This window comes from Crocodylus siamensis, chromosome 1, assembly GCF_052110815.1.
Source record: "Crocodylus siamensis isolate JL-2025a chromosome 1, ASM5211081v1, whole genome shotgun sequence".
In the NCBI taxonomy this organism is placed as follows: Eukaryota; Metazoa; Chordata; order Crocodylia; family Crocodylidae; genus Crocodylus; species Crocodylus siamensis.
Window position 1 is genome coordinate 67,863,299 of NC_143395.1, and position 72,089 is coordinate 67,935,387.

The following is a 72,089-nucleotide window of genomic DNA, read 5'->3' on the forward strand; positions in this document are numbered from 1 at the left end:
TTTTTGTCAAGCTCCCGCATTGCTTGTTTATTCGTTACCATTTTACAATAGTCACTTTTCCTGGTCAGACGAATAATAATATCCAATGGTCTTGCTAGCCTTAATGTAGGGTTCCTTTCTTAGAGCCACTCAGCAATCACACAAAAACCTTCTGGGACACAGTGGGTGCATATACATGTTCATTAAGGTGTTTTTCCTAATGGTCATTAAATTTAGTACCTCTAGTGCGAGGTACTAAACAAATGCATATTAGGCTGTCTTAATGTGCAGTAATGAATGTGCAGGTTTTTAAGTGAAGCTTAATGCACAGTCGCCTATTTTACTGTGCATTAGTATAATAGCATGGGTTTTTAGGTGATACTTTAATAAGCAGTAAAATAGGCTACTACACAATAAAGTACATGTGTAGACATGCCCAGTGCCTAAGATGTTCCCCTTAGGAAACACCTGACATTCTTCAGTGGGAGGAAAGGAAACTCTTTCCCTGCTGCCCCAATCTGCTGCCTGAAAAAGAAACAGTGATTTCATTTTCCCTTCTGAACTCAGTATTTTCCCTTCCCTAAAATCTATACAAAAGACAAACAGGGCCACCCTCCTGAAGCCCTAGTGGAGGCAGTCAGGTTGTCCTATTTGCTAGTTCATGCCCCAGAAAGGATGACTTAGGACCACCAGGTATTTGGTACTGTATCAATATTCTATCAGTTCTTTTTTAATTGCCTAATTAAAAAAGACACCCCAACATTAGCTGTTGATAGGAGGTATTATGTGTCTGAAGAACAGGTAATGGAGCCACTACCTGCAGTGCTAGTACAACATATCATTTACCAAGAAATTGTTGGAAGGTTTTCAAAGGCACTATTTGTTTGCACTCAGAGTGATAGCACTCTCATTGTGTGTCCTCTGAACTGGTCTAAAAGAGAAGTAAACTTGGAGTGGTGGGAGGAAGGAGGGTTATGTTTATCACACAGTCCTTCAGTCAAATGCAAGGTATTAAAATGTAGTAATATTTAAATCTGAAGTTGGGCTCATTTCTTTTTAAAGTATTTATGGCCTGATTCAGTACTCACTGAAGTCGGGAGTAATTTTCTGTTAATTTTAACTGGAGCAGGATTGGGTCTTTGTATTATACTGCTTGGTCTATAAGGTACATGTTGCAGAGCACTCAGGTACCCTGCACCTGAGAGCAGAAAACAGCTCGGGAGAGACCCCTAGTGGCAAGAAGAGGGAGGCCCAGCTGCCAGTTACCAGGGCAGCCAGACTAACAGGTGCTGGTTGCCAGGACAACCGCTGGGGAGCCAGCTGACAGGAAGGGGCAGGGCCTGGCCCATATAAGCCCAGGTGCGCAGCCAGGAGGGCAGGTCCCCTCTGGCGGCCAAGGGAGGAGGAGCTTGGCCAGTACAGACAGAGGGGAGAACCCTGACTGCATGAGCAGCCCCTGGTCACTTCTGGGGGTTGGAGTGTTTTCCCAGTACAGATTGAATGTTGTTTGGCTGGACGGTCTACTTTTTATGTTATAGCCCAGGGGCTTTGTGTTTTTGTGTTTGCTGTTTCAACCAGAGGACCGGGTGAGGCTATTAAGGGTTGGAGGAGGCCTAATAGAGGCTCCATGGTAGTGTGGGGACCTTGGCACCAGAAAGGGCACAGCATTTGGGGTGCACTGACCCCAGCCCCAGAGCAAGGGGGGCAATGAGAATCCCCAGAGCAAGGGGGGCAGTGAGGAGCCTGGAGAGAAGGCCACGAGGAGTGTGAAGCCCCAGAGCAAGGGGGGCAGTGTGAAGCCCCACAGCAAAGGGGGGCTGCAAGAAGCCCCAAGGAGGTAAAGGAGAGGGCCAAGTCACAGCAGGGCCCAGGTCAAAACCACGTCAGTACGATCTGTGTGGCTTGGGCTGCGGTGTAGGGGAGGAAAAGGAGCCGCAGATAGTGCCCCCTGGCACTAGGGCGCATAAAGTGGGCAGCCTCCCGCTAATTACATCAATCAATGAATCAATTAAGATCAAGGCATGGCAGGAGAGTAAGCAGGTGGTTGGCCCATAATAGGAGGGCGGAGTCACCAATAGAAAGGCTCCAGTAGCGATATTCCTGTCACAGTACATCTCTAGGCTGCCTTTGTTTTATCTCCTAGCAATGAATTACAGAACTAACCTGATCTGGGGAAAATCCCATTCACAGCTGGGTAATCATTAAGAGCAGTTACGAGTAATAAATCATTCTACAGTTTGGGGGAATGGAGAGAGAATACAGCAAATTCAGGGCTGCTTAATGCTCATTAACGAACAAGCCAACAAAATCAGGTCGGATTTCTGTGGTAGAAGTGTCTGTGCTAATCCCAGTGGGAGCAAGGCAGCCGTGGCTGGACCAAACCCAGAATGATTTCTAGATTTGTACCAGAACCAGACATAATTCAACAGGTTTGAATTACTTCATTCTGAACCTGGATTCAAAGCTAAACTTGAGGAGGTAAATGAAGCCAAATAAGGCTGATCAGGTAAAGCTGCTGATCTCTATGCAGTTGTAAAGAAAATAAGAATAAGAACAAGGCACATATGTGGATCTATATTAGGAAGCAAAATCTTACTTAAAATATTTTAATAGCACTCCACTTTCTTACTCTACTGAAGGCTTTTGTGGGGAAAAAAATAACAAAAAATTAAGCTATTTTTCTTGTTTTTGGTATCTACAATCCATAATATGTACTCTCTCTTTTTTACATTCTTCCAAGTGATTCCAGATGCATCTGATACAATAAGTGGCTGCTTACTTCATAGTTTGTCTATAAGGAGCAAATCGACCCTGTCTTCGGCCTGTCTTCAGACATACATGACTAAATACCTATCTCGGAAGAATTTTGTAATGTCCTAATGGAAACAGTGCTTTGTTCAAACCAAGTTTTGGTTTGCTTGAGATTTAGGTTAGATCTGAACTCTGAACCAAAACTTCTCTGGATTTGCCTGGTGCAGTCAAAAATTCCCTTTCACATAGAGAAGGGATAGAGCCTTAAACATGAGGTTTATAGTAGGGCTGTGTGAAGCTTTGGGTGCTGATTTGATTTGGAGGAGATTCAAAGATTCATAGGTACTGGGGTCAGAAGGGACCTCAGTAGGGCAGGAAAGAGCACTGGGGTCAGATGACCCCAGCTAGGTGCTTGCCTAGTCTCCTCTTGAAGACCCCCAAGGTAGGGGAGAGCATCACGTCCACTAGAAGCCCATTCCAGATTCTGGCAACCCTTACTGTGAAGAAGTTCTTCCTAATGTCCAACATAAATCTGCTCGCCATCAATAGTTATTCCAGGGGGGTGCCCTAGTAAATAGAGCATCTCCTATTCCCTGCTGCCCTCCCCTAATGAATTTATAGGCAGCCACAATATCACCTCTCAGCCTTCTCTTACGCAGGCTGAAGAGATCTAGGTCCCTCAGTCTCTCCTCATGAGGCCTTGCCTGCAGGCCTCTGACCATATGAGTGGCCCTCCTCTGAAACCTCTCAATATTCTCCGCATCCCTCTTGAAGTGCGGCACCCAAAACTGGATGCAGTACTCCAACTGCTGCCTGACCAGTGCTGCATAGAGGGGAAGTATCACCTTTCTGGACCTAGTCGTCATGCATCTGCTAATGCATGATAAAGTGCGGTTAGCCTTGTTGATCCCTTTGTCACACTGACGACTCATGTTCATCTTGGAGTCAACTATGGCTCCAAGATCCCTTTCTGCTCCTGTGCTCCTGAGAAGGTCATCCCACAGCCTGTAAGTGTGTTGGTGGTTCTCTTTACTCGTGTGCAGCACTTTGCACTTGTCTTTCATAGATTTCATAGACATTAGGGCTGGAAGGGACCTTGGAAGATCATCGAGGCCAGCCCCCTGCCCAAAGGGCAGGAAGTCAGCTGGGGTCATAGGATCCCAGCAAGATAAGCATCCAATTTGCTCTTGAAGGTGTTCAATGTAGGTGCTTGAACCACCTCCGATGGCAGACTGTTCCAGACCTTGGGGGCTTGGACAGTAAAGAAATTCTTCCTTATGTCCAGCCTGAAACGGTCTTGCAGGAGTTTATGGCTGTTCGACCTCGTCATCCCTTGGGGCGCTCTGGTGAACAAACGTTCCCCCAGATCCTGGTGGTCACCCCTGATAAACTTATAGGTGGCCATCAGATCACCCCTGAGCCTGCGCTTTTCCAGGCTAAAGAGCCCCATGGCTCTCAGCCTGTCATCGTAAGGTCTGTTTTCCTGACTTTTGATCATGTGCGTGGCTCTTCTCTGGACTCTCTCAAGCTTCTCCACATCCTTTTTGAATTGTGGAGCCCAAAACTGGACGCAGTACTCCAGCTGCGGCCTCACCAAGGCCGAGTATGAGGGGAGAATGACGTCCCGGGATTTGCTCGAGAAGCATCTATGGATGCAAGCCAGCATTTTGGTCGCTTTACTAGCTGCAGCATCACATTGCAGGCTCATGTTCATCTTGTGGTCAATGATGACCCCCAAGTCTCTTTCTTCCATAGTGCTAGCCAGCGTAGCACTGCCAGGCCTATAAGGATGCTGCAGGTTTATCTTCCCAAGATGGAGAACCTTGCATTTATTGGTGTTAAACACCATCAGGTTCTCATCCGCCCATTTGTTGAGCCTGTTCAGGTCAGCCTGGATCATCCGCCTTTCATCTGGTGTGGATGCTTTGCCCCAAAGTTTGGTGTCATCAGCGAACTTGGCCAGTCCACTCCTGACTCCAATGTCCACATCATTAATGAAGATGTTGAACAATATGGGTCCCAGGACAGAGCCTTGAGGGACCCCACTGGTCACAGGACACCGTGATGAGTGACTGCCTTCAATTACTACCCTCTGGGTCCGACCACGGAGCCAATTTCCCAGCCAGTGGATCGTGGTGGACCCAAGGCCACAATTGGCTGGTTTCACCAAGAGGTGATCATGGGATACCAGATCGAAGGCTTTTTTGAAGTCAAGATATATGACATCAATCTCATCTCCCTTGTCCAGGTGATAGGTCACCTGGTTGTAGAAGGAAATGAGATTGGTCAAGCAAGACCTACCCACAACAAACCCGTGCTGGCTATCCCTTAAGATGTTGGCCTCAGCCAGTCCATTAAGGATGGCTTCTTTAATAAACTTTTCTAAGATCTTCTCCAGGAAAGAAGTCTTTGTTGAACTGCATCCTATTTTGTTCTGCCTATTTTTCCAACCTATCCAGATCTGCCTGGATCTGTTCCCTACCCTCTGGTGTGTTAACTTTGCCCCATAATTTGGTATCATCTGTGAACTTGGACAGTGTGCTCTCTACTCCATCATTCAAGTCACCGATGAAGACACTGAATAGCACCAGTTCAAGGACCGAGCCTTGTGGGACTCCATTGCCCACATCTTTCCAGATCGATATTGACCCACACTCTCTGGGTGTGACCCCTAAGCCAATAGGCCACCCACCTGACCATGCAATCATCTACATTGTAACCTGTTAGTTTATTTACGAGAATGGAATGCGATAACATATCGAAGGCCTTCTTAAAATCTAGGTAGATGACATCTACCTTGACTCCTGCGTCTTAGCATTTTGTGACCTGGTCATGAAAAGAAACAAGGTTAGTCAGGCAGGATCTACCTTTCGTGATTTCCTTTCAGCATTATTTCCCCTGATGGGCTCCCACAAATGTGATCCTTAATGATTTTTTGCAGAGTTTTCCCAAGGATAGGGGTGAGACAAACTGGCCTATACTTTCCTGGTTCATCCCTCCTTCCCTTCTTGAATATAGGGACCACATTGGCCCTTTTCCAGTCCTCTGGGACCTGGCCAGAGCACCATGAGTGCTTGAACAGCTGTGCCAGTGACTCTGCTTGACCATCCTTCCTGGATCCCCATTTCGCCAATGCTCTTGAGCTTTAACGCCTCACTAACTAATCTCCTGAGCATATTGAAGTTAGCCTTTCTGAAGTCTAGCACTTCAAGCCTTGCTGGTTAGTTTACCCACCCTTTGCTGGGTAGTGAATTCAGTAAATCGATGGTCCCTATCCCCTAGGTTACCTTGCACCTGCAGATTCTCCACCAGGTCATTCCCTGGAGCTAACACAAAGTCCAGCAAGACATTTCCCCAAGTGGTACCGTACACCTCCTGGATTAGGTGGAGGTCCTATATGCAGGTCAAGAACTTATGTGAGCAGTTAGATTTGGCTGACTGCTCCTCCCAGCAGATGTCTGGGTAATTTAGGTCACCCATGACAACCATATTTCTTGACTGTATGGTCTCTGAGAGTTGTCGGGAGAATTCCAGGTCTAGCTCATCCTCCTGGTGTAGCAGTCTATAGTAGATCCCCACTACCAGATCCCTTTCCCCCCTGGCCCCCTTGTATCCTGACACACAGTACCTTGGTTTGGCCCTCCTCTGATCCCATCTTGATTATAGAGGATGTATATTGTTCCTGAACATACAGAGCAACACCCCTCCACTTTTTTCCACACTCCAGCCCATCTGTACAACCTGTAACCCTCAATGCCTACTGCCCAATCATGAGTAGGGTCCCACCAGGTTTCAGTTAGTTATAGTATCATAGTAGGTAGGGTCAGAAGGGACCTGAGCAGATCAACAAGTCCGACCCCCTGCCATGGGCAGGAAAGAATGTTAGGGTCAAATGACCCTGGCTAGGTGATTATCTAGCTTCCTTTTGAAGACACCCAGGGTAGGAGTGAGCACCACTTCCCTTGGAAGTTGGTTCCAGACCCTAGCCACCCTGACTGTGAAGTAGTGTTTCCTGATATCTAGCCTGAATCTATTCTCAGTCAACTTATGGCCACTATTCCACATTACTCCTGGTAGTGCTTGGGGGAACCGGGACTCCTCCATAGCCTGCTGATCCCCCTTGGCCAGCTTGTAGATGGCCACCAGATCCCCTCTCAGCCTTCTCTTGTGGAGGCTGAACAGGTTCAGGTCCGTAGCCTCCGCTCATAGGGCCTGCCTTGCTGCCCCTGATCATGCGAGTGGTCCTCCTCTGGACCCTCTCCATGTGGTCCACATCCCTCCTGAAGTGCGGTGCCCAGAACTGGATGCAGTATTCCAACTTCAGCCTGACCAATGTCACATAGAAGGGGAGGATCACCTCCTTGGACCTGCTCGTGATGCATCTGTGGATGGATGACAAGGTGTGGTTAGCCTTCCTGACCGTGTCCCCACATTAGTAGCCCAAGTTCATTTTGGAATCAGTAATGACACCAAGATCCTTTTCTGCCTCTCCTGTCCAACCAGGTCAAATTTATTGCTTGCAAGCAGGAGTGCAAGTTCCTCCTGCTTGTTCCCCATGCTCCTAGAATTAGTGTAGAGACATTTAAGCCCCCCCCCCATGGTTGCCCTTGTCCTGCTATCTATCCGGTCCCTTAGTGCTTACCTTAGTGCTTAGCTGGACTGATCCAGTGCATTGCTAGTGGCTCGCTGATTCTAGGTTCTCCTTATCCTCTAGTTCTCCATCCCCAGACGAACCCAGTTTAAAGCCCTTCGGAGGAGATCAGCCAACCTGTAAGAGAACAGGCTCCTACCTTTATAAGTGAGATGAAGACCATCTTGTCCCAGGATGCCTCTTTCATGGAATCATGGTTGTAGAAGCCAAAACCCACACGATGGCACCAACTCTGGAGCTGCAGGTTGACTTTCCTGATGCAGGCATCCTGGTGCTGATGGCAACCACCCACCAGAAGGATGGATGAAAAGACCACCTGTGCCCAACTTCCTATGCCTGGTCTCCAGAGCCCTGTAGTCACTTGTGACATGATCTGGACTACTACTGGCCGCATCATTTGTGGCCACATGGACGAGGACTATGGGATAGTAATCAGAGGGCCGAATGAGGTCAGGAATCCTTGCTGTGATGTCCCCAGTCTTGGCTTTGGGTAAGCAGCACACCTCTTGTGCCATGGGATCTGATCAACAGATTGGCTCCTCCGTGCCTCTCAGGAGGGAGTCGCCCACCACAATGACCTGGTGTTTCTTCCTCTGGCTGCTTGGGTCTGGCTCATCCTGCCTGGTGTTTGTTGCAGATGTATCTTCCCCTGTGGCTTCCTCTGCTGCATCATCCTCCAGTGCTGCCAGGGCTTCATATCTGTTCTCCAGTTGCATTGGGGAAGCAGTCACAGCCACACACTGTCTAGCTCTGGAGGTGACCATCTTCCACTCAGCTGTCCTGGGGTGAGGAACATATGCAGTACCAGAGCCAGATAGGGCATTGAATCAGAGATGTCTTCAAGTTCATCACTCAGCAGATGCAGCTGTGGGGACACAACAGGGATGGGTTACAGTGTCTCGCCGATAGCATATTGATGAAGAGAGATTATTACCACATGCTTGATACTACAAAGTGGTCTGTGGGCTGGGGTGGAGCATGCCATTTTGAAAAGACCTGTGCTGCTTCCTTGGCAAAAACAGGGCAGTTGACACCCCCCACATCCACAGGACCGCGGGTGTTTCCCACAGGGGTCCCACTGGAGGAGGAGGAGGTGCAGGGAGGCTCTAGAACACTGTACGCCACACAGAGTGTTCCAGACTAAGTGCTATTAAATGCTATTGCACCACTCCCAGAGGTGCAGAGTACCAGCTCCCCACAATACCAGAGCTGCAGCCCATAGGACCAGCAGCCAGTACGCCCAACACATGAGCCAGGTCCTATGCAAGGATGCTGTGCAGTCTGTCATGGTAAGGTTCACCCTAGCTCCACAGAACTATATGGGGACCGAGGCCCTGGGGGAAATGTGGAGACCCTGGAAGGGGAAGGGAGGAAAAAAGGGGCAGCAGGGGGAGCCAAAGCTTCCACAGGCCACCCTCTCTGGTCATAGCCATTATGGCAGAGAAGACTACAGAGGGGTTGTAGTCAGGGGATGTGAGAATGCTGGGGCATAGGGGGAGGGTAAATCATCCATTTTTCCCCACCCCTGCCCCCCTCTGCTGAATCCTGGAGCTCAGCTAAGGCACAAAGTCCTCCTCTCCACCCCACTTGGGTGCTTAAGAGAACATGTCCCATTCCATGGGGTCATAAGTCTGTGTAGTTGACATGTCATTGCCATTTCTCTTAGGGCCATGGTGCACTCCATGGAAACACACCATAGGAGATTGGAGCCTAAGCACAGATACCCCAAGCACTTGCACATAAAAACAGCTTCCCTTCCTTCCAAAGCACTCATGGAAAGGCATCATTAGCATTTATTGAGCTCAGCAAGCAAAGGGTAAACAGCAGTTTTGGCAGAGAGCACCCCCAGGTCAGGGACAGGAGAAACTACACATCTGTGTCTGACAACTGCAGTACAGTGCAGCAGAAAGAAGAAAAATTCCCCCTTGTCAAAACCTCCCCAGACCTCTCTCTCTCCCTCCCAGTCCTGGAAAGAGACACGTGATAGAAGGATTCCCATGTGGGAACCATTATCTCAGCCACTCAGCTCTTGCTGTCAGGGTGACACCTGGGTTCCACATGTGGACAGGCTAGCAAGTGGCCCAACAAAACTTTTCCCCCTCCCTTGTGATCCAATCCATGGGTGAAGTGCAATGGATGTTGCTGATTCCAATTCTTACAGCTAAGGTACTCACTGTATCAACCCCTCAGCTCAATCCCCAATCCCCAATCCCCTTCCTGAAAACATGGCTCTATTCTGGCCCTGTGTCTGCTCCTTCACCCCTCAACCCCAATTCCTGAAAGCTAACAATCTCTTCCTCTTGTCTGCAGTCTCCACATCTTGTCTGCAGGCTCCAGAATGGGCAGCCAAACAGCTGCAAAGTGCATGAAAGATGTGGATGTGAGGCTCCAGTGAAATAAAAAGACATTACAAACTCTGGCCATAGCCTTTGAGCTCAAGCCAGGTACCATGGACTCCTGGCACCAGGGGCTATGAAATTGGGATGAGGAACAAATCGGGATGTATACAGAGGAAATGGACAAACTGGGTGGTGCTTACATGGGGGCTGCTGAGTTGCATGACTGGGCAGATGGCCACTTGCAGTTTGGAGGAGACACCCTGCACCACAGCAGAGCTGAGAGAGTTGCAGTACCAGCATGAGTGATGCATGCCGCTGGAGGCTGGGGGGCATGGCGACCACCCATAGGCAGTGGCAATGGCAGGAGTGTGGCAAGCGGGGAGCTCCTGCAGGTGGTTGTGGTAGCGTTGGTGGCAGGGGGAGGTGGCGAGCACTGATCAGTGGTTGGCAATCATCCACAGACACTGCCAGCAGTGGCGGTGGTGGCTAGCGGCAATCAGCAACTGCCTGCAGACACTGCCGGCAGCATTGGCAGTGAAGAGGGTGCTAAGTGACATCTGCCTGCAGCCACTGCCAGCAGCGTTGGCAGCACTTCTTTCAGGGGGTGAACCACTAATCTCAAGGGGTGCATGTGCATCTGCATGCACCCCCTATGTGTCATCAGTGAGTACCAGGATAGTGAGTTAATGCACATGGTCCTGGAATTCTGGTGGTTGCCTCATATGCCATAGTCCCCCAAGCACTTCAAGGCCAGTCTCAAAAGATTGCAGGCAGAGGCTTAATGCAGAAGGAAGCATTCACACAGAGGCTTAATGCAGTGTAACTAATTCACTTTCAGTTCACATCTCTATCTAGACAAGGTTTTCATTCAGTTAATGGGAAATACATTATTATTCACAGTCTGTAAAAGGATAGAGAGAAACTAGACCCAGTGGAGTAGATTCACTGTCAGAACTGTTCATGATACCTGTAGGCTACAAATAGTTACTAATGAGTATTTACTTTGTTATTGTCATTGTTCCTGCTTCTGTGGTAGCAGAGACCTGGACTGGGATTAGGACAATATTGTTCTAAAAACAATACACATACATTAAAAACTCTGGTATGGGGGCTGATTGACAACAGGAAAGGAATGGGAGACAAGGATGGTTTAAAACCAATTTGTGGGTTTTAAATTATGACCCTGGTTCCCTGTACAAGTTAAAACAGCTTAACTCTTCTCTAAATTGCTCTAGCTATTAGGGGTCTCTGTGAGCTACTACACACAAGTATGGAATACTTAGGGAATGCCTCTATTTTCTTTTTCCTCCCTCACTGCAACCCCTAATGCCTTCCTTTTCAAGGAGTGCAGAAATGTGGATTGCTCTAGGACTGTTATTCTGGTTCTATATCAGCTGAAGAACTTACATTCATAGGAAAATAGTGCTGAAAGGGACTTCAGGAGGTCACCTAGTCTAACCCCCTGCTTAAGGCAGGATCATGATTGTCTAAACCTTCACAGCCAAAAATTTATGAAAGCTGTACTTTAAAACTTCCAGTGAGAGAGATTTTACAGCCTCTGTATACTCTGGTCCTGTGCTTAACGACATCCACTACAAAGGGTTATTCTTCATTTGCCATATGGTCCCTTTACATTGCTCGAGTAGCATAAAGGTCTTTATTATGTCACAAAACTGACTATAATCATTGACTGGACAAGTTTATAGCCTTAGGCCATGTACAGGTGTTACATTTCTATTGGGAGAAGATTGGTGATTCTCTTGGTAGAAATAAAGTGTATAAGTGTTCATTAATTTTTTTTCTGGAGGAAACATCCCCACTTCAGGAGAAAGTTCTTCCAGGCTGACACCTGGAAGATCTTCCTATGAGAGAGTTTCTCACACAAGAATGAATGCCTGTATGCTTATGTTTGACTCCTGTATGATTGGGAGTATTTAAACAAAAGGATTACAAAAAGTCCTTTTTCAAATACATAGGGAGTAAGAAGAAGAAACCGGGTAGTGTGGGGCCCCTACAGGATAGGCTTGGCAATCTGGTGATTGCAGCAAATGAAAAAGCTGACCTCTTTAATGAATTTTTTGCCTCCATATTTTTGAGCAGAGACCAAGACATTTCCTCCACTAGAATTGCGGATGGACCCAGGGGAGGAACTGCTATGCCTAGGGTCAGGGACAACCTAGTTAGGGAACTTTTGGAGGGGCTGGACACATTTAAATCAGTAGGTCCAGACGCTCTTCACCTGAGGGTGCTGAGGGAATTGGGGGGGTCATAGTGGTGCCCCGGCACAGCTGTACGAGCAGTTGTGGGGCACTGGCCAGGTACCAGATGATTGGAAAAGGGTCAATGCGGTTCCCATTTACAAAAAGGAGAGAAAGGAGGACCCCAGCAATTATAGGCCAGCCAGTCTGACCTCAGTCCTTGGGAAGACCTTTGAGAAAATTATCAAGGAGCATACTTGCAAGGGCCCAGCAGGGGAGGTAATGCTCAGGGGCAATCAACATGGATTCACTGATAGCAGGTCCTGCAGACTAACTTGGTTTCTTTTTATGAAAGTCCCTGGAGGAGGATGTCAGGGTGGATGTCGTCTTCCTGAACTTTAAGAAGGCCTTTGATACTGTTTCTCACCATAGCCTCTTAAAAAAATTAGGTGACTGCAGCATTGATGCCTACACAGTCAGATAGGTGGCAAACTGGCTAGATGGTTGCACCCAGAGAGTGGTGGATGGGTTGTTTCCAACCTGGAGGGATATGGGCAGTGGAGTCCCCCAGGGCTTGGTCCTGGGGCCTGTACTGTTCAAAATCTTTATCAGCAATCTGGATGTGGAATGCACACTGTCCAAATTTCCTGACAACCTCAATTTGTGAGGCAAGGTGGGCATGCTGGAAGGGAGGGACAGAATCCAGCTAGATCTAGACAGGTTACAGAGGTGGGCGGATGACAATAGGATGGAATTCAATGCAGACAAGTGCAAGGTACTGCATCTAGGGAGAAGGAACCAGCAATACACCTATAGGCTGGGAACCCTTCTTGTCAACATGGTGGCAGAAAGGGACCTTGGAGTCATTGCTGACTCCAGGATGAACATGAGCTGCCAATGCGAGGAAGCGGTCAGTAATGCTAACCGCACCTTGCCGTGCATCTACAGATGCATCACAAGCAGGTCCAGGGAGATGACCTCTCCCCTGTATGCAGCATTGGTCAGGCCACAGTTGGAGTACTGTGTCCAGTTCTGGGTGCTGCACTTCAAGAGGGATTTAGCAAGCATTGAGAGGGTCCAGAGGAGTGCCCTTTGACATGGTCAAGGGGCAGCAGGGCAGGCCTTAGAAGGAGAGGCTAAAGGGCCTGAACCTATTCAGCCTCCACAAGAGAAGGCTAAGAGGGGATCTGGTGGCCATTTACAAACTCACCGGGGGGACCAGTGAGAATTGGGAGAGGCTCTGTTCCCCCGGGCACCACCCGGGATTACTAGGAATAACGGCCACAAATTGTTAGAGAGAAGGCTCAGGTTGGACATCAGGAGAGATTACTTTACAGTTAGGGCTGCCAGGCTCTGGAATGGGCTCCTAAGGGAGGTGGTGCTCTCTCCTGCCTTGGGGTTCTGTGATATGACCACAGCACCCATTCCTGTCCAGGGCAGAGGGTCGGATCTGATGACCTGTTTAGGTCCCTTCAGACCCTAAGCACTATGAAACTGTTAAGGATGATGACGCCATCTGTCTCCATTAGAAGGAGCATTTCAAACTCCTCCTTAAGCTGGAGTCCACCATATCAGAGGACACCCTCCAAGCCATACCGCAACACCCTGTAGTGGATTCCCCTGGCAATCCACCAACCATCAGAGAGCTGAAGTGGGCCATCCAACAGATGAAAACCAACAAAGCTTATAGGCCAGATAGTATACCCACAGAAGTCTACCATGCTGGCAGCTCACATCATGACTTCACCAGCTTATCCTCTGCCTTTGGGATGAAGAGGACACCCCTGGGGACCTCAAGAACACAACCATCATGTCCATCTGCAAGAAGGGGGAGAGATCTGACTGTAGGAACTACAGGGAGATTTTCCTCCTGTCCACTGCAGGTAAGATCCTGGCCTGCATCCTCCTGAACTGCCTTTGTCCCGTTGCTGAGGAGATCCTTCCAGAAACCCAGTGCAGCTTCTGACCACACCAGGGCACTGTGGGCATGGTTTTCATTGCCAGGCAGATCCAAGAAAAATGTCAGGAGCAAAATCAAGAACTGTTCCTCACCTTCACTGACCTGACCAAGGCATTCAGTTCCTTAAATCATGAAGCCCTGTGGACCATCCTCCAATGCCTTGGCTGCCTGCTGAAGTTTGTCACCATGCTGAGTGACAAACTCCAGCTGAGGCATGGTGACAAACTTCTTGTATGATGATTTGACTACCACTGTTTGGAGTGGAAGATCTAAAACCAATGATTTCCACATCTGGACCGGGGTCAAACAAGGTTACATGATCGCCCCCACCGTGTTCACCATCTACATGACCATCATCATCCACCTCATCCAAGATGATCTACCATCCGGCCTCAGTATCCAGTATCGACTGGATGGGAAGCTTTTCAATCTCGGGTGCTTCCGGGCAAAACCGAAGCTCACCACCAATGACATCCATGACCTTCAATTTGTGGATGATTGCTTCATAATGGCTCCCTCTGCACAGGATTTGCAAGTGACCTTAGATCTTTTCAACACTTTGTACAAGAGACTTGGCTTGTCCTTGAATGTCGCAAAGACAACGGTTCTCCACATAACCCCACACCAGGCCAGCTGAACATCCCTTGCACTATCTACGTAGATGGGGAGGCTCTGGAGTATGTGGAGTACTTTCTGTATCTCAGCAGCCACCTCTCTCAATGGCTACCATTGATGAAGAAATCCAGCACCAGGGCAACTGTGCTAGGTCTGCCTGCTTCAAGCTATGACAATGTATCTTCAAAAATAGAAGCCTTCGGAAGTCAGCAAAAGTCCTGGCTTACATGGCTGTCATGCTGACCACCTTCCTCTACTGCAGTGAAACTTGGACCGTCTACTGATGCCACATTAAAACCCTTGACAGCTTTCACCAGCAGTGCTTGCATTGAATCCTGGGGATCAAATGGAAGGACTGCCAGACCAGTGCAAGCATCTTCCAGGAAGCTGCTGCGTCCATTAGCATTGAAGCCTTGCTTTTGAGAAATCAACTCTGCTGGATGGGCCACTGCGTCCAGATGTCCGAGAACTGCATCCCTTATCAGATTCTCTTTTCCCAGCTCTCCATTGGCCAATGCTAAAAGGGCAGCCAAAGGAAATGGTACAAAGGCACATTCAAGGTCACCTTCAAGCACGGAGGCATTAACACCAATGGCTGGGAGGAGCAAGCTGCTGACCGTTTGGTGTGGCACCACCTGGTCCACCAAGGCACACACCACTTTGAGGCCCAACGACTCGATACGGAAGCAGAACAGCAGTGGCTAAGGAAGAAGAAGGAGACCAACCCAGGGCTGTGAATCCCATTCCCCTGTGCAGCAACATGCCCCCATTACCAGAGAATGTGTGTATCCAGAATCAGGCTCCTCAGACACCTGAGGACCCATCAAGCCTGACAGACATCATCTTTGACTTTGAGGCACTGCTGATGACTTAGAGTATATTTGAATGTTTTGTATGATAAAAATAGATAACATTTCCAGCTATTCCTCAGTCGAATCATTACATGGTTTAGTTCTCAGGAATCTTTACAGAAGAAGATCCTCAAGGGGAGATTAAGAAGGCAAGAAATACAAGAAACAGAGACATAATAGAGCAACTGCTTGAGGCGATAGGGATTGGACAAGTCAGCAGAAAAATTACTGCACCAAAACTTCATTCAAAACCACCACATTTTAGTGATCTAGACAGCTTCTTAGTAAATTTTATTTTAGTAAATAAAGTATATTTTACATTTAGTAAAACAAAGTAAGTATCATATTTTAGTATATTTTATCAAAAAAAGAAAAAATACATAACCAAGTGCATATAATCAAAGGCTTCCCTAACTTGTAAAGAGGCAGCTTTATAGTATTTGGATTATACATCAGAGCACTGGATTAGTGCCTATATATTCATTTTTAAAATCTGGCAAAATAAGTAATAAATAATATTACTCCAGCAATCAACAGAAGAGCTTATTAAATCTCACTTTCAAAATTAGTTCAAAACTTCCTTGGCTATGAAACAGAGCTTTTAAATTATTCATGAAAGAATTAAGAACTATTTCCAGTTCTTCGCTTTAAAATAGAATCATCTAGAAGGGAGTAAGCTGAAATGTCTTCATGCTGAAAGAGCCCTTGTGGTGGGTAAATTAAAATCAAATTTCTAATGTGACATGCCAGCAAAAGCAGCTGGTGCTGAGGTTTATATCCCATTACATATGCCGGGACAAGTCACAGACACGTCTGACCACACCTGTATTAATTTCTGGATCTCTCATTGCCACTAAGAGAGTAATAAATTGCAGAGATTTCAGAGGGGAATAACAAAAATGATAAGCTGGATGGGAGGACAGATTTATGAAGACAGTTTAGGAGAGGTGCAACAAAGCTTCTGGGCACCTGGGGCAGCAGTACCCATGGGGGCAGCAGTGACTTCCAGCTGCTGTTGTGCCCCCAGTGTGATGGTACAACTGTGGCAGTAGCTGACTGCTTCCCCTTCCCCCTGCCCACACTGGCACCCAAGGCAGCTCCTAGTGATCTACTGTAGCTTAAATCAGTGGTGCTCAAACTTCTGGTCCCATGGCCTGGATGTGTGTCATGGGGCAATCCATGGGCCATACCTAGTATGGGTTTGGCACATAGGGTCAATTTGCAGGTGCAATCCGGCATGTCAGCTGACTCCAAGAGCCAGCTCCAGCATGGCCTGACCCCACATGCCAGCCTGGCTCTGTGAGCTGGATCTGTCTGTAGGGTGACTCCACCTGCTGGCACAATGTGGCTCACAGGGCTCCCCATGGATGTGGAAATTTGGCAGTGGGGCAATGGAGGCAGCATTAATTGCCATGCCTTCCAAGGCTACTTCCAGAGCTTCAGTTACACAGTCCCATGGGTCAGCTTTTGCTTGCGGGCTGGAGGTTGAGCTCCACTGGCTTAGATCTATTTTTAGCTTGAGTTGGTGCTAACTAACGAGATTTTGGTAGTAAATCAATATTGCGAAGCAAGTAGAGTGGCACCAAGAGGTTGCAGCTAGAAACAAGGGGCTGAAATTGAAAAGTTGGGAAACTTCCCAACAGTGAGAACTATGAATGTGTGAAATGATCTTCCAGAGAAAATGTTGGGAAAATTGTTTTGGACACATTTAAATCTAACTGGGACAATGAACAAATTAATGTCCTGTAGAGAGTTTCATTTGGTGGGGAAACAGGCGGGATAACCCTAAAAGGTCTTTTATACTTCCATCATGCTAGGAAAAGCAGCTGCTGTAGTTTGCCAGCTCCCTCGCAATGCAGTAGTAAAGTATCAGTCAGTATCCTGGGGAAACCAATTTAGACTCACACAGTTTTTGTACTTTGATAATATGGCATGAACTGTGAAAAGGTTGTGAAGAGGGCTGGTGTGAAAAGTGGTGCAGAGGTGTCTGCACAATACTGCTGATTTTATGAGCTCAAGGTGTGCTGGTCTGGTCTGTGTAATTTTGGCTGCCTGCCTCCCCCTCACATATGCGGTGTGGTGTGCTGATTCACAAGTGCTTCTCCTGCTTTCTCAGGAATGTTTCTGCTAAAGTATATTATACATTATAACTGTAATTAAACTCATTGTCTATTTTCACTTTAAAAATTTTTGTTTTCCAGGAACAGAGCAGTGTAGCCTGAACACAAGAAATTAAAAGAGAGGGAGAACAGGGCAAACTGAAGCATTAGCACAACCCATTTTTCAAGTCAGGCTTTTGCTGGTCTGTGAGTGGGCTTACTTCTGACCAAATGTTCTAAATCCAGTTCTTACACTTGCAAATCTTTTTTTTTTTTTTTGGAAGAAGGACAATATTAATATCCCCATATTGTATGTGCTCTACAGTAACCTTTTTAGCTCTGAAAACCCAGCAGGGGATGAAAGTCATATAGCTGGCCCCATAAAAAAAAACAGGAGTTGCTTGGCTATGTTGGCTTCCCTGCATACCCGCTGAGGTCCCCAACAGCACTCTGCTTCCATGCCTCAGACCAGCTCCAGTCTATTTTGGAGATACATGGCATTTCTCCCAGACCGAGGCCCACCCGCACAGAATGCCTCCCAAACCATGTAAACCTAGACTAGCTTCTATGGGTAGCAATAGTCTTTTGGATTCATGCAGTGTCTCCATGCTCTTTCCTACTGGTCTGAGAATAAACTCTCACTAGATAGCAGGCTCTTGGGGAGGGCAGGGGGTCTGCCTTTCCCCCCTCCCAAAAAGAGATACAATAATATTTGAAAAGCATGCACCCCGATCCTACTGGCCTGCACTGCTCTTTAAACTGGCGCTCAGTAAAATAATGATATTAGCTCTGCTCAAAGCCTTTCAAGAACTCTGACAGTCTAGCATCATTTCTAGTCTTGTTACCCAATTAACGTGTGGAATGAGAGAGTGGTTTATTCAGACAGGCAAGCCCATAGCGTACCAGAGCTAAGCTGACCTGGGCTGAAAATAGAATGCTTAAGCATTACTTGCAGGTTATTAAAGATTCTGCTTACTTTACAATGGTCTGTTAACAGCTCTAATGTCTTTAACATGTGCAGCCTATTGACTTTTAAGTAACATTTTATTGAAGTAACTGCCGTGGTTATTAGGCCATAAGATTTACGCTTCATTTTCAGTCCCAAATCTGGAAATCTAAAAAAAGGGGTAGGAGGGCTTCTGCTAAAAGGTGCAGGAGTTACCTTGTGAGATGGGTCACTTAACACCTGAGACACATTGTCTGCACGTGTACCATGAATTGTGCACAGCGAGTAAAGCAAATCATTTGCTAACAGAAAAGATACAAGTAGGTCTTTCCTCATTAGCGAAAATAAAATATTGCTGGGCTTTCTAAAAATAAAATAATATTTGCAGATATAAACTAAGGGAAAGCATTGTGAAACATTTCTTTGGCAATACAGCTTGCATTATCTAGCTGACATTTGCTTTGGTCCCTTGAAGAATGAATGTAAATACCAAACTTTCCTAACCCATTGAAACTTAGAGCAAATAGGGTTACAAATGTGATTTTGGAAGCTCCCATTAGTTTAATGTTTTAAAATGTTGCCTGCCATATAAATTTCATTTTAGTAATCATTTGGACTCTTAAAATAACTTGTAAAACAAAGAAGATTGATATTTTCCTATTCCAATGTTACTGGACACATTTAGAAAAAAATCTCTGCTTTCTTAATCCTGTCATTTTCGGAGCCACCACTTAGAACTGGCTGAAACACTCCAGTGCAGAGACTGCTCTCACAGAACTTTTTAAAAACAGAGATAAGATGGTTTTGTACATTTATGGTAAAGCAGAGATTAGAGCCCACTGGCTGGTCTTGGCCAGCATTTGCTCTTTTGTGTTCAGAGATGTAATCTTTTCCTTTTCATCCTGTCACCCATGTCTGAACTGATGGAAGATGATTGTCTGTCATACTCTAGGCTTAAATTACTAGCTTTTCAGCTGTACTGAGGCCTTGAGAAATACACTAATATATTCACAACAGGAGGAAACTGCCAACAGAAACAGATCCTGAATTGGTTCCCAAACAGGATGACAAAAAAAGTCCACTCAGACCACACACAATTCCTCTGTTTTGAATGTGGGCCCCTGTTGCATACACTTGCCTTGCCTTTGCTGTATAAACAGGAGACGTTGAGCTATTTTCAGGGGTACACAAGCACTTTTCATTTTGGATAAAATGTTGCACTTAACCTAGAATTTGCGCTGATAAAAAAAAATTATACGTTAGTCAGGGAAGCAGTTTAGCTCCCTTTAGAAAAATATCAACCCTATCAACTTTTGATCAAGCCCCAAAATATTATTTGTCACCTGCGTAAAAAATTCCTACAAGTAAAACATTAATATTTGATTTCAACCTACTGTCTTTTATTTATATTAATATATAAAAATGGCAGTTGCCTATTTAAAGGTATAGAATAAATCTGAATTGTTCTTTTTAAGTCACGCCTAATAAGGTTGTCTAAGGAAAAAAGGCTTTTATGAAATCATATATTTAAGCCAAATAAATGGCTATTTAGAGAGAGGATTTTCTAAATCTGAGTACTTTCTTTAGCAGAAGAAATACGGATCTAGGGAAACCATAATCAAAGCTGCGTGGTGATTACATCTAAATCACACAGGCACACACAGTAAAATGCTAGAACCTAAAGTACCTGCAGTGCATAACTCTACTTCAGAATAATTGTAAAAGCTCTCCATAGTGTACATGGAAAGAAAGTTTGTTGTAGGCTGAAAATGATTGGCCACTATAAATTCCAAACCTCATATAAAGCCTCTATAGGAGACTTTTCCAACATTGGTTAATAGCTTAGTCCAACACCTTTAATAAAATCAAGGTGACAGACCATGAAAACATTTACTTCAGTACTATAAGCAAATCTGATACTGTTGCTGAAAGATGCCTCAAGGCATCTGTACAAGTCTTCAAGAGAAGTGGCGGTGGTGCTAGTTCGCGTGAGGGCTCTGGATCAGGGAACTCAGGGCTCCTGATGGACAATCGCTGTACCTTTGATATTTTAAACCAGTTAGAAACACAAAAAGCTGAACTCAAGTCCTATACAAAGGTCCTGTGGCTCAGACTGTCATTTAAAGGCAAAATTTATTTTCCCATAAAAATTAGTGTGTTTTTTTATGCAAGATTACATGAAGAATGTGGTTTCATAAATTAACACTGGTGGAACATGAAGGCAGCTAAAAAACAAGAATGAAATGATTTCACACAGCAGTTCACAACTCACACTTCATCAAATATGATGTGACCAGACACTGAAAATGCAAGAGATGCAATTTCATATCGAAGTAACAATATATATAAAATACAACTAATTATTGTTACTTTCAAATTACCTTATGACCAACCAGAAGTTATTTTGTAACTTTTGGAAAAGAAAACAAGTAATAATAAACCTGAAGTAAGGTCAGAGCTTACTGGGATAAGTGTTTTCTATTTAGTAAATCTTAGTTAAAAAAAAATCAGATTTATTTTAAATAGATTCCCTATATTTGTGATGGTGGGGAATAGAGGGGGGCAGACAATGCCAAACTTCAGAGTTCATTTATTTTATATAATAATACTGAATACCAAGCCTACTTTTCTCCATTTGTATCCTTTCCTATTGCAGTTATGAAGGATATGCTACTGGGTAATACTGCAGCTCTAAGGGTAGAGTATCTGGTAGGGCAGCAGATATATTGGAGAGCAAATTATGATGATGTGAAAAAGCCAGGTAGCTAAAAGGTGGGATTTTCAGAAGTTTATAAATAAGTTATAAATCCAGCTTTCATTAATTGTTAATGAGTCAAAGAGAGTTACATACACATCTTTTGGAAATCCAATCCCAGATATTTGGACAAGCATGATAACATCAGGTATGGATCCCCAAAAACATTTACAATGAAAACTGAAAAGTACATGGACTGTTAAAAAGTGATTGTCATTTTCATTTTATTTAATCAAGCCTTTCATACAACAAGGGATTTTTGTTGTTGTTGTCCAGTTTCTAAGTAAGGAAAACAATTAAAAATTGCAGATGCTTAAATGAAAAACAGCAAAATAATAGGTTGGCATGCCAACTAATAGAAATGTACCTTGTACTACCCAAAGAGAGGTAGTCAAAGAGAACAAAGTTCTATCATAATGATCTTTATTTTCTGACTTTGTTGTTAAATTAATAGTGGGATATGGAATTATTTGAAAAGTTCTAAAACAAAATTGAATTTACTAATTTAATACATTTACTGCAATGGTACAATATTTGTAGCAAATGACCTACCAACCACTTAATTCCCTCTTCATAATTTTTGAGAGTTTAAATACATTCATAAGGACTTTTCTACTCCCCTTCATAAAAATAAATATACTCCAGACTGAAATTAAGCAAAATTTGTCACATTTCCTATTAAAAAAAAACCTGTACAGGAGAAAAAAAGGGGAACAGAAACAGGTTCTCTGCCAGTCATCTGGTATGTTGATGTCATATATTTACTTTTGAGGTGTGGCACCTTTTTATTCTTTTAAAAGCAGTATATTTAATGAATTCATACAGGAGTAGTTCTGCTATTGTAAGTTACACTAGCAATGCTGCAATGCAATTCATTTTTTCTGCTTTTCTGCAGGAACAAACTAATTGAGGAATCAGAAAGCTATATTGTCCACATGCAGCCCCCCAGTCAGTGTACCATGAGGTAGGGGATATGACATCAGGGCACATGGAAGTGAAGGCAGCTCCCAGCCCTATGATACACACTGAAACAAACTCAAACCTTTCCTATCTGTCACTTCCTCCTCTCTTGAGAAAGAGAACTCCAAGTTTTTGGGTAAATCCATTGTCATTCAGCAACAGGTATGAAAGGGACTATTCAGGAACTATTGTCTAAGTGGCTACTCAGAGAAGCAGCAGGCACTATAGACCAGTTGTATAGTAGGCAATGGGCATGTCTACACATTCATTAATGTGCCTTAGATACTGTGCATGTACTTTAGTACTTCCTTAATAAAGTACTAAGTAAATGTGCAGTACCTAGAGTTACTATGCAGTAGCACCAGCACATGGTTATTTAGTGATGCTTACTGCCAATTAGCCTAATAACACAGCACACTATGCTATTGGTTTTTGCCATGATACACTACTGCACAGTGTTATTAAGTCAATACAAAGTAAGCATCTCATGTAGATGCACTAAGCACCATCTGCTTCGATTCTTTGTTTTGATCTGCCTAACTCTAATTTTGTCCATTTACAGGAAAAGAGAGTACAATATGTCCCTTAATATACAGAATAAAATATTTGTCAATCTGTGATTTTAATTAAAAAGGTAAAGCAAATAGTTTACCTCAAAATGCTCTTTACTACAGCTGGTTGGGAGTTCTTTTATACTTGTAGTTAGCTACTTTTATTCCTGCTCAAGCGTTTGGTTGATGAGAAGATGAAAAGAATATTGCATACAAAGGAAACAGTTCAAAATAATGTGCAGTTCTTCCTTTGTGTTTCCATCCATTATTAGAGAGAGCTGTTATATTTTTCTGTCGTTATTCTTATGGAATAGTTAGGCAAAGACATGGGCTCTGCACTTCCACATGAAAATGATGAGAGTCAATTTTAAGAAACTATCAATATTTCAATTATTTTAATTCCATGATAACAAAAATGTATTAAAATTTGCCATGATATTCCATGGACCCAGAGATGGCTTTTATTCATTCATTTTTGTTTGTACTGTTTTTAAAATTAAAATGTTGCACTTGATCAGGGGATTTTTAATTTAATACTTCCATGCTGCTACTTTGCAACACTACTGATTTTTAACTGAAAAGAGTACAGGCCTGCAGATGTACTGGACATAAAAAGTGAACCAGTTCCCTTGGGTATTGAGTGAAAAAGAACAAAATAAAAATGACAGCTTTTTAATGTTTAAAAACACCTCTGGTTGAACATGTTCCTTCCAATATTTTTTCAATCAAAGTTTCATGTGGATTTTTAATGTTCACGGAGCTCAGTGCTCATGAACAGCTTAAGAATGCAGAGATTTAAGAGTCTCTAAGTACTCGTTGACATTATAGACTGTAACAACTCCTTGTGTATCAAGTCAAAAATCAGCTTTTAAAAACTCCCCAAATACGTATTTGCACAATAGACTATTAAAACTCAGAATGAGCCATCAGGATCTATCAGCAGAGTGATATGCCTTGTGAAAAATTTCTAAATACTTCTTTATATGAGGGAACTTCAGAACCCCTGTATTTACAAATTAAAATGAAGTTACAGTATGTTTAGACATTATAGGGTAGAAGACTTTTAACAGGTAATAGAAAGGAATGAATACCTTATATTAATTTCTGACACTTCTTTGAGAGATTTTTTAAATGTTTTTAAACCACAGTTAATAATAAACTTATTTTTAAAAATCATTCACAAAAAGAAAGTTAAAATAATAATAAACGGATGAGGCTCAATATTTTAAAGGATGGGTACATTCAGCTGACTTGCCTCTTCATTTTTCAAAAAACATGTGGTAGGTATATGTCCATAAACCATAGAATGGCAAGAAGTTTAGAGCTGGATCATGATCTTCTATTCCACTGTCATGATGACACAATCCCACTGAGTATGGTGATTTGACTTCTGATTTCCCACAGTGACAATAAGACCAGGATCATATAATTAGAATAATAAAGCAATGGTGAAACTTTGAGCCATATTCTGGCTCCATTATAAAAACTTTGCATTTACATTGGTTTAGCAGTATTTGGCCCTTTATCCCTAATAATGTCCCTCATGCAGATATTCCAAATAATATTGCCCTCTCTTATGTTGTCTCGGTCCCCGTATCCCAAAGCAACTATGCTGACCCAAGCCAAAATCTTATGGAAGTGGATCAATGCTCAGATGAAATAATCCCAGAGAAAGGCCAGCTGCTAAGAGAAGTGGTATCAGAAGAAGAGCTGACTTGTGTATGAGATGTGAAATTAAGGTCTTAAGCCCTGAATTGTAGGCACTAAAAATCTTGTGAAAGCTTGTGAAAATTAAACTTCAAAGTTTTTGTAAATGTCAATCCTGATATCAGGGATAAAGGATCTGGCACAACATTCTGTCTCCCTAATTTTTTTCCTGTACTTTCAAATGGAAAAAATATTTTAACTTCCTGTCCTAAATCTGTAATTGTTTTTAAATGGTTTACTTCTGCAGAGGCAATAAAAGCTCTCTCTCATTAAAATATTTCTACATAAATATACTAAAAATGAAATAGGTTAGTGTTTTGAAGTTATTTTTTCTAGAGACTGTCTCCTTTCTGTTCACCAAGCATCAACATTTACAGAGAAAAAAGAATGTCTGTGCTTAAGGTCACTATTTATTTTTCACTTTGTTTATTCAGCCTAAGAAATGTCAGCTGGGACTCAGAGCACTGGATGGCAGTTGTATCCCTTGCACTATGGAGCAAAGTGAACGTGTGAAACAAATGCAGTAAAGACCTGTTTTGTCTTTTGTCATGAGGAGGAGAAAAGAGAATCTTACCATGCAGAAAGCAAAGCAAAATAATTGCTTGCATGTTTTTTGTAGAAGCTGCAGTATACTCCAAAGCCATTAGGAAAAAATGATGGTTTTCTTTTCAAGCTAAGAATGAACAAAAGCTACTTTCAGAAAATCCATCGGAAGAGCACCAAGCAGGCAAAAGTGTAGAAATATTTGAAGCGTGGATATTTAGGTTCATTCACTGGACTCGCCATATGGTGGCAGCCTAAGGCATATGTTTGCCAGGCATTCTCAGCTTTGTAACTGTGGCCAGAAACAAATATCCCACTTTCCCAAATGTTGCTGTTACAATGATTTACTATTGTAGATAGCTAGGAATTAACATCAAAATGTTTTAAGACATAACATTGTAAAATATCTAAAAATATATATGGCCTACTAATTTATGAAGTCTATTTAAAAATGAAATGAGTAAAATACTAAAAGGCTATTCTCATCTTCAAAGAGGTGAGTAAAATTTACTTCATAATTTTAAGCTATCAGAATATGCTGTGATTTTACTTTTGGCTGCAGTTTCACTGTTAACCATGAACAATATATTACTACATGTCTATTTTTTGCTTTTATTCTTTTTCTATTTGTATACATTGATTTCCAAAATATTACTGTTCAACACAGTCCCGTAACAGGTTTCTTTTCTCTCTAAATGGTAGGAAGCTGTTCAGTGCTCCATTTTCCTAACTCCTCAACACTAGAAGATTACACTGTATTGCATATTTTTTGCTCACTGTAAATTTACCTCCTTATGTAAGTCTCATGGAACTGGACAGAAAACAATTATGTTGATATAGCTATAATTTAAAAAATGATACTATACAATTTCATAGCCCATCTCATCCACACTATAATATTTTATAGATCATTTAAAAAAACTAAATCAAAATATGATTCGCTATTAGATCTTTCAGTCATTTTTCTAGATCTTTGTTAAATATCAAGATGTTCCAAGATGTTCTCCTGATACTCAAGCTAAATTTCTCTTATGTTCTTCTACCCATCATCACCCTTTGGTGAGTTTATATGCCATGTGACATCAGTCATAAGCAAGACAAAAAAAATGAATGTTAAGTGAGATTTCATGACAAGCTGTATTGATTTTTTTAAAATAAAATCAAATAAAGCTTAAAGCCACAAACAGTTCAGAGGCCCACCATGCAAAAAGTGAAACAGATCACGTTCTCCCTTGTAACAGGTGGGAGATAAAGTTCCATTCCACTGCACCAGTAGCACCAGTCCCAACCTCTCTTTGATGCCAATAGAGGGTTTTCCATGCATCATGAAATGATGTGTGCCCCACCATCCCTTTTCCAGCCCCCCACTACATTTTGTAGGTACCTGGTATAAGCCACTGGTAAGTGTGTGGCAAGGACTTATCTATGCCTGATTTACAAATTACTTGTCTCTGCTAGAGTCTCACTCAGAGAGCTTTACTGCAAGCTGCAGCAGTTCATGCTGCTAGACCTTGCTGTCCCCAGTTCAAATTTGGATGTGAGAGCCAAGATAATGCGTGACATAATGACACCTTACCCTTTAGAGAGGGTGAAACAGAGCCACGTGTTTGTGTTGGGGGAAAACAACTGGACGTATGACTCAAAACTCCTTTTCAGAGAAAACGGAGTCTATGGTACCTACCTCCACTCCCATGGGCCACACCACCTACACTGCTGCCACAGCAGAAACGTTGTGCTGTTCTCTGTTTTACATGCATGTGGCTGAGTCAGTTATGTACTTTCAGTAATTTAATCATGGCAGTCACGTCGTAACCATGTGGAGTCAGTTACCAAGTCACAGTGAATTACTGAGGAAAGGACTGCATAATTAAAAAGGACAATAAAATGAAGAGCTCTCCACAACAGCTGAGTCCAGAATTATAAAGAAGACATCTGAGAAATGAGAAAATATTAAATTAATATTTTAAGGCAGGAAGCATCTATCCAGAGCAAGCCTACTTGCTTATCCATGCTCCTTGCTGGACCCCAATGTGAGAAGCCGGGGTGGGGGGAGAGGAGAGAAAGGGGAAGAACTAAAAAGTGAAGGAAGAAAAGGGGAACAAGATACATAACATCTTCTCTGTCCTTTTATGTATGAGTGATATCAGAGGCAGACGGTAACTTGTTTATATTACTTTCAGTGCTGGGGGATCAGAGTGAGCCTTTACCAAATGATTTTCCTGGCAGGGTGAACAAAAACTGTAGGCACAGAGGTTTGGCCTTTAACTGTCCAGAGGAGATTCTGCCTTTCTTAACTCTCCTGAGAAAGCCATGTGCTCAGTTCTTCTCTGCAACTCAATTTTCTAATTTATTAGAATATTGTTCTGTATGCTTCTGATTATGGTCTTTATCTGACATCTAGTACTTCTGGTAATCTAGCAACGCGTATAAGGAGAGCCAAAATTGGATTAGTTAATGCTATTGGCCCCTAAAGACTGTCAGTATCTTAATAAAGCTGTCCTTTAATGCTCCTTGGCTTAGATGTTTGGATATCTCCATTTAGCATACATCTGCTGTTGGGGAGAGAGAACACAAGGCAGCTCACATTTATCTTATGCTTTGAGATTCATCTTGTAGACTATAGTACAGTAGATAATGCACCAGGCTGGGAGTCAGGAGACTTACCTTCCCCTTTAATCTTTAATATTGATTGGTCACATCAATAATGTCTCTGTGCCTCAGTTTTGCTCTCTGTAAAGTAAGTGATAATAATGTCAATTTACATTTATAAGATGCTTTGTGCTTTTACAAATGAGAAATGCAAAATATTACTACACTGTACTTAAATTGTTTTTAATTGGTTATATATCCACTCATTTGCTATTCCATTAATAATGTCTTACATGTTTCACAAAAAGTATTTATATTTTACCCTTTGTTTCACAGGCTGCGTGGAACTCCTTTGGAACCCAGACAAGTTGTCACCACCTATGAGTTGCCAAAAGGATGAGTTCACTTCTTATTTCAGTGTTTGACTATTGAGTGGAAGAAAGGGATATTGTATTTGATTCCTGGCAACTGCCACTTTTGGACATCAGAAGCAGGCCTGGAAGCATTGAACAACAGCTTTAAAAAAGAGAGATGCTTGTACTCTCCTTGCCTGCAGAAGACCTTTGCCTGAGCTGGAGACAAACAAGGAACGCAGGAGTTATGAATAGATGCTGGCTGAGCTGGAGGAAGACCACAAGTTTCAGCAAATGGGTGGCCTTACAGTGCAGATTTAAACTAAAATATTTTCAGAACTCACACCACTGATAGATTTAAACAAACCAATCTATGCTGGTTTTATGTTACTCGTTTGTTAAGTATCATTTGAATCAGGTCAGGGATTCATTAAACAAAACATTTTATTATCCCCTGCATTTCATTTGTGGACTCTTTCTCACTTACGGCCCTTCTCCATATTCAACAGTTTCCATGTAAAAGATGCAGGAGTGAAGGCATTTTTTCCAACGCCCACAGTTGTTCTGTACTGAATGATACAATGAGACAGGGCATTAATTCCCTATTTAAATTTTTTAGGCAAACATCAAAATATTTCCACATTGTTCTGAGGAAGGGAAACATAAAAAACACTTTCCACAGACAAATGCAAGTATATATTATTAAGATGATTTAGCTTAATATGAAAAATGGGTTTATACTGTTTATTAGGCCAAATTCTGTGATTCTTATCTAGACAAACGTCTTGCTTATTTTGGTGGCAGTGTGTCTGAGAGTGTTCTGTAATATATGGACTGATAAATTTATAAAAGTGTAATATACTGTTGAACTCACAGTCTGGAGCATCCTTAAAAGACTGGGTGCACTAACAATTCCTCAAAAAGGTTAAGTCCCAATTTTACAGAAATTAATAGTAAATTTACTATTGACTTCAGTTGTACCAGAAGACATTAAGAAGACATACACTGAAGACATACATGACATAGGTTCTTATAAATAAAATATGTGCAAATGTTCATATTGATTCACATGAAACTGTTCTTTGGTTTTGATTCAGGTGAAAATGTACCTCCCAGTTTTTTTGGTAGGAATACAAGGCCAAAGAAGATTTAGCTGAGACCATAGGGTTAAACCGTATTTCATTTCAAAACTATCAGCCAATACGTGTTTACTTAAAAGAGGTGTCAGGTTCATGTATCTTACTAAACCTTTTAAACCATGGACTGAGTTTCACATTTATAGCAAAACTGGAAACTAGGGGAGTTGTTTGGGGGTTCAGGTTTCATATTGAAAGTTTTGCATAGCTGTAATTTTAAGTCCTATTGTTGCTGGTAATCCATCTGTAGATGGCTGTCATACTGGTAAAATGAATGATACCATATTGTCCTAATCCAATATGAACTGGTACATTTAGGGATTTATTTAGATTGTGTTGTGTGACAGCCTTTCCTCTGCCCACTTGATGCAAAAATCTGGGTTCTCTAGGTTGGTTCCAATGTTTTCTGCTGTTTCCAGACTTTAATGATTGATTGTAATTGCTTGTTTTATGGTTTCTTTTCCAGATGCCCTGTGAAAAACTGCAGTACCTTTAGGTTTTGTTTTTAATATCCTGCAAATCTAACATCTAAGTGAGAACCAGTGTATAGTAATTTACATTTTCGCCTTGATCTCCTGGAAGAGCATTGTCTGAAGATTCTAAAACACTCTCCAATACATCCTTTGCTGGATCAAAGGAAATCCACATCTGTCTCTCAGCTTGGCACAGTCCTATAAAACATCCCCTTCCCCAAAAACAAAACAAAATACAACCCACACGACAAAACCCACCAGAATTTGTACAGATTAATTTTTGTTGGCACTTAAAACAAATTCCATTGAACTGACCGCAAATATTTGATCTCTCTCTCCTGGGTGAGAGAAACACAATGAGACTGGAAATGGGATCAGACACACCTGGAGGTGCAGACTCTCCAAATCAAGGGGTTAAAAACAAGGGATCATTTGTTCTTAAGGGATCCAAAAAACACATTCACTAAACAGCTGCTTCAGGATTTGATACCAAAGCCCTTAAGTGGCAGGTTTTAATACAAAAATCACATGGGGAAGGGGACACAAAGTTTCTCTGATAATGGCATATTTTCCAGTATTACATCTATTTTTTTCTAAAACCAATAAAGCACAGAAATTCAGCTGGCTCTTCTTTTGCCTCATTATTTGCATCATTCCTTCAAATAATTGCAGCTGAGAAACACCACCCAAACACTGCCCAAACCCAAACACAATGATGACAGCTTGTATCTGCCATTTTCCATTGTCTATTACAGACAGAAGGATCTTAGCGCTTACTTTGGTGACCACTGAAGCTAAGCACCTTAAAGCCCATAAGTACACTTGCCTGTAAATCAAAAAGGCAGAGTTTTCTCATTTCATCAAAGTCTAGTTTTACTGTCTGCTGTCACCACAGCTGTCAGCAGGATGCTTAACTGCTCTAATTGTCATGAGGTCTCATTCTTTCACCCTAACTAATTGTTTAGATCTGCTAATCTGCATCCATCATCTGTGAAGTGATTCAGGCACTGCAGTTACAGGAGTCAGCTATTGCAAGTCCATAACAGAATCTACAGAGTGTGCCAAGTGTCATGTGACAAGAAGTTTGCTTGTGTTTGGATGAAGAATATGGTCTCATGAATTGTCTAATGGTTAAAGAAAAAACCCTTAGGAGACTATAAGCCAGCAGCAGAAGCCCCATGCAAACAATAACTAATTGGGGAGCAATACAATTAGTAAACAGTGACAGCTCTGTGACAATAAACCTAATTAGAAACTGTTAAAAAGGATCACATCAGAACTTTGGTTAACTCAGCTTTTGAGCAGGCCATGCACTGTAAATAAAACAAGCTTTATCAATGTGGGTATACAAAATTAATGACATTTTATGCTCATATTTAAATTGCTTGTAGATTTCCAAATCAAGCCATTTTCTAAAATATTCCTCTAAGGGGCATTGGCCTTCAGTAACTGTGTTTAATAAATATTTGCCCAGATATATGCACTTACATGTAAAATGTCTCAAATGTAGAATATCATGATATTGAGATTTCTGTTGATGCATTATGCAAAAAGCATCTGTTTTTAGGAAAAAATAGTGTTCTTTGAGGTTTTTCTGATGTTTATTGCAGAGCTGGCATGGTATTAGAGTACTACACAGAATGTATGGCAAAATTCTAAGTAATTATAAAGTTGGAATTCTCGACAAAGAGATTCTCTGGGTGAGAGTGTGCAAATATTTGCTTAAAGCAAGGGAAAGCCACAGCTAGCTAAGTTGTGTAAACACTTGATCACCTTTATCTGTAGTCAGCACCTGTGTGGCTGAGCCAAGTGTTAGCCAGTGATTGGTGAATCAGGAGTATTCTTCAGTATTCTTCAGTGTAGACAGGATCAAAGACAGGCCACCTTCTGGTCCCATTAGCAAAGGTCTCTTCATAACTATAACATTTGTTTCCTTCTTTGTTTCTTCTTTTTTTGTTGTTAAAATGGGAATCTTCCACTGTATAGAAGCAGAATCTGTTGTGAGAACCAGGATGTTTGCTTAACTTCTGTGCTTTAAACTAAATAAATTAGGCTGCTGCAGACCAGCTGAATGTTGTTGAGTTTCATATATGATATTTTGCCTGATTCTTAGCAATTCAGTTCGCAAATAACCTTTTCCCACCTTTCTGCCTACGTTCTTGGTCCTGTGCTGTCTCTCCATTCTCAGTCTTCCCTGCCCATCCATTCCTTACCAGCAGCTTCCACCACCATCTTGTTGAGGACACAATCCTGGCTTCCTGCCACTAGAGGGAAGCAAAGAGAAATAGAGGTGACCCAAAATGGAGTGCCACAGCAGTCCTTGGCCACTAGGAACTGCTACTTCTGCCTGTTGCCCAGATAGATACATGAAGCTCCTTATCAGGCTGAGGGAATGTGTGAGCGAGTGTCATGTAAAGTGTATAGCAATTGCCATTACAGTTACAGGTACAGATGCCCTAAGAATGTATAAAATTCATATATGGCCATAGGATGTTTGTAATATCTGGTCCTGTTCTAGCACCTTTCTCACTCAATCTTTCCTTTCAATAACAGAGTTTATAAGGAGGTGAAAGCATGTCCTTTTTACAAAGAGCTTACAATCTATGGCCTTACTTCTTAGAAGATTTACATGCAAGTTTAACTTTGCATATTGAGTAGCCCTACAAAGTCAATGGATTATGCACAGTGCATAAAATATATGTGCAAGTCTCTTTGGTTTGTAGCCTAAATAGAAAAGATAGAGAAAGGATAGGAGCAAAGCGGTAGTATTGTTCTTTTAACGATGGACAACAGACATCAAGAAATTAAGAATCTTGAAAAAGGTTACAAAGAAAGTACATGGTAGAGTTTCTGGCAGACCTGGGGAGTGAACCCTGTATTTCTAATTTTCAAGACATTGCCTTAAACATCCTTCCTCAATCTATGTCTCTACTGGGTTTCAATCTAAATTTTAATTTGGGGACAGGGTGGTTCTACCACTTCATTTTCTATTTTATAAATGTTCAGTTTTTAACAATGATACAGTTATAGACAAGGTTTAAGAGAGAGAGCTATAGAGCAAGTTTAAAATGAATGAGTTCATGTGTCAAATAACAACATATCAGATGAAGGAATCTTTGAACAAATCCTACCTTTGATTTATGTACTGGCAAAACCTTGAGTTTCAATCTAGATTTTTCTCAAATATCCTAAATCAAAGGCTTCATTGCAATATGTGCTAGGAATTAATTGGACTGTGAGACTAAGAAAAAATATCGCACCACAGAATAGTAAATTGCTGTAACTCTGAAGCTAAAATTAAAGAAAACATACTTTGAATTATTGCTATGATGGGGCATTTTTGAGCCCATGACTGCTTCCTGGCTCTTGGCCTGTGCCCTTATTAAGAGGGAGGCTTCTGATTTTGGTCTACTATGTTCATTGACATGTGTCGTGTATTCAAGGCTGGAATCATAGACTTCAATCAGCCCATTACCACTTCACTCAGATACTTGGGAATGCCACGTCTTGCTCAATGCATTCCTCAGAGGCCCAGGTCCAGAGGGCTCATATCCAGCAGCAAAAGAATCACACAGGGAGTTGAAGGCAGTCACACTTGACATGCTGTCTTTCCTGATCTGATAATTTCAGTGAAGAGGACTATGTGTCCCACAGACGGTTGCCTCCATCACTCACATACACATATGGAATTGAGGGGATAAAGTGACCCTCCAAGACCCATGTGAAGACATCTCAGAAGAGATATGAGCAAGGAAGCCCTCTAGCATGACACAGCTGTCCCATCTCCAAAGTAAGGCAAAGAAACCAGTGGTTTCCCTTTTGTGGCCTGCACAGGGCACCTATTCTTGCTTTATGGCTGTGACTCTCACAGACTGAAAGGTCTTGATGGAAAAAAAGATGGAGAAAGAGGACAAATGCATATAGGGTTCATTCTTTATTTTAATCTTGCCCATCTAGCTTCTCTGCCTCCTGGACAGACTGACATATGGCCCATTCTAATATTATAAAAGTCTAAGTCTGTCTGTCTGTCTGATTGTCTGTAATGCTTTATTCATGCTCTGATTGGCTGATGAACAGCCTGCTCCCTGCATGTGTCAGCAATGGAGTGGAGAGGCAGTGCGAGGCCACTGCAGCTGGCCTCACCTCTCCCCGCCCTGCAGGTGACTGCGGTGGCAGCATGGGGGGGGAGTGGGGTTGGGATACAGCAGGAAGGGCCAGGCCACAGCACTGACTTCAACCCACACCCTTCTGCCATTGGTGCCTGCAGGGCTTGATGTGGGACGATGTGGCGGCGGTGGGGAGAGGAGTAGGTCCTATGAGGGTTGGGGTAACAGAAAGTGCACCGCAGGGGGAGTGGTGGGAGAGGGGAGGGGTGGCCCGGGCCCCATGCAGGGGGGGAAGAGGAGGCCCGAGCCTGAGCCCGAGCTGGGGCAGAAGCTGCCCCACAATGACAGGGGGAGCAGTGGGCCTGGGCCGACACAGTGGCGGTGGGGTGGGGAAGAAGCAGACTTGGAGCTGACAGGTGGGGAGGGAGAGTGGGGGAGGAGTGAGCACCAGCCCAAGTGAGGCAGGAGAATTACTCCTCCCCACCCCCAGCCGCTGCCACATCAGGCCAGGCTTGCTGCTGCCCTGCACTGCTGTGGCAGGCTGGCTTCTCCCTTTGCTCAGGCTTGGGCTTCTTCCCCACCTTGGGTCTGGGCCCACTCCTTCCTCTCCTTCAGATAGTGCTCAGAGTGTATAATTCATTTTGGCAAACAAGCCGTAACTAACTTCTTTTACCTGAATCAATACAAGCATTAGAGTCTTGCCATCATACCAAATACAGCATTTTCAATAGAATTTTATTTAAATATTAAATGAATATTATGTCTTGTAGACTCTTGACAACAACATTTCTTGCAGTCTTAGCTAGAAATGTCTACATGGTCTACAGTCTTACGGTTACATGAATCAGTACAATTACACACTTCTGTAAAATTAGATGCAACAATTCTCACACACAGCACCCTTTGTTCTTTCTTCTTCAAGGCTCCAATTTACCAAAAGCATTTAAACAAGTGCAAAATCTTCTCCCAGCTCAGCAAAATACTTATATACAAGTTTAGCAATAAGAATATTCCTGTATCTCATTAGCATTAATGGGACTTAAGTGCATGCCCAAAGTTAAGCGTATGCCTAAATGCTTTTCTGTAGAAACACTATACACTATAATACAATAAATACAGTAAAAGCTCTGTTATCTGGCATCCATGGGGAATGGGGAGTGCTGGTTAATCAAATATGACGGTGATCTGAGAGGTGCCTTTGCCTGTTGGACCGCCACCCCTCCTGCCACATCCGGTGCACTGGGGCTTTCAGTCCCTGCTGCGGGACAGGGAGGGGGATGCCACATAGGCTGCTTTGCCCCCGGCCATGGTCCAAAGATGGTGAAATGGGTCTTCACGAAACTGGAAGAGTCATGGTGGGACTTCCATTTTCGCTTCTGCCACATCAATTGGCATGCCGGTTAATAGAGCATGCCAGTTACTAAAGTACCAGATAACACAGCTTTTACTGTATTTATAAATTTTTGTGTTGTATTTTGGGTTTTTATCATGGAAAATCAGAGCTCCCTCTGCCCCCTTTGCTCAGCAGGATGCAGGTACAACTCTGGCTGCCCCACGCCCAAGCTTTGTGGCATTAAGCAGCCCTGATATGCTGGTGCCCTGCCCATGCCATTGCCCCTCACTCCCAACCCACAGCTCCCCAGCACTGTTGGTGCCCCTCACTCCCCACCCACAGCACCCACCCCTCAACCCTGCAGGAGGGGGCCCCCAGCTGCCAGGGCTATGAGGCCAGGAATCTGGATCCTCAGGCTGCTGCACGGGGAGGTGGGAACTGCTGTGAGAGAACAGAGTACGGAGCCCAGCTGCCCCTCTCCCATGGAGAACACGGCCTGAGCAGGGCCCAAGGCAAGAAGGAAGATGTGGGCTGCCTGCTGCAGGCCCGGGGCTCCCCACCCTGCTGCCCTCCCTACAGGGCCTCCACAGCCCAGCAGGTGGGACCCAGTGTGGCAGAGCAGAGTGGGGCAGGGAAGCTCAATGCCACTACTGCGAGCCCTGCGCCATCATAGCAAAGCACCACTTTCCCACCTGGCAGCAGCGGGGGTGGCAGCACAGAGCTGTGCCCCTCACTGCTGCTGGGCAGGCATGGGACACTTCACCATGGCAGCAGCATCAAGCTTTCCTGCCCTAGTCCTGTCCGCCAGGCTGTGGAGGCCCCAGGGGAAGTGCAGCAGAGCAGGGAGCCTGAGCTTGCTGCGGGCAGCCCACACCTGTCCTTACCCCTACGCTGTGCACAAATCTAGGGGGCACATTCCCCCCATGCCTCTCCCTGGGAGTGCTCACAGTGGCAGGGAGCCAGTCCCCTTCTCCCCCCGCTGCCCCCTGGGCGAGCCACCTGTGGCTCCAGCCCACTCCCCGGCTGGGCACTGCTGCCATCCATTAATCTACAGGGAGCTGCTCTCCAAGCGTCCACTGTCTGACTACCCTCCTCCCGCTCCCTTCAGCCCCTTGCAGGCTGGAACTCTGTCAGCCTGTGAGGGAAACCTACTGTTTCTCACATTTTTCTTTTTTAAAGGAGAAAATCTGGGCTTTTCTCCTTAAAATGACCATGCTTTTCCGTTGCAAATGGAAAACCCAGATCCCTACTGATAACAGCACTTACCTCCCTCATGGTGGGTATTGTTAGGGGCTCAGATGAAATGACAGCGCAGGTCGTATATGATAAACAGAATTGTGATAGTCGCTGGACTAACCAGATAAATTAGGAGGTTAGGGGGCCAAAGTTTGGTGGGGGAGGGCAAAATTATATGCAGAAGAAAATAACAGGAACATCAGTCTAAATAACAGCCATGGCCAGCTGTTATAACTGTTTTGGGGTTAATGAAAAGTGTGAAACAATCAATAAAAAAATTGTTTTTATTGTTTTATTGTTCATTTCAAATATCAAATAAATACATATAGAAGGTAATTCTAGACTTATTTTTCTCTGTATTGGAAGTGGTGGGAGTGCCAAGGTACACAGTTCTCCTAGAGCACCAATGACCCTTGGACTGGCCCTGTCAAGAGGTCATTTAGCCCAACCCCCAGTCTCCTGCCTAGCACAATCCCCTACCTTTGTAGGAGGTATCCTTGTTATCCAGTCCTTCTGTATGAGACATATTAACTGCAAGTCATATCCTGCTCCTTGTATGAAGTCCAGGTAATAAGCATTTACACAAGAGCTGTGTTTTGATCTGGGGATATAATTTGGTTTACCAATACAGGATGTCCAACAAAAGAGATCACAAGAAATCCTTCTGTCTTGTACATTTTTTGGGCCATCACGGCTGCAACAATGCTCGAATTGTTATTATTTTTGTTGTTCACATCTACTTCTGACTCGTTGTGTTTTGTTCTACCAGCTATTTTGGCTACTGTCATGTGCTCCACCATAGCTTCCCTTGAAATGGTGTTCAACCTCAGTCTGATGCAAAGTCATACCAAAGGCTACCTATTAACAAGAGGGACTAGAATAGTGTGTGGCATAGTCTTTGTGCACAGGGGGAATGTCATGAACACTGACAGGACCCAGTTTCATGGGGCCTTCATGGTGGAGCTCTTGGGGCAGAGAAGCAGTTGACCATCATGATACAGAGGGACACAGGTTTGTTAAGGGCCTCCTAGGTCCCTGAATACAGTCGCTGCTTTTAAAAGCAACCGCTTCTCCAGAAAGTTCCACCTGAATGGTTACTCTAACATGCCAGTACACGCAGCCATAAAACCAGTGGTGTAACTAAGTGGGGAGGGGACAAGAACTACACCCCAGACCCCAGGAGCTGCCTTTGCAGGAGGTGCAAAAAAAACTCCTGCTACAGCTAAACACACAGCTGAAATTGGTATGGCAGCAACCCACACTGTCCTGGGTGCCAATCTGCCCTGTTGTGCCCCTAAATAAAACACTATAAAAAAAATCCTTCACTATGCAACTGAAAAACTGTAAAAAACAGGAGGGAGAAGAGCATCATTAATGCCTTGCCACAGCAGTGGTAGGAAATTAGGTTAATATATGCTTAGATGACCATGCCCTGTGCTACAGAGAAAGACAAAAACATCTTCACACTTTACGTGGGGATCTGGAGAAAAATTCCTGCCTAACCCCAAGTCTGATGATCAATTTGATGATGCACACATGAGCCAGATTTACCAGGTAGGCACCTGAGAAGTTTTTAGCAACCTTGGGAGGGCCAGCACTCCACAGTCAAACTCTCATCTCTGTCTGAGGCCAATGTTCACACAAGCATAGATTAAGCAATGCAACAGCTTCTTTTCTTGACATGACACAGTGGGGGCACCAGATGAAGTGCCCCTACTCCCCAGTTGACACCCCCCCCAGTCACTGACTGGCCGCCTGGGGGGGGGTGAAGTGCCAGCTCAGGTGGTACCAGTCGCCCATGTTCACTTGGCCATTTTTCTGGGCAGTTAGAGGTGTGGCCACAAATTCCCTGTGGTGGAGAAGGGCTATAGAGAGATGGAGATGACCTTTACTCTAAGGCTATAGGGGACAGTATTGAGAGCAATAGCTTTAAGATACAGCAGAGGAAATTTAGGTTGGAGATTAAGGGGAACTATCTGACTGTAAGGGTGGGCAGCTACTGGAACAGGCTACCTAGAGTAACTGTGGAATCTCTATATTTGGAAGTTTTCAAGAGAAGTTTAGACTGACACTTGGCTGGGATAGTTTAGTCAGAGATGATCCTGCCTAGAGAAGGAGCTGGAGTAGATGACCTTGCAAGACCCATTCCAGCCCTACTTTCCTATAATCATATGATCCCACATCCTAAAAAAGTGCTTTAAACCATGAGCTTTTGAGAAAAAGGGACTTTCTTTCCCAGGTGGCCATGGTTTATATGGAATGTTTTAAATTCAGCTATGAATTTCTTCTAGAAAAGATTCTAGAAGTGAGAAATCCTAGATAGGTGGGGGATCACCTAGTTTGTGAATTCTAACCAGATGTGGATGTGAGGTAGGCATCAAGATACTCAGGTCTGCCACAAAGAAGGTGTTCTGGCTATGCCCAGGAGGAAAACTCCAGATGTCTAGGAACTTAAATGTCAAAAACAATCAGGGTTAGGTGACACCTGCCTGATGGCTTCAAGGATCTGAAGTCTGGACTTAGCTACCCAGAGTGGAAACTAGGGTCCTATCTGCATAGTATAATGTAGTACAGTTTAGAGAGACCCAAACTAGCTCTGAACAAGCACAGCTGTATTACCAGGGCTAATATACCAGGATTCTTGGCAAAGCTAATAATAAGCATGGGGGGAGGGGGACCACCACACTAACACAGCTATGCTCCTTCTGGTGTCTGAGCTAGCTCTATATTGTGTTATGTAGACATACCCTACTGTGTCTAAGTGCCTTTGAGAATTTAGTCCCAGATTTGTAAGATATCCAACACTTTTGTAAAAACATATAAACAAAAACTGCCACTAACAATTTATTACATAATAAAAAGCTGCATAAATGCTAAAAATAACATGAATGATAAATGGTACATGAATACAAGGTAGCTGTACATGAGGGGAATCTCTGACATATGGTACAAGTGTAACTTCCTCCTTGGTAATGCAGTTTTGCTAGCTACTGTTTGTTTGTTGTTTTATTTTCAAAGCCAATACTTTATAACTTTGTTTTTTTCTGAATTTAGGCTTATCTTGAAACTGGTGGGATTAAACACATCATGTCCAGTACCCATAAACAGTATTAGATACACATTCTGCTATATTTTTAAATGATTTTGCAAGCTAGTATGCCCAATCTTGCTTTTACTCACATGCATACTGTCACTGATATCAGTTTCACTGCTCAGGGGGGTAAAATTAATTATTTATGTAACTGTTTGTAGAATCAAGCCCTTAAGCAGTACAGAGCAGTATATGTTAAGTTATAAATAGTTATAGCTGGACTATTTTCACACTGCTTTTTTCCAAAAGCATTATTTCTCTCTCAGTAATACAGCCTGGAAAGCAGGCCTGTTTCAGCAAAACACATTACACACTTGTTGAAGTCTAATCCTGTTCAGCAAGGTATGTATGTAACATTCCTAAGTGGGTTGCTGAATCAGTACAATAATCAGCTCTTCTGCTTACAGGGACAATTGACTTGGTCACAAAATTAGGAGGTGACATATTTTTACATGATAGGTATTCAGGTCTGTGCCTGTATTGGAGCAGTTTATTTCTTATTACATTAGTGGCATAACTCCGTGTAAATAAACAAAGCTTCAGTTTCCTGGGAAAAATGATGCTTACATAGCACTTATAGCTCTCAAAGAACCTCTGTTCGATTTCCACACTAATGTGGTTTCACGAGAAGACTGAGATTATTTTATTGCCCCAGGATGCCAGGAAATTTTCATTTGACTTCCTCAGATCTTTGGGATAAAAGTGGACAGTAAGGAAAGGAATTCCCTTTGCTGTCTTATATTTCTGTTCTTCAGGAAAATATGTTATGTTTTCTAAGATCTGATATTCTGTAGTTTATTTTTAGCTTAGTGACAGTATTATTTTACATTTTTTCCACAAAGGAGTATCTTGCCCTCTTCTACTTCCTGTTCCTGGCCTTTTTATAGGCTTTCACTTCTGGGCATAATATAGGTAATGCCTTTCACACTTCATTGGTTTATAAAGTGTATGCTTCCTGACTTCATAGCAGTCAAAGAAGTCAGTTATTCTTAAAGTAAAAATTATGACCCTCATTAATAAATTGTCAAATTAGTAAACTAATTTCGTTGCATACTATAATGCTGTTATGCCCAACAAAGGTGTTTGGGGGGCCAGGTGGCAATGTAGCACCGTAGTGGGCTGTTGCTTAATGAGATGCAATATAATGGCCTTTTGGGAAAGAACAACCTCTTTACATGTTTTTTAAAAGCAGAGCTTGTGTTTTCAAATCAATGTGAATTTCTAGGGAGAAGACTTCTCAGGGTAGGTACAGAGGTTCAAAAAGCTGGAGATGGATTTGCACTATCTTTTGAAAGTTTTTCTAAGTGCCTGAGATTACTCATGTTCACCCTTGGAGGAGGGGCATGGAGGGGCTTGCAATGGCGAGGCCAACAGGCTGGGTCCAGCCAAGAAGCTGAGCATGGCCAGCACTGATTAGTCAGGGCGGCCCCAGCCCTGCCCCCCCTACCAGCTGTTGGCTGTCAGCAGGGGCTGGGAGGGAGGAATGGAGCCATCCACCACATGGGACCCCCCCAACTGTGCTGGCTCTTGGTTGGGGAGCTGGGGACACATGGCAGTCTGCTGCTCTGGGAACCAGTGGCAGGAAGGGGAAGAGTGGAGCCCCTCACCGTGCAGACACCTTCATCTTGCTGGCTTGGGACTGGGGGGTACCATATGGTGCGGGGGGGCTCTGCTCCTCCTCCCTGCCCCTTGTTCCTGGTGCAGTGGACAGGCACACAGCTCTGAGCCACTGCTCCTGGCTGCATTTGTCAGCAGTAGCTGGCTGGAGGGAGGGTTGGGAGAATGGAGTCCCCCACTACATGGCCCCCCACTATGCCTGGCTTGGGGCAAGAGCCATGTGGAGAGGGAGCTCCTCCTCTTTCCCCCCACTCCTTTCACCCCCACCTGGATGTGCAGTCAGGAGACAAAGTCTTTTCTGACTCTTGTCTGTGACAGCCCAGGGGCAGGGCTCATCCAGTGCTCACCCAGAGCAGATGAGCACCAACCAAAGCTAGCACGCCACCCTGTGAGTGGCACCTGGGATGCCAGAAGACAGCAAATTAAGGTGATTTGCTAGAATTTACTTCTGTACTCCATTCAAACTTTTCTGTACTAGAATGGAATGGAATGCAATGGGATCCACCTTTCCCCTAAAGGTAAGAGTGTGTTTTCTTCTAGGCTGGCAGACCTCCTCCAGTGGGCTTTAAACTAGGCTCATCAGGGGAAGGGGAAGATGAGAGTGGAGGAATCATTGGACTGCCAAACCAAGCAATGCCCAAGTACAGCCCAGCCTAGACCAACGAGTGAAACATATACACAGGTAAGTGACAGGGGCCAGGGCAATGCTGTGATTAGGGGGCCAGTACACACATCCACAGCAGGCCTCAAATGCCTCTACACAAACGGTTGTAGTATGGGAAACAAGCAGGAGGAACTCACCCTCCTGCTAGCTGACACCAACCCGGACATAGTGGGGATAACTGAAACATGGTGGGACTCAATGCATGACTGGGCAGTGAATATCAAGGGCTTTAGGCTGTACAGGAGGGACAGGATAGGAAGGAAAGGTGGGGGTGTGGCACTCTACATTAAGGAGGAATACCCATCCTCATCAATTAACAAAGAATCATAGGAAGGGCACTCTGAAGTGCTTTGGGTTAGAATACAAGGCAGTTGAGGGGAAAGAGACTTAACAGTGGGGGTCTACTACAGACCTCCAAACCAAGGGGAAGAGCTCAACCAGGAATTCTTAGGTCAGCTTACGGGGGTAGTGAAGTCTAAGGATGTGGTAGTCATGGGGGACCTGAACTTCCCGGATATCTGCTGGGAGGAGCAGTCAGCCAGGTCTGAACACTCACGTAGGTTCTTAGCCAGAATGCAGGACTTCCATCTAACCCAGGAGGTGCACAGCCCCACCAGGAGAGATGCCTTGTTGGACCTGGTGCTGGCCACGGGACATGACCTGGTGAGGGGGCTGCGGGTGCTCGACCACCTGGGCGACAGTGATCATTGCCTGCTGGAATTCACCATCCAGCGCAAGGTGGCAAAGGCCTACAGCAAGGCAGCAGCCCTAGATTTCAGGAGGGCAAAGTTCAATGAGCTAAGGAAAATAGGGATGCACTGAGGTCCCAGAGGGGAGGGGAGCCAGGTGTCCAAGGAGAGTGGTCGCTTCTTAAGGAGACGATCCTCCAAGCCCAAAGGGAGGTAATCCCAACGAGGATCAAAGGAAGCAGGAGGGCACACAAGCCGCCATGGCTCACCAAAAGCATCCGGCAATGTCTCCTAGCTAAAAGGGAGGCGTACACCCAATGGAAAGGAGGGGACATCACCAGAGATGACTATACTGCAGTTGCTTGGGGATGTAGGGGGACAGTCAGGAAGGCAAGGCAGAGATGGAACTAGGACTAGCTTCTCAGATTAAGGACAATAAGAAGTCCTTTTTTAAATACATAGGGGGTTAAAGAAGGTTCCAGGTAATGTGGGGCCCCTGCAGGACATGTTAGGAAATTTGGTCATCACACCAGATGACAAACCCAACTTGTTTAACGATTTCTTTGCCTCCATCTTCCTAAGCAGGGACCAGAACAGTCACCCCCCCGCCGCTGGGCCACCCTCAGGCCCCAGGGGAGGCACACCTAGGCTAAGGATTAGTGAGGAACTAGTTAGGGAGCTTCTGGAGGGACTGGACGTATTCAAGCCAGCCGGTCCAGACGATCTCCACCCTAGAGTACTAAAGGAATTGGTCGAGGTCATTGCAGGACCCCTGGCACGGCTTTACGAGCACTCGTGGTGCTCTGGTGTGGTGCCAGAGGAATGGAAGAGGGCCAATGTGGTTCCCATCTTCAAAAAGGAGAAGAAGGAGGATCCGGGAAACTGATTAGTCCAGTTAGTCTTACCTTGATCCTAGGCAAGATGTTTGAGAAAATTATTCTGGCACACATCCATGAGGGGCCAGCAGGGGATTTCATGCTTAGGGGCAACCAACACGGGTTCATCAGTGACAGGTCCTGTCAGACCAACCTGGTGGCCTTCTATGATCAGATCACCAAATCATTAGATGCAGGGGTAGCAGTGGACATAGTCTTCCTGGACTTCCGGAAGGCCTTCGACACTGTCTCTCACCCTGTTCTCATTAAGAAATTGGGGGACTGTGGTGTCGACACCCACACAGTCAATTGGGTCGCCAACTGGCTGGAGGGCTGCACCCAGAGAGTGGTGGTGGATGGGTCATTTTCAACCTGGAGGGATGTGGGCAGTGGGGTCCCCCAGGGCTTGGTCCTCGGGCCCGCACTGTTCAACATCTTCATTAGTGACTTGGATGAGGGGGTAAAAAGCACCCTGTTCAAATTTGCTGATGACACTAAGATGTGGGGGGATGTGGGCACACTAGAAGGGAGGAATAGGCTGCAATCTGACCTAGACAGGTTACAAGGGTGGGCGGATGAGAATAGGATGGGTTTCAACACCGACAAGTGCAAAGTGATGCACCTCGGGAGGAACAACTGGCACCATACCTACAGGCTGGGGAACTCCCTTCTTGTCAGTACAGAGGCGGAAAAGGATCTTGGAGTCATCATTGACTCCAAGATGAACATGGGCTGGCAGTGTGGGGAGGCAGTCAGGAAGGCCAACCGTACCTTGTCATGCATCCACAGATGCATCTCAAGGAGGTCCAAGGAGGTGATCCTCCCCCTCTATGCGGCACTGTTCAGGTTGCAGTTGGAGTACTGCATCCAGTTCTGGGCGCTGCACTTCAGGAGGGATGAGGACAACATGGAGAGGGTCCAGAGGACGGCCACTCGCATGATCAGGGGTCAGCAGGGCAGGCTCTACAAGGAGAGGCTAAGGGACCTGAACCTGTTCAGCCTCCACAAGAGAAGGCTGAGGGGGGATCTAGTGGCCTGTTACAAATTAGTCAGGGGGGATCAACAGGCACTGGGGAAGTCCCTGTTCCCCCGAGCACTGCCAGGAGTGACCAGGAATAACGGTCACAAGCTGGCAGAGGGTAGATTCAGGCTAGATATCAGGAGGCGTTACTTCACGGTCAGGGCGGCTAGGATCTGGAACTAACTTCCAAGAGAAGTGGTGCTGGCTCCTAACCTGGGGGTCTTTAAGAGGAGGCTGGATGTACACCTTGCTGGGGTCATTTGACCCCAGTACTCTTTCCTGGCATGGCAGGGGGTCGGACTAGATGATCTACTCAGGTCCCTTCCGACCCTGGAAAGTATGAAACTATGGAATGGAGAGGGGCAGTTCGGGGGTGGGGGTGGTGATTGAAACTCCCTGCCTTAGAGCCAATAAGCCCCAACAAGAGTTATGGTTGTACAGGTGCAGCTGTGACTTACACTGTTAGAGGAAATGGGCATAGTGGACCTAAGCTGTCTTGTCCACCTGTCTTATCTGGTAGTGCTCCACCCCTGACACATCCCTCTTTCTCTTACTCTGGATGATGAGGGGGAAGAAGTTACAGGTGGCAGGGCCTCCTTCACCATAATTCAGTCAGAGGAGAGTGTGTACCAATGAAGTCCTCCACTGAGTTCAGGTTTTTAATGTGCTTTGCTCCTGAAGTGGCACAAAGTAGCATGAACATCGCATGCCTCCCATGGCTGGGGGGCATGGCGATTGCCCAGAGGCAGTGGCAGAGGCGGCAGTGGGGCTGTGGTGGCAGTGAGCGAGGAGCTCCTGCAGGCATCCACAGTGATGTTGGTGGCAAGGGGGCAGGAGTAGTGAGTGCTGACCAGTGATCAGTGACCACCCACAGATGCTGCCAGCTGCATTGGAAGCAGCCAGTGGCGATCGGTGACCACCCACAGATGCTGCTGGTGGTGTCAGCAGGAAGGGGTGGGGGGTGGTGAGCGGCAACCACCTGCAGGCACCACTGGCAGTGTTGGCAGCGGCAAATTTCAGGGGGTGCACTACCAATCTCAGGGGTTCAAATGCACCCACATTGCCAATGCAAAATAGCCATGGCACAACAGAAAATTCAACCCTCATTATTTGAGGAGCTTGAAACTGGCTGTTGTTAAAACAATGCATACATTCTAAAAAAGCATTCAAAAAAGAAAAAACAGTTGCTCTAATACAAAACAGTGATGAAACTGTTGTCTGTAGATTACAAGGGTCCTTCAATACAATTGATTGTATTCAGGAAAGACTTGACAGGGTACAATATTTCCTCCTCCTCTTTTCCATAGATGTTAAGCTGTGTTAAAAGACAGCTAAGAGAATTCCTTAAAACTATGACTCCATGTAAGCAATGGCTTGTGCAGTTTGCAATCCTGTCCAGAGCTGCTAAATCTGGTCCAGGATTTAGTCAGACCTTGTGAAGTAAAATTAAAACACAAGCTCTGTTTTTATTTACTGGTCGAGGTAGGCTGGGGAACTAATGTACCTGCATTTTCTGCTTCCAAATACAGATTCTCTGTTCTGTCTACTACCCCTATATCTTGTTTCTTATTAAATGAAGTCATCATTAATGGTGAAATGGTTGTCCACAGGACAGTATGTCTATTAAACTGGGGTTTTATCCACATTAAGAAAACTTTGAGAATCCTTCTGTAGACCAGAATGCCATTTACACATGTATCTTTGCTAGAGATAAAATTTGTTAGATTTGATAACAAAGGTGATTTTCCATAGAACCCCACATAATGCTTATGTGTCAGAGAGGCCAGAAAGACCTTCATGTTTTTGTCAAATTCCCTGTATGCTTCGGGTGCTGCTACTATTCATGCTTAAACATTTTGCGTGTAACGGTGATTAGTTCAAAAACCAGAACAGTGTTGGAAGCAGGGCACACAATCATAGAACTATAGAAGATTAGGGTTGGAAGGGAGGTCATCTCCAACAGAACTCAGGTTTTCCAATCCCAGTCTCAGTTGAGGGTACTCTATCCAGGCGAGTCAAGCGGTTTTGTCACTTTGTTGTGAGGTGGTGGATAGCTGGGTGGTCCCATTTGGTTGGATTATGTTTCAGCATACTCAGCATGCTGATGGCAATAGCTCCTATTCTTTGGCACTAGGGCTGTGCAAAACTTCAGTCCCTGATTGGATTTGGTGGAGATATGGCCTGATTCAGTGGCCAAATCTCTGAATCTGAATTGAATCAGGAGACCCTTTAATCTCTCCAAATTGAATCAAAACCCTCCGAATCTGTTTAGAGAGATTTGGAAAGATTTGGTGATTCGGACATAGACACAGCTTTAAATGTTTTTTCTACATACTTCAAGTTACCAGGCAGCTCATGAACACTGTGATGGTGGAGTGGATGGAGTGTGCCAGAGGAGTGTGGGGGGAGACCCAGCATGCTCAGCAGAGCAGCAGACCTGGAAGTGGACCAGGGTCTGCCAGGGAGTGCAGCGGTGGCTCCCCTGCCCCACTCAGCTCAGTGACTGGTGCCTCCTAGGTCTGGGGTGCACCTGGGGTCTCCCTGCAGCTGATCGCTGACCTGGGAGGTGCACGGGATGCCCTGCACGCTCCCTGGCAGACCTGGAAGTGGACCAGAAAGGACCCAGAAGTGGACTGGAAGTATTTCTGGTCTACTTCCGGGTTCAGCGCCAAGAACACAGGGGGGCCCCCCCCGTGCTCCTGTGGGATGCTCTGTCCACCCCAGCATTGCAGCATTCACAATTTGCACGTGTTACTTCAAGGTATGTAGAAAAAACATTTAAAGCTGTGTCTATGGCCAAATCACTGATTCTCCTAATCAGCATTGAATTTTTGGATTCAGCTGAATCAAATCAACGATTCAAATCACTGTCCCTGATTCGGGCTGTATCTGAATCCGAATTGAAGACAGCCTGTTTTGCACACCCCTGTTAGGCACCTAAATCTCACCATATGCTGCAGAGTGGGTCTAGGTTTTGTCTACATGGCACAGCATATTGCCATGAAGAGAGACTTCAAGATGGCTGTGAATGCATTAGCTCTTATACCAAAACCTATTGGGAACAAGGCAGCATAATGCAGTGATAACGGGTAGCTTGGCCTATACCAGCTCAGGAAGTGGAAGCTCATATGGAAGCTATGTTAGTGCAGGGCTGCACCTGGGCTAATAAGCCCGGCTTCTCTCAGCAGAGTTAATTAGCACAAAGCTACACTAATTCAACCATACTGCTCCTGTTTCTGGAGCTAGCATGTATCTCTGCATGGTATTGCCATGTGCTGTATAAACATACCCTTAGGCCCTTTACTTGGGTTGTGAAATTCCCTCTGGAAGCCAGGTGCTATAAGTTAGGTGTGGCAATACTGAGCATTGCCATTCTTAAATTCCTTAGCAGATCTGACCCCAAATAATCATAAGATTCATAAAAAAATTGCAAGTTTGCAATAGTGAGAAAAGGCTCCAACGTTTGGCAATTTGACTCCAAAAGTTCTAAGCCTCATTGAAGAAATATATGCAGACCTCTTGATCTTGGCTAGTACATTTTTTTAATATAATTTTTCATATGAAAAGCAAATTTAGATGCATAAGCTGATGTGAAAAACACTGAAGGCTGGTGTAATATGCTTCTAATTAAGGCATTTATTGCAGCACACATAGCACTACCTCAGTAGTAAATACCTTTGAAAATTCTATTCATAGGCTCCAAATTAGGCTTTTGTTAAAAATACACCGTTTACAAACTTAACATGGCTAGAAATTTTTGTGAATTATTTTGCCACTGTTTCTATTGGCTATGATTGCCCTGCAGTGTTCTCCTCTCTTGCATTCAGCTGTGGTCACCCAACCTGTCTCACAATCCAGACAAGAATAAAAGGTGAAAAGTGAGTTAGGAAAAAAAAACTGTTACTCTCAGTTACACTTCTGAGTCCCTGGTGAAGTCCTAAATTGTTGACCCTCTTTCAGTTTCAAATATCTATAATAAACCAGCACAATGTTTAATAATTATTTTGGTAACTTAGGCAAAGACTTTTTTTCATCTGAATTGCTCAGAATTCATTACTGACAAGTTTTTGCAAGCTTTTTGGGGGGGCTCAATTACATCACGATCTTGCAAACACTTAAGATCATATGTAATTTACTCACCTGAGCCATCCCATTGAACTGGCATGACTACTACTGTGAGAAACATATGCATATGCTTAAATGTTTGCAGGACTACTTAAGAGGTTAGTTGATGGGCAGTAAAATTGGCTGATGTCTATTTTATGTCGTACAAATAGAAGCACAAAGCTTCAAACGAACTGGAATAATCAGATTGTGCCCACAACTAGTTTATATAATCATAGAACCTTTCTACCATCATCCTTGTACTTCCTTCCACTGGCTCTCTTTTGCTTCTTACAGTCACTTGTTACATCATGCAAACTCTTTAGGGAAAGGAATGTCTTTCTGTTTGTTTGTACACATTAGCACAGTAGGGCCTTGATCGTAACAAGGGCCCCTCGGTGCTACTGTAATTCGAATGAACACAACAATATTTATAAGTAACAGTTTGTCAAACACCAGGATCCATGCTCAAAAATGATACTGTATGTGATGTGTGTCTAGTGTGTTTGCAACGTTACAAAAATGATCATTGCATTTTGGCATAGCACTGGTAGTGTCCTTGTTTCTCTGGCTTTTACCTGCAGCAAGTTGTGGGGTGTCCTTGGTGTTTTGGGGATTTGTGCCTTGTAGTTGTGGAGTGTGAGGGTGTTGTCTAGGAACTTGGAATGAACAGTTGCTTGAAAACTCAGGAAGCTAGATTATGGCCCACAGGCTGTGTCCAGTCCTAGGTAACTGTATTTCTGAATTGCATGTAATTGAAAAGTAATGTGATGAGAAGTTGGACAAGTGATGTGGATGGATAGGAAAGGCTGTATCTTAGCAATGCTATACTGCAAGAATCTACAAGACTCAGATCTACTTTGGACTTGAAGACCTAAAGAGAGATCTGAGTGGAGGACAGCACCCAGATAAAGACATAAGAGAAAGCAGGAAGGTAGTGTTCATGACGATGAAGAAAGGAAGTAACGTGGAGTTTGCTGGGGGCATGTTCAGACCTCTGTTTTAGCCATGTTGAACTCATGCCAACAATAGACATCTACAAGACATCAGAGAAACAGGCAGAGATTTCAGTTTTGCCAAAAGGAGACAAACATGGAGTAAAGCCATAAAACTATGTGTTATTGGCATAGATTGAGGCTGTAGTTTTATTGGTATTTGCAGATTTTTTTGTTTGCATTTCATTTTTCAAAGCTTTGTGTACTCTCAATTACTTGTCTTTTTCAGTCTGTGTAATGTAATAAATGTTAATTAGGTGACCACTGATAAAAATATATAGTGGTCCATTTAGTAACACAAATATTTTATTGGTTCTCAAAAGTTCTTCTGCAATCTAATTACACAGGGAGCTTTTGAAAATCCTGTCCTGTGTTCTTATAACAACAGGATGAATCCAATGTATTTAAAATCCACTTCAGAAATGAATTCACACTTGACTCCTCCGTGTACCCCACACTGTGTTATTAAGACTTCCTGGATGTAGTCACTGATTTCAGTGGAAATATATCATGGATTAATAGTTGTATTATTTTCACGAAGTGTTAGCAATGGATTTGTTTGGAATTACTAAAATAAACCCCCTTGACACTAAGACTGATAAAAAACTAGTGCCCTACGTGCCAAGCTGTTTAAAGAGAATATTGCTTTTCAAAGGGCTTGGATCTATGTAAGTAGCACCTTTTGCCCAGAGATCCCGTAATCCAAACAAGGCAGGCGCTTTGAAATGGAAATCGTCTCCATTAAATAGCGGTTTTAGGATTTCCCAGGGCTCTAGAAAGTCTGTCCCTTAAAACCTCTATGAGAGAGGTAGGCTCAGCATCTAAATGCCTCATGCACTGGATATATGATCTGATCAACTTTGTATTCTACATTTTGGTTTGCTTAGCTTAAACAGTCACTTCTCTGTTACTGAGAGTAAGCATTGATACTATGAAGAGAAGAAATGGAGTGATTCACTGTACAAGTGAATGGTGACATGTAGGTGGTACAGGGAAATGTTTTATTCATGTTACCAAGGTTTCTATTTAGTTTATCAAGTCTAAAATGTGTATGACCAAAATGCCAAGCTGTGTCACCTAACATTTTGGTAATGAAGTTATCCAATTTGAAAGCAATGGACTAAAGAGTTCTTCTAGATCACAGGAAGGCTAAAATTTTAGTCAGTTTGTGGTATTAAGTATTACATTGCTTTCTCATGTTAACATTTGTTCAGACTTACGTTTTTTTCCTTCAAATCTTGTTGGATTTTTTATGCAGTTTTTATAAGACAGCCTTGACTCTGCACTAAACCATGCCACTAACACGTTACTTAATCTAACTGGCACATTGTAAAATTTTACACATGCGCTCATCCAGATAATTACACAATTAATTTTCACTTAGTACAGCTGAAACAGGGATAATGAAATTTCCACTGGTGTACTGTTACGTCCGGGGGTCAGGGGTCAGCTTCCTGTTTGGATAAGGGCGAGTTTAAAGAGGATTTCTGACAGTCTCCTTACTTCAACTGACTCTAAAAACACTGCAATGGAATTTCAATTTGCAGCTAAGTTCAATGAAAGGCGCAGATGTTGGGAGTGTGCCACTACCATACTGGGAGCACTTTCAGTGCAGGTGTAGTCAGAAAGTCAGTGTCTCTTCCTCTCACTTTTTAGAAAAAGAACAACAAGATAAGCCAATACTTTAAAATCGTTTCCCAGAAATGTAGCCATCCAGTGCTTTACAGAACTGAAAAAGGCAGACCTTTAACATTTGTTTTATTGCTGATATACTTATTTGGGGGAAGTGGTCTAAGTAGTACAGATCTTGTATTGGTGTTTCTCACTAAGTGTACATGATAAAAAAAAATCCTTCCACGTAATACAACAAGTGACTGTCCATGTTTCACCCTGAGTCAAATGTTCATATTTTCATCCAAATCTTTTCTTGGTTCCCAAACTGCACAGAAAAAATAAAACCAATATATACAAATATATTAAAGGAAAGCCTACACTCACCAATTTTTCTAGCTGTACTTCTAAATTTGAACAAATAGGAATCAGAAGTTTAGGTAGCACCTTGAAATGTGGATACATGCCTATTTGTTTTATCACTAAATATACTATATGCAGCATTTCCCCAGACAGACTTGCTTTTGGACACACGAGTCCTGATTTGCATCTGTTTTATTGTGGTTTAATTTCATGATAACTTCACTATAGTCAAAAGTGTTTGGATTGCCACTACAGTAATAAATCAGAATCTCGTTCAAAATGGTCTGAAATGAGTTTGACCCCAAACTCTGTCAAAAACTGAACACCCCAGCCTCTTGCCGTAAAAATTCTGGTCTTAGAAAATTACAAGTATTATCTGCTGTCTGTATCTTATATGGCCTATTTCTGTGTACACTTATTCAATTTGAAAAGTAAAAATTATCCTGTTGAACTCAGCTGTAGACATGATGATACTGTTGTATTCATCACTATTGCTGCCCTATAATGCTGTCTCTCACTTACATAGTCTTCTGCATCACTCCTTCCTGCTTCTAAGGTCAAGGATAAAGCCAGAAAAACTACAATATGGTGAAGAGGCTTCTAAGCACTGCCAATCTCTCTCTGGAGTTTTAACCCCTTCGCACCATTAGAAGCCAGATTAATTCAGAGAAGACATGAAGCCACTCCATCTAATGGTGTGGAACAGGCCACACATGCAGCAACCACAGGACTGAGGGAGTGCAAAGTATGTTCAGCACTAGTTTCTGCTTGATGTGCGCTGTGCAGTTTGGCTGGATGAAGGTAGTTTGGTCCTCCCAGGTGCCAAATATCATCCAAAGTATTTTTTATTAAAGAGAGATAATATTATGAGTCATAAGAGCATAGCAAAGTTTACTTATTTTCTAAGTTGGTGGAATTAGTCCTCCTCCTAAAGCCAACTGAAGTCAATGACAAAACTTTGGTTGATGCTACTTGGAGCCAGACGGGGACACAGGCATGGGTGAACCAGGAGGCCACCTGGGACCTGGACAGAAAGGAGACCTGAAAATGAAAAAAAAAAAATTACAATTGCAAAAAAAAGTTTTAATATTGAGCATATATGAGACTGGCAATGTTATCAATTGAGAATGAACTATTTAAAGACATCGATACCGCAGATGTGATAAAGACTTTTGCAAGAAGTTCGATTATTATTATAATCATCTCTGGTAAAGGGGGGCCTGATACTAAAAGTTTGCTTGGGGCCATCAGGGGTCTAGGTATGGCACTGTTTGGATCAGGAAAAGGTCTTATAGGTGCTTAGTAAATAAATGCACAAGGCAGCTAGATTAGCACTGTATATACTAACTAAATCGGAGATGCATACATTTTCAGAATTATCAGATGTATCCTTCCTTCATCCTGAGTTTACATTCAAATAGCTAGCTACCTCTCTTGTTAAAAAAAATACCATGAAGTCTGAATACATTTCTTGTAAACAGATAACTGTTGCTATTATTTGTTTGAAATGCCGAGGTTTAGATGAAGACCCGTTGTATTATCTCTGTAGAAACACAGAACAAAAGTCAGTCAGTATAACTAGTAGAGGATGTACCCAGAATATGCATGCATATTGTCATTCTTTTCTCTTATCCCTTATAATCATCTTCAGTGATTCTTTAATTATGAAGCTCTACAAGCATTTGAATATGCTACTTCTAGGCTTGCAGTTCATTTATTTTCCCCTTCTTTCTGTTTTATCCTCTCTGAATTTTTTAATGTTTCTTATACATTTTGTTTTGTTGAGGACCTTAAATTCCCTGCTCTTTTTCCTTCTATTTTGGTCTTCTTGATGTCTTTAAACATACTTAAAATGTTTGAAGGCATGAAAATGTTTTAAATTATATGCTTCCCTGCCTTCACTAGCTAAAGATGTGACTAATAAAAAGCCTCCTTTGGTAGACCACACCTTATGTTATCAGTGTCCAGAGACTAACTTCAGACACCCTGGAACTACATATGGATGCACTCTATAACCTTGACCATCAGACATGTCTACACCCTCATTAAGGATGGTGGAAATCCTCCAACACAAAGATTTCAAAGGAAGCACAACAATACAGCTTTCCTGAATAACTGGAAAAAGACGCATGAATTCAGTTTACCAGAGATCCACAGGCAGCCTTCAAATCACATTACAACATCAAGTGCTACCCAGACTGCAGTGAAATCACCTCCTTTATGAAGACAGTCATCATTATTTGTAGTAGTTCTGTTTAGGAACATTATACACTGATTTAATTATTTGCAATGCATTAACTGCCACCACATTTTTTCAGCCTTAAGTTCATGCAAACAAAGGTAAGGCTATTTTTTGTGCTGTCATTATTAGAGATCTGTAGTGCTGATGGCTCATTGATTGCCAACAGTTCAATGTCAAATCCATATGACTAGAAAGCACATTTCCTTAACATTGTAAAGAAGAAATATGTAGTGTTTGTCTATGTGGATGTGGTAGAGAGGAAAGCCAGATATCCTTATTTCTCATTTCTGAATTCTGAATGGTTTTGGAGATACTGTCACCTTTGGTAACAGCATTGGGGCTTTTGTTTTTTTTGTAACTGCACAACAAAACAGGGGTTGGCCCAGGGCTGTGGGAAGAAGAAAGAAAAGTAGAGGGTAAGGTAATGTATATTCATCAAATAAGCTTTTGTTCTGTCTCAAAACCTGCCGTTATGAGCTGGCAGCGTCCTAGAGTCATCAAGGCAGAGGTAACTATTAAGGGCAGACCTCAAAGTAGCAAAATTGATGGTGAATTAATGTCACTTTAAATATAAATTATAAATCATAATAAATACATTTATTACAATACATTATTTATGATAAATATATTAATTTATGGTCTATATTAATACCAGTTCCTCCTATTGCTTCACTTATCTGGCATTTTTGTTTCAGGTATTTTTAGAGAAGCGTTCTGAGAAAGGTAGCTTCTTCTACAAGCTACTCTGTACATTGCTGATAATATTGATTTGCTGGGGTTTTCATATTTTTTTTTCCTTTTTTTAGTTCTTTCTATTGCTTTCAGTGAACAGTTTTATTTTGCTGAATTTCAAAAAACATTTTTCATCCCCTTTTCAGTTTTGCTTTATTCACAGTTTTATGAAATGGCCATTTTTACATCAAACACCTAAGACAACTCATTGACTTCCAGCTGAAAAGAAGTTCTTCAGCTGAACATTTTAAAATTTGTAAAACATGCAAGAAAATAATTTAGGGTTGCTTTAGAGTGGATGTGCATTTCACTGAGACTATTTCACCCACTACAACTTACAAATCACTTACTCTGTCTTGGTAAAAGATTTTTAACTGATTTTTTAATTTTATTTTAGGTTGGTTCTCATTTTCTTGCCCAGATTTTTAAAGTCTGTTATTTCTGGCATTTAGATGTCTCCTTATTTCCCTTCAGCTTCAACTTTTTCTGAATTCTTTTGCCTGCCAGCTCTGGGGCAGCTTTTTGCATGGAATCCTGTAATTCTCATTCGTGACATCAGCACTAGGGACGTTGTTCCTATGCCCTTTCTGCTCTTCAGCCCCACCCCCTGCAGCACTTGGAATAGGCTTTGGTTTTCTTTCTGCTATTTTCAACACATCTATAAGGTAGTACAACCCATGATTACTGTTTTCTACGAAGCATAGACCACACTGTGGCATTTAGCCAAATGCTTTCAAGAGAGAGCAGAGAAAAGCTGTTTTACTCTGGGGAGCTACAGAAGGAGCTGTGCGTCAGGAAGTACTATGTCCTCTAGTACTGGGATGTGGTGATGGTGGGGAAAAAGAGCTCATTAGATGCTGCAACCAGCTGCCTTCTCTGTGGCCAGCCAGGTCAATGGGCAAGTGTAAAGTAGGGGAAAGCCACGGTAGCTCAGGGCTGCCCAGAACGTCATGCCCTCCAACATGGTGATGTTGACTGTCTGGGCCATGGAGGGTAGACAGATAGAAAGTCCCTTTCACTAGTTTCTGAATTAGCCTCAGTAGAGTTCCAGTGCAGGGCTTTTTCTAGATAAAGTATTTTTTCTAGAGGCAAGAAAAGTCTACAGGCTGCACTCTTCACTCAGGCAAAACCTCCAAGTGTTGAAGTCTGTATGTGGATAAATTTCAGTTTCACTGAGCATTTTGCCAGTGCTAAGAATAAATGTGCTGCATGGCTCTCACTGAGAGTTTGGGGGCTCGAACTTTGAATAAAAGGGCTTTCAGGGAAGTAGAATTCTCATGGCTTTCCGGCTGGTATCCCAAAGCAGACAGGCTTTGTTCAGACACTGCTACACAGTATATGGGGCAGAGCACCAGCAGATCTAGCAACCCAAGCAGCTGTGTAATGCAGTTCTGCATATGTGCAGAGACACCCCAGCCATGACATTGGCCAGATCATATTCACCCTCCTTAACTGATGAGCTGCAGGAATCTGCAACAGAACTCCACAGCACAAAAAAATGTACAAGATGTACCTTGTGTTGCTTCTATGACCCCCCTGCACAACTATCCATCTGTGTGTAGGCTTCAGACCAGTGATTCTCAACCACGGTGTCACAGCACCCCGCAGTGCCTTGAGATCCTAAAAGGGCGCCGCAGGGTGTCATGCAATATTATCACTGTTAGGTGGGTGAACATGATTCATGAGATAAACCCAGCGATTTGAAATAGGAATCCATAGCGTCAAAAACATTCTGACCTGTTGTGGTTTTTTTGAGTTCTTTGCAACAGAAGAATTGCTCTATTATTTTTCTGTAGTCAAAAATGAATGAAAACTAAGAGGTAGCATTTCTGAATGGTGTTTTGAGCCTAACAAAGGATGCCTTAAGTCTATCTAGGGGTGCCTTGAGCCTAAGAAAGTTGAGAGCTGCTGCCATAGATACTTCCTAGAGGCAGCACACTATTTGGGCTTGTGCAAGGACTGGCAGTAAAATGAGTTAACTTTGAGCAAAAGCCAGCAACTTTTATATTAATGCAAAGATAGGCTATTGTAAGAGCCAGAAATGTTCCGGACAATCACTCTTGAGAGGAGGAAGATTTTATAAACTGCAAATACTTGTGTATATGTCTAACCATGGTAAATGAATACATCTGCCAGAATGAGGTGGAATGCTTTGAATCTAAATTAACACCTGTAGCTTTACTAGTGACAGCTATTGCTCATTACTCTGAAGTAATTTAATAGCAATATTATTCTATGAACAAAAATAATTTAATGTAATCTGACATTTATGACTTCCACATAATATCAGCTGCTAAGGTAAGAAAACAAAACAAAACAAAAAACCCTCCTTCTATTCAGAAAAAGTCAAACTAATAAGCACACTCCTGATATTAAAATAAAGTCAGAAATTCTATTCACTTTCATTACATATAATTTATGCCACTTGGATGTAGTTTAATAAGGTCATAAAAATGCCAGTTGTGGTATCTCATAATACTTTTTATAAACTGGTTTTACAGTCTCCCCTTTGTTCCAAAGTTCAAAGTGACAATTGAAATATATAGGTTGCCTAGGGGTTCAGATTTTCTCCTGGAAGTACCAAATGGTGAATTCCTTAATTTTTTAAATATATATATATTTCAAAATCTTGGTAATTGTGGAAAACATTCCTTTCCTCCAGATGTGCCAAAGCTGATACTTTTCAATTTAAAAAAAATCAGGAATTCAGTAAAAGGAACACATTTTATTGCTGTACCTTTTTGATTAAATGAAAACTGTGCAACATTTATTTCTAGGCAAACAATACTTCTAAGTGCTGTTACAATAGTGGCATTATATTGTCCCTTGTCAGCTTTCAATTATTTCATCTACCTAGCTGATCACTGCCTTATTTCCTGGCTTAGGTAAATAGGGTTTTTGGTGCACTTCCCTTAAGTCATTTCAGAGAAGATAAATTAAATAATGATTGCAATTTAATATTGTGATAGTGCTAAAATATTTCCTTCAAGCTTCAAGTTTGACCACAAGTTTCCAATAATATACATTTTTTTTACTTGCTAGCTCTAACCTGAGGCTTTATTAAATTCTACAGCTGCAATCACTATTTATGTTTTCATCCAGTAATTTGGACATTTTAAATAATAAAGAACATGGAGTTTATATATAAAAACAGATAACATTCTTGTTTCATTGGAGGTGGGAACTTTATTTAAAATTAATCAAAATGCACACAGAGGACCAAATTCTGGGCTCATTATATCGATGTAAATCTCAGGTAACTCCATTGCGTTATTGACTTCTTTGGAGTTACTGTAGGTCAAGTCAGTGTATTTAGTATTACAGCTTGGTCCATGGTTCTTTAAAGTTACAGCATTCTACATACCCTGCCCTTTTCAGTTCAATGCACTTTCAACCTGATCTAAAGTCAACTGAAGTCAAGAGAAAAATTTCATATGTCGTAAGTCCATAGTTATAGTCTGTGTATTGATTTTGTTTGGTAGTCTACATTGTTCAATTTGATGCCTTGTAGGAAGATGCAAGATGGTCTGAATACTGGATACTGAAGCTAATATGACTGCTAATATAGCTAACAAGCTGCTGAGGGAATGGAATCTGCTTCACTGAAGACTTTCAAGAAAAAATGGATAGTCATCTGTCTGGATAGGTTAGAAATTGAGTATTTTGTGTTTGGGCAGATATTTGCCCTAGATAATCTTTGATAGCTGTTCTGACCTTCTGGTTCTATAACAGTGATGCTTAATCCTCCAGGTCTGCAGACTGCATCCTGCACATGACGTCAGTCTGTGGGGCTGGATCCTGTATGGCATTGGCATACAGGATCTGGCTGGACCTGGTTATGTGCCAGCCTGACTCCATTCAGTCAATCCAACCATAAGCTGCCTGATCCAGGCATATACTGTCCCAACCCTGCATGCCTGAATGCTCCATGCATTGGCCTGACCTTGCATGCCCAATCTGGCCATATGCCTAATCTGACTGTGTATTAGCTGAACCCCACACAGAGGGCCATGTCTTCTGCTCCTCAGGGCTTCACACAGGTTCAAAATTTGGCAGCAGGGAGCGGCAGTTAATACTCCCACTTTTCCCCTGCCATCAAATTTTCAGGCCTGTGAGAAGACCCACAGCTCTGTGGGCTGTATCTGGCTCATGGGCTGGAGGTTGAATACAACCGTTCTATGATAATACTTTCAACACCTGACCTAAGTCACTTTGAGCTAAATTGGGTATCTTGACTTGACATTATAGTGTATGATGTAGAGGTACCCCAATTAGTAATACCTTTGGCTAGACTGTAAACTGTAAACAGGAAAGGAAGTGTTGCCTGAGTACAGATTGCAGGACCAGTCCAAACAAAGCTGGGATAAATTCGTGTTGGGCCAAACTCAATTTACAGAAAAATGCTGTGGATTAAGAGAGGTGAATGCAAGTTCCCTGTAGAAATTCTGAAGGGTTTTATGGAAATAACTCATGCCTCATCACACTTATTATGGCAATGCCTAAATGTCAGTCATGGACAAAGCCCTGTTAGGTAGGCATTGCAGAGGCACAGCAGCAGACACTCTGTGCCTTGAAGTGTTCATTGCCTTAAGAAACTAGACATATGCAGGATAGAGCAATGGGGTATCACACGAACAAGGTGAACAATGTTGTAAAGGCATTAGTGTTGGTACTGGTGATTCTTTCCTTATTTTTGGCTAGAGGAGTATAGGATTGTTTGGAGGGGATAAACAAAATGGAAAGAAGGGTGAAAGGAAAACTGACATGGAAGGAAAGGAACCAAGAGGGAGGTCGTAGGAGAAGAGGGAATATGAAGATGAAGTAGAGAGACAGGGAAGGAAGCAAAAGAGGAACCAAACAGCACAGGGAAGAGAAGTGCAGTCAGATCTTCAGAAATTTTTCTTATGTCAGTGATGTGCAGGGGTCCCTACCTCCCTGCTTATGTAGCTGCTCCTTCTAGTTGGCATCTCTATTATTCTGTAGAATTTAACTGTCCCTGTAACAGAATCTCATAGTGTTTTGGGGGCTAGGGACAGAAGTTACACATAAACTGGTTTAAGCCATCAGAAACTGGTTTAAACCTGTAATAGAACAAAAGCTCAGTGCACATAAACCAGTTTCAAAATGGCTGATACTTGTTTAAGATAAACCCGGTTGAATATAGTATCAGACTTAACATATTTGAGTCAAACCAGTTTATAAAACTTCTTTCCCAGCCCCCTTCCTGGTTCAAGTCAAATCACAGTCCCCCAGCATCCCTGCATGTTTTGCAGCTCTAGGCTGGGCTGGGCTGTCTGTTCCAGACAGGGTTGCCCCAACCCTCTGCTCCCTAGCTGGAGTAGTGAGGGCTGGCTGACAAGGTGCAGGGGGGAGGGCAAGCCTGGCTGGGGATACAGCCCAGTCTATGGGTGGGAGGCAGAGGCAGAAGCAGGAAGGGGGAGACTGCCCCCCCTCCAGGCAAAACCCTTGCTGGGGTCTGGAGCCAGGGAGTGGGGTTAAACACCCCTGCCCCTGCTCACACTTACAACTGGCTCCAGCTGTGGACTACAAATCCCATAGCCACCTGGAAGCAGGAAGAGACAGTGATGAGCAACCTTACAGCATCCTGTTGCTGGGATTTTGGACTACAATTCTCAAAGACCTCAGGGGCACCAGGAAGAGGAAACGAACACACGGTCCATGGTGGCTATGCACCAGACAGCCATGCTCTAGTGCCCCGCAGCTTCTGGTCTGAGCCACTGCAGGCACATGGCTGCATTTCCTGAATCAAAAGGTAAATGTCTGTTTCCATTTAATTTCTGCAGCTTAGACTAACCTGCAAAGACTGAGTCGATTTGGCCTTGGGCTTTTAGAATATCTGTACTTAACCTACATGTCTGTAGAAAGGTTATTGTCTGTTAGAAACAGGTTGATAAAAGCTCAAGTCCGGGCAAGGCATGTCCCAGAAGAAAGTCTGAGAAACCTCCCTAGCTCCTCAGGCTCCTATTGAAATCAATAGTGTAGTGCTGATAAAAGGATACCTTTACTTCCTCTCTTGTGTCTGGCTAGCTAGTCAAGGCAGTGAGGAGGAGTGGAAGGGAGCAAAACGAAGGCTCTCTTCACTCTTTACTTTGCCTTAACCACTTTCATTCAGAGACAGGAGAATTTCCAGGGGCAAACATTGCATTCCAGAATCATGGTCTGGGTCGGACCAGCTAGGGAATATCTCAGGAAGGACTTAACCCATCTGTTTGTCTGAGTAAGACAAGGGCACAATTTAATTGTTATATTCATCCCTGGTATATATGCAACACTGACTGATAGTGCAGTTATGCCAAAGATGGTTTTAGCTCATTCTAAGCATCGCATTTGAAAAATGCAAGGATTTTTACAAAGTATGGTAGCTGTTTCAGACATGGAGAATGAATAAATAAATAATGTAAAAAAAATAGACCTTATCCTGGGAAAATAACACCAACAACTTACAGCTGATCTGATCTTTCTGTCTCCCACTGTCCCACAGGAAATTCTGACTTCATGTTTATTTTCCTTTACTTAAGATGCTAACTTAAAAAAAATCCCATTTCCAGCCAAGCTCACACTACACAGAAACAGTTCTGCAAAACAGAACGCAAAGGGTTTGAGTGGATTTGCAAATATAAAGCTGACGTGAAAAAGAAAGAAGCAGAAACCACATCTTAACACTGTACAAATATGTTAATTTGATCATGTTAGCAAGTTAATATGAAAGTAAAATCATACTTAGACATGCTGGGCCAAACTCATCGCAGGTGTAGCTCCCTTATAGCAAAAGTATAATAACAGAGCAAATCCTGGACCTATGTAATGTGGAGTTAAGGCACATTTCTTTCAAGTTTTAAAGCTCCACACCAGATTCAGCCTTGTCAAGTGAGTGTGGAAGAAGGTGAAAGGGACTTTATGTGTATTTCTCACTGTGAGCATCAGAGCTACTGAAAATCATGGAAAGTTCAAGTACTTGAGCTCTTCTCCAAGTACTCCTCCAAAGATTCCAGGAATCCCTGCTCATCCTTTTTCTCCACACAGGGGTCAAAGACTCCTGCAGAGAAGCTGGAGGGAAAAAGAGGAGACAAAGACAGCTTGCTTCATAGTCCTAAGGAAACAAAGCCATTCTATGGGTAGGAGAGTGGGTAGTTACCACAAGGGACAATGTATTCTTTTTTCTTGATCTCAGAGAATTGGATCCTTTGCCTGGGTTGCCGTAGTTCATGTCTCATCTGACCGCTCCCTTCCAAATAGCGCACAGACCCTGGAAAAGTTTTCCAGGCTCAGCTGTGGTGCAGAACTTTTCCCATTATGAAGACTCAAGGAGGCCGTGTTACTTCCGGGAGGCTAACAGGAAGGCCCAAACCACAGATTCCACCCTTTGGGCAGTCTTGGAGGCAGCTAGTCATGGGGACTAGGATTCTGCTGAGTAGTGCATCATCTGTATGAAGTTCATGCTCATTCACTTACACTGACACTTTCCAGGTCCCTATAGACACTTCCAAATACAGAACAAAGTAAGTCCTCATTAAATAATAGGATACAGTTTTTAGAGTCTAAATGGGAATACTCATAGAGGTAAGTTACTCAGGTACGAATGATTGCAGAGTCAGGGTCTATGTTTTCCAGAACAGGTGCTTAAATTGTATGAAACCTTTACATTTGTAGAACTTAATACATAGAAATAGCTCACCTTGCTCTAGTGTGATTTTTTTTTTTGCATAAGTGTCTAAATTAAAAACAGATAAATTATTAGGCAGAGGATTTTATTTGGCACTTTGAATATGTGGAAGAAAATGAAATAGCTCCAGGATGTTGGGGGGAGGGGGGGATGGCAGAGGGGGGAGAAGAGGAGGGTGCATTTTTCTTTTCTTTTCTTTTTGGTAGGCTGAAAAAACCATATAGTTGCAAGAACTTTATTTTTATTTGTATGGTGCAGGTTTCTTCTATGCTATGAAAAATCATAGCTTGCCCCTGGAACTTGCATGTGTTCAGGAAAGTATAAAATGTCTTTATCACAAAGGCAACATAGTGTGCTCTTTGTGATAGAGTGTGGGAAACTCTCCATTTAGTTCATTTTCATGACAGAAGCACTGAACCACATTAACACAGAAGGAAGATGTAGAAAACTTTTTAATGGTGCTGCAATACTTTGTTTATTCTTAGCTAGGCATACATGGCTTCCAAATGAGCCTGCTATGCGATGTGACTACATAAGGTTAACTGCTGGGTACATTAACCAAACTGCTCTCTCTCAGATGCTTGTTTTAGTCATCGTTTCTGATCATTTATCAGACTTAATGTGCTACAGCAGACTGCAGGTCACAATGTGTCATTTCCAAAAGAACTTTGACTTTTCCCTTTCCAGGGTCAGGAATCGGTAATGTTTACCTGAAATCACTGCACAGCACCTCATGACTTCCAATGGATCCACTGAGGCTTCAAGGAGTAGTTCTTATTAGACATGGGTGCAGCTACCCACCATTTTAATTTACTTAAATGTGAAATAACCCGTTGAAAGAACCATGCTTATTTTTGAAAAAGAAAAGACCCTGAGAGAAAGAGGAAAGGCAATATTTTTTCCCAAGCTGATAATGGCACTTGTGGAAGGTGGGAGAAATGAGGGTGAGAGAAACTGTCTTGGGTTTGAAGAATATTAGCCAACTGCCAATTTTTAGCACAGAATAATTTAGCCCTTTTTGGCATAGGAAGTATGTTAACTTTTCAGGTCTGTCATATTATTATAGCCAAAAAGAGTGCATTCACTCTCTATTGTCTTCTTCTTCAACCATACTACTGTGAATTCCCTTTGTGCACTGTGCCAGATGCTGCTTTCAGCTACACTTTTGGCAACAATAGATAAAAATGGAAGGAAATTGTGTTATTCTCAAAAGACCATGGAGTTCAACTTATAGAACGATAAAGCTTGTTTATTCAGGGAGCCTTGGCCTACTGGTCTGCTGTTCCCTCCAATGCCGTCCTGCAATCCGGGGCCAATGTAACAACTTATACATAACACTCTTAAAAGTATCCACATGGAAGTGAAAAAAGAAAAGAAAATGTTATGGACTTAACAAGACATGAGCCTAAGATCTTTTCAGACTAGTTTCCTATTTGTCTGTCCTTGTCCCACATCCTTTGTGAATAAACATGTTAGGCAGAGTTGATAGTGGTGCTTATAGTTAAGGACGCTTAATGCTTCCCATTATAAGCCCCCACTTTCACTTGCTTGTAAACTTGTCAAACTTCAACTATTCAGGCTGCTGGGCATTTGCCTCAGCTTGATATATTTTCTGGGAAGTTCAGCTAAAACAGGGTGTCAAACTCACTCCTGACCAAGACAGATCTGTGGGGCCAGAAGCAGCTGTGGCACATCCAGCAGTAGGCGTAGGGGTCTGGTGATAGCTGGGTTCCAGGGATGGCAGGGGAGCCAAGCAGACACAGGACAACTGATGGCTATATCTGTGTAGTCCTCACTCACCCCCTACTACTGATACTCATGTCCATCAGGTCTGCAGAAGGCCCTGGTTCCAACCCTGCCCCTCAACTTCTGGTGGGCTGGATACAGTGGTAGTATGGGCTGTGTGTTTGACACCCCCTAAGGTAAAACATTCAGTTGTTTTTGAGTACAACAGTAGAGGAAAATGTGCTCTTCTGTCCAGGGCAGATCCAAGAATTGGCAAATGGGCATGTGGGAACAGTCACCCACATTGCAGGGGTGGCTGCATTGCCTCTCCCCCACCCACCAGCATGGGTAGACTGCACTGCGGGAGCCTCTGGGAACTTTTTTTTAAGTCCCCAGAGGACTTACGAATCCCCACCCTCTCCTTCAAATAGAAATTCATAGTGTCGAAACCATTCTGCCCTGTTGTGGTCTGAGTTTTTTGCAAAAGAACTGTTCTGTTATTTTTCTGTAGTCAAAAAACAAGTGAAACTAAGGAACTGGCATTTTCTGAGGGGTGCCGAGTCTAATGAAGGGGTGCCTTGAGTCTAAAAAAGCTGAGAACCACTGCTTTAGGATGTTCATACATCCCTAAATATACTACTTAGCACTTACATATTGTAGCGTATTATAAATAGTGACTAATCAAAGTTCATAGTAATCCTTCAGGGCTGGTAAGTATTGTAAATTCCCTACTTTACAGATGTAGAAACTGAAGAACAGAGATAGCAAAGACATTATTTTTACAGTAGACGTCAGTAAAAAAAAAATCAAACCATTTAAGTAACTAAATTTGACCCTGTTAGATGTGCTGGCAGAAATGTCCGAAGGAAGTAATATTGTATTATTTATGTTGTCACAGTAAAGTAGGCTATTCTCCAACTTCCAGAACATAATGTATACTTAAAAATTCCATGTAAAAATAAAATAACTTAGGAAATCCAGGATAAATCAACTCCAATCCCCAAGGGTAAATCAAGCATTTTCCCACTCCCCATTATTCAAAAATGCCTGCACTGTTTTTTCCTCACCTTTGCAGAGAACAGAACTGTAAAATTTCACCCTGATAGGTGCAAGTTTTGCACAGTTATGAGCATTTGAAAACAGGGGCTTAGAACAGAAATACAAAGGCAGCCTTAATTATAGCTGTTGGTAACACTCTAGATAAGTTGAAAATAACCCATTTTTCATGCTTAAATTACTAGTTCTGTTAGTAGATTTGCTAGAACGGAGATTTGCACCTGCATTGTGCTCCATCAATGTCTCTAGGACTTCTCCATGGGTTAAGGCATCTTCATAATATTTCGACTTGTAAGTTTACGCTCTTAAATATTAACACTGGAATATTATGAGAGAGAGGAATATGTAAGCGTAGAAAAGATGCAAGAGGCAACATCACTTCAATAACACTTAAGTACAGAAATACAAGCATGTTGCTAATGTTCAGTATTTTGTAGGTTAGGTTGTTTGTGGAATACCAGAGGTATTTAAGCAGATAAAACTATGAATCTACATTGGCAGTTGTCTCCATAGAATTAGGAACTTAGGAACATAGGCCCAGAAGCATCCTCCTGGGTCATGTATATTATATAATACTTTATTAAAAGGTAAAGACGGAATGACAAACCACCCAAGCAATGGAATATTTATATACGAGTGCATTGTTGGTAGTGATTTATTGCTTCCATAAAATAAGTCTTTGTGGAAAAAAAAAGATTCCAGCCTGAATTGGGTACTTATTGGATATTGTTAACATGGGTTTGACATCACTGACAGTTACACTTCCATTTGTGTTTTTTGATCAAATGGCATTCCCATCCAAAAATAGTTTTCTAAAAGGATAATGATCTTAGTGTGGATCCAAGTGCCTGATAAACTTTGTGATGTTTTTGTATGTTTTATATGCTGAGGTATAGTTAGATAACAGGTTAGATAACTTTAAAAATGAGGTAAACTTTTGGTCCTTATTTATTTGAAATTGTGTGTGACTAGTAGTCATATAATTTAATTCTTCAATATTTTAAAATATTAAAAACATAAATGTAATAAAATAGTTCTTAAATCAAGCAATGGCAAAAGTCCCACCTACTCAATGGGAAAAGGCTCAGACTATATTAATAACACAGACAGGAAAGACATCAAGGAGAAGAAAACATTTTGCAAACACTTACACACATGTGTAACTTTACTCATGAGCACAGAACCAGTGCAGCTAAAGGGAGAATTCCCAGGGGTATAGTTAACTGTTTGCAGACAAGTTTGTGGGATCAGGTCCTTTATTAGTATCTGGTATTTATTTGGCTGGTCTGAAATGGTACTAGCCGTTCGACAGAATTGCTTTTTGTATCCCAGAACAGGCACACATACTCAAAGATATGGTGTAAAGGTTTTTCCACTTTTGGTACTTGCTTTGAGTTGCCAAAGCAAGGCCAAAAAAAGAAACGCCTCTAAGCTTTTATGTTTGATAATGCTAAGAGGTAAGCCACAAGTTTGAGATTATCCATAGTTTGGCCAAAATCAGTAACAGGTGGCTTATTTCAAGCTGTGCCCAATTTTAGTGTTTGTTCAACATCAACACCTTTAATGTCTTGTTAATAATGACGGGGAAAACGTTCAGTACACTCACTACAGCCTCTTTATAAGGCCAATCTGGGTTGTAAAAACATTAATTAGTTAATATTTGTATAGCACTTTGAAAACCTAAAGCACTATGTAAGTGCTAAAGATTATTATTTTTAAGAGCTAAATAAGAACTTAGGCTACAGTGAAAAAGAGTATTATAATGAAAATATTTGAAATAGGCTTTAAAAATATATATTGAACCATAGATTAAAGAGTATTTTAAAAAATATTTCAGGCAGTATCTTTGTATACAAAATGCAATGCAAACTTATTTGGGAATCTTTTCCAAAGGCCATTAGAGAATTAATTTTATTACAATACTTCGTGTTTAAAAAAACTATATCAAATCATTTTGGAAATATGTGGGAAATTTTCATCAAGAGAATTACTGTGCTTTTGCCACTAAACTCTGTGTTCCAGCATGTGCTAATGAGTTTTTTTTAGGAAAAAATAAGCTGAGTCCCCAATAAACTTTTATATTTCATAATAATGAAAGAGAAAATATTTTCTGGTGCCAAGTTCCTAAGAAATCAGCCTGGAAGAAAAAACATATTCATCTCACTGCATTATGTAGGATTTTAATATACAGCTTTATAATGGATCTGGCATGGTAAATTCTGGAATAATGAAAATGTGCAGAGCAATCTCAAACTTTAGCTAGGCTGAAGCTCCACAAATCCAAATGATTGTTGAAGATTGCCGCTATCTCTATTTACCAGTCTTTAAGGATCCCTAGTTTATTATTTTTGCATATGATATTAAACTTTGTATAGAGTATGGCTCTCTAAGTGGTCACAACGTACTGTCACTAATGATAATAAGGTAGAGAGGCTTTTCCCAAATCTATGTAATGTCACAGTAATAGGTGGGACCAGTGGGAATATAGAATCTTTCATATGGAACAGCCACATGTGCATCACATTTGGAAAAAAGACTATCCAAGTAAAAGATTAAAAGATTAAATATGAAGATTGAAAACTCTATGCACCGTAAGGGTTGTATTGTTTTTTCTTCACTCAGCATTGGGTTTCTGGTGTCCTCTGAGCTATTTAGATGCCTATTTCTTAGGCATGTGTGAAATTTTGCCGGCTGTTTTGTTTCAAGGCTGTTTTGACTCGTTTTGAGCTTGAAACAGCAAAATCAAAATAAAACAAAGGGCTTCGAAACAGCCTCAAAATGAAACAAGGGCAGTCAAAACATTTTGAAAGTTTTGAAATGTTTAGAGTTTCGAAGCTGAAGCTGGGCTTGCCTGCAGGGAAACAGAAAGTAAGGGGAGGGAGGGGGGAAGAAGGGGGAAGGACTGCTCTCATATTGACTGTGTAGCTGGCCAGTGGATGTGATCCTTCCCTGAGGTCCCTTCCAATCCCAGTGCTCTGAGGGAGGGATGGAAAAACAGCATAAAAGGCAGCATTGTTTGAACTGGCCTGCTTTCTGCCCTGGGGCCTGACAGTTACTGAGCTGTGTCTTCCAGCAGCTCAGGAGCGTTAGACAACGAAGGCTACTACTAGCATTGCTTTGAATGATTTCCTACTTGCTAGCCTAGCTTAGCAAGTGGCATTCCTTAATACCTTTTTCTTTCTTCTAGACCCTTTTATTTTATTATTATATTTGTTGATTTATTCTTTTCAAATTTGTAATTATACTGGATATTACACTATAGAATTTAATTTATATAGGAAGGGAGATATATTTATATTTTATTTCTGTCCATTTATACCTTGCAGCATATTGCATTATAGAATTTATATAGGAACACAGATACACTTTTACCTTGCAGCATTAACTACACACCTTACAGAATTTATATAGGAAAGCAGATACACATTTATATATTTGTATAAAAGCAAGACACTATGAAACATGCCATGAAGCATGGTGGAAAGGCAGATGGCAAGCCTTCAGGGAGGGGCGGAAGAGGGGGTAGAGGAAGAAGTTTAAGTTCCACCCTCCCCCACAAACTGAGATGCAGCCTCTTTTCTACAGCTAGCAGGGATGAGGCTTCTACCAGCAGCAAAGAGAGGGAAACAGTGCCAGTGCCACTGCCTGTGCCTGAGACTGCATCCCCTCCAAGAGCACCAGCCATAACCCCCCCTGCACCACCACCATGACAACAAGCAGCAGCATGAGCAGCAGCATGACAGTCTTCTCCAACCCCATTTCACTTCCCATGCTGAGTCTTCCAGCGCCAGAGGAATAGCTGCATCTGGATCCGAGTGCCATAGTAAGGGAAATTCTGGGGAAGGAGGGAGAATCTGGAGAAGGAGCGGGGTGAGTTTGTGCTCCACACCCCTCAAGTTTCCCTTAGAGCCAGGTCTTCTTCCTCAGAAGGCACTTCAGAGGACGTTGAAGTAGAGGTTGTGGAGGCAAGTGGCTCAGCTGAGTCTGCTCCTCCTGTTGCTGTGCCTTTGCCTGCTGAGAAGGGGGAAATTGCAGCATCCACACATGCACCCGCATCCCAGAAGCAAGTGGGTAGTGTGGTCGGGGATCATTTTGAGCTGGCAGATGATCCCATGTATACTATTTGCCTGCACTGCTGAGCCAAAACCAGCTGGGGCAAGGGAGCAAAACACATGAGCACTACAGGGATTCTGATACAGCTCCACAGGCACCACCCCCTTGCCCTTGCTCCTTCTTAGCCTGGCACCAGTGGGACAATGCTCAAAGGGAAGTCCCCCTATCACTCCAAAGCCCCAAAGCAGAGGCCACCCTGGAACAGTGGGGAAAAGGTGTACAGAAAGTGGGGCACATTGCAAGGGTGAGCAAGATCACCCAAAGTATTTGGAAGGTGCTTGCTGTCGATATTCAGCCCTTCTCCTTAGTTGAGTGGCCAGGGTTCAGGCGGCTCATGGCAATCGTGGCCCCATCGTGGCCCGCACATACCATGGCCTGCATATACCACCTCCAGCAGGATGGCGGTGCCCTCCCTGTATGAGGCATGTAGGGCGTACTTGAGGGAGGAGCTACCCAAGGCAGGCCCACAGGTGGCCTTACACTTCACCTTGGACATCAGGAGCAGCCAGGGTGGAGATCATGCCTACCTCTCCCTCAAAGGGCACTGGTTCAACCAGTCAGGCTGTTGGTGGGCTCTGATGAGTCCCACACAGCAACAGAGATCATAGAAGCCATGAACTGCTTTGTGCAGGGGTGGCACATTGGGCACGGTTAGCTCACCCATGGGTTCATGGTCACTGGCAATGGGGCCAATATGGTCAAGGCGGTCTATGATGCCAATTTTGTTGGCATCTGCTGTGTGGCACACAAGTTGCACCTCATTGTCAGGGGTACCTTGGAGGGGAACAGGACTGCCGGTGATGGTGCCAGCACCACCAGCAAGCTCATTTCCAAGGCAGGCTACTTCCACTGGAGCATCAAGGGGGGCAAAATGCTGTGGGACAAACAAGCAGAGCTGAACATCCTGCAGCACAAAATCATGTAGGGTGTGGAGACTCGGTGGAACTCTACTTACCTGATGCTCGAGAGGCTGGTAGAGCAACAGAAGGCCATCCATGAGATGGCCTTGCTCAGGGAGTTTGGGATCAGCGGCCTCCTTAACAGAGCTGAGTGGGATTCATTCTCCCAGATCTTGATGGTCCTCAAGCCCTTCCTCGAGGCCACCAAGAACCTCAGCACTGGTGATGACCTCCTTAGCCAGGTGATCCCCATAGTGAGGGAACTTCAGAGCCAAACAGAGAGCTTCCAGGGGATCAATGTTCTTGGCTGGGGCAGGCTGCTGTCACCAGATGTGCAGGCACTGGTGAGGTGGATGAAGGAGGGCATCAGGAAATGGCTTGATCCCTTGCAGTCCAGTACAGTTTATGTGCTGGCTGCCATGTGTGCCCCAAGGGGGAAGGGCAGCGTATGCGGCAGCAAAAGCCTGAATCAGTGGACGGAGGTGCTGGTGAAGAGAGTCAGGGAGGCAGAATGGTGGAGGTGGGAGGACGTGGAAGAGGGGGATCCACTGTCATCCATCAGCCAGTCTCCTTCTCCACCACAGGCACTGCCAATGTGGGCCAAGGGCATAGCTTCCATGGTGGGGTCCAGAGACCCCACCATCAGGCGGGTAGCACTCAGGGCTTGCTGGCTGCCTATCTTGTCAAGGATGTGGAGCCACTGCTGTGTGACCCCTTGGCCTCTTGGGTGAGGCACAACCAGATGTGGCTAGATCTGGCCACAGTTGCCCATGAACACCTGTCCTGTCCACCGACCTGTGTTCTGAGTGAGAGCGTGTTCAGCATTGCTGGGGATGTAGTGGCACTCCACTGCACCTGCTTGGATCCTGGTTTGGTGGAGCAGCTGGTGTTCTTGAAGGCAAAACTCCCAATGCTGGGGTTCCCCAAGCTCTACCTGCAGACAGAGTGAGTGCCACCCTCTTCACTCCGTCTGCACCTATTTCCATTTTATTTTTTTAAACCAGTTAATGCCCTGCTCTTAGAGCTGTAGGGGGCACTCACTGTATCACCAGATGACTTTGGCCACTGAATGAGGTATGAACAGAAGACCAGTTTTTTGTGAACTCTTCTTCCCCTGTGTATCAGCCAGAGGCCATGTAAACTGTGCAGCAGCTGACATACATTTAACTCCTTGAAGAGCTTCACTGAGGCTAGGGACAGACATTACACATAAGCCAGTTTAAGTGGTAAGAAACTGGTTTAAACCTGTAACAGAACAGACATTCAGTGCACATAAACCAGTCTGAAAATGGCTGAAACCAGTTTGGGATAAACCTGGTTGAATGTAGTATCAGACTGAACTAATATGGCTCAAACCAGTTTATGCAATATCTGTCCCAGGCCCATTGCTGGTTTAAGTTGAATCAGAGACCCCCAGCATCCCACCATGCTCTCTGAGCTGGGCTCTGCTCCAGATAGTTGGGCTGGCCCCTCCCCTCTGCTCTCTAGCTGGAGCAGGGGTGGAGTGTGGCCAGACACTGGCCTGCCATGGCCCTGAGGCAAATTCCTCCCTTCACCTCCTTTCACGCCCCACATCCTGCCCTGCCCTGACAGTCTCTCAGTTCTGATATGGATCACAAAAAGGCTTAAGTAGGAGTTAGACATCTAACTGCTTGATGAGAATCATGCCTGAGTATGCCCAGAAGAACTTTTCAGGCCAAAACTAGAGGTGCATAATGATTTTTGGCACCTAAGCAATTTTGCAGCTGTTGGTGCAGGGGTGACCTGTATCATGATTTTTAACCTAACCATCTAATTCATACAATGCTGATGTGTATGAGTACTAAATCCTAGCTAACTTAAAGCTACAGTGTCTTTTAGGGATTAAAATACTACCATACACTGTCACACCTTAGTAATACTTAGGTGGTATCAAGAGCTTTTACTCAGTTTTACTATTATCATTTTTTTTCTATCTTGCCATCCCTTCTATCACAATACCAGAGTCAGAATGCTCCAGGTCTATTGGTTTGTTTAGTACAATGAAATCACTTCTTATTTTAAGGAGTCTCACTTTAAGAATAGTAAATAGCGTTTTAGCTTTAAAAGCTTGCCACCAGTCCCCGAAACCTTGAAAAAAATGTTTTATGTGGTGTGGTTTGGGAAAATCTAATGTGGGAGAGGTTGGAGGCCACAGAGAAATGTTGATAGCTTTCTTTAGTTATGTTTTCTTTTAAAGGTTAAAGCCTAATGAGAGCATTGCTGTGAAATTTTGGATACAGTTTTGCAAAGCTGATCTGATTCTTCAGGAGGTCCTGTAGCTGAAATGAACACCTCAAGTAATCTTAAAATGGCCTTTGTAAACAAATAGAATAATTCCCACTAACTGCAGAAATAAGTGCCATATTTATTTATTTAACTTCACGAATCCTATTAAGTTGATTTAATAAAATTCAGTGTATAATATTTTAAATGAACCCTAAATAACTGAACTTCAT